This window comes from Lissotriton vulgaris, chromosome 1_1 (genome assembly GCF_964263255.1).
Source record: "Lissotriton vulgaris chromosome 1_1, aLisVul1.2, whole genome shotgun sequence".
In the NCBI taxonomy this organism is placed as follows: Eukaryota; Metazoa; Chordata; class Amphibia; order Caudata; family Salamandridae; genus Lissotriton; species Lissotriton vulgaris.
Window position 1 is genome coordinate 392366021 of NC_141685.1, and position 72089 is coordinate 392438109.

General features: G+C 45.3%; 1 protein-coding gene across 1 annotated transcript; it reads right to left on the bottom strand.

The window, feature by feature from the left end:
- Positions 1-2591: 2591 nt before the first annotated feature.
- On the bottom strand, positions 2592-43471 carry MAGOH (mago homolog, exon junction complex subunit). The gene is made up of 5 exons (XM_086952468.1): positions 43183-43471; positions 21643-21701; positions 11233-11343; positions 4038-4120; positions 2592-2845 (listed from the first exon to the last, which is right to left on the bottom strand). The coding sequence occupies exons 1-5, from the start codon at positions 43268-43270 to the stop codon at positions 2746-2748; spliced, it is 441 nt and encodes a 146-aa protein (XP_086808594.1). The 5' UTR covers positions 43271-43471; the 3' UTR covers positions 2592-2745.
- Between the last annotated feature and the right edge of the window lie 28618 nt (positions 43472-72089).

The following is a 72089-nucleotide window of genomic DNA, read 5'->3' on the forward strand; positions in this document are numbered from 1 at the left end:
GCCACCATTTTCACGAAGATCCTAGGGCTGACTTCAAGCTGAAGTGCTGGACTTTGAACTGCCAATGCTGATATTCCACACAAAAGCTCAGATATTTGTAGTGGGATCTTGAAATAGGAATATCAAGATATGCTTACATAAGGTGCAAAGTTATCTAGAATTGATTGGTAGGAATCAAAGGGATGATCCTCTGAATAGTCTCCATTTTGAAAAAAATCAAATCAAGTTTATTTATGCTTGGGGGGGCGCTAGCGTGCCCGCGGCAAGATGGCCGCACTGTAGTGCAGCTCTGCCAGCCGGATAATATAATCGAGAAATTATCAGCGGATCGGGTGGACATCAGGTGTAAAAAAAGAATGGCAAGCAACTAGGGAATATAGGACGACCACCCCCTTTGAGGAGGCTGAAGCGTGACGCCCAGCACACAACTTGTTGCAGGTCGGGACGCGTGGAACTGCAGCCTGCATGTCAGCAAGATGGCCGCACAGGGCCGATGTAGAAGTTGAAAGGCGGAAGGGCTTGCGGAGTGGCGCACAAACAAGAAACCCTGGCATACCAGCGCACAGGAGGCGACACTGAGGGTACACCTTGGTGCATCGGGTGGAGCAAGAACAGCGCAATCGGTTGGGAAAAGACATGGTGGCTGAGAACGGCGCAGGAGGTGTGTGGAGCCCATCCACCTCGTAACAAAAGTACAGAGGGGAAGGAGGTTGGGGGTGAACCACTGGTACAGAATACATAGCGCAGCAGTGGATGTGTGAACTGGGAGTGCCCCCTTCCCACAGAGCCATCAGCGCTGTGAATAATGTGGCATGGACACTGCAAATCAATGTAAAGTGGGCCTGATAGCAATAAAACTGTGCTGTTTGGAACGCTGGGGATTCCAAGGGCTTCCCCAAGACACATGAAGGATCTGAATACAACTAGAGGGCCTGGCTGGGGCTCAAGTGAACTTCCACGATGTTTGACTGAGGGTATTATCTGCTTGCATTGTGTGTTTCTAGGCGGAAAGGGCACCTCCGCGCAACCACAATTTTAAAACCGACACCACTATTGTGAAACATCAGAGTGAGAGCGTTGTAGGCTGGGATGATGAGTGTGAAGCCCGCTAACGCGGAAACTAGTGCGGGCACTTGGAACTGTATTGTAACCCCTATTTACGGAGAAGAGCCCAAGATGGGAAAAACAGATTAAGCTCTCATTTGAATCGCGCCGATTGTCCAGGCCAGCAGGCGCCCATCCCGGTACCGAACTAGAGCTGGGACAGCCACATACTGGAGTCCACCTTACAGGCCATGCAGCAAAGCCTCAAGGCCAAAGACGGCAAGATTGACACCTTGAAGCTTAGAATGGACAACACGGCTGCCAAGCTGGATAAGCAGGGCGAGCGTCTAACAGCGGCAGAGCAGCGCATGTCATCAATTGAAGATGAATCGCATACTACGGTGGGCAGGTGCTGCAATATGGAGAAAATACTAGAAATTATAAGGGTGAAAAACAAAGACTTGGAGGCGCGCTCTCGCTGCAATATTCTGTGCATAATGGGTGTTCCCGAGAGTAGGAACACAGGGCGTCTCAAGGACTATGTGGAGGGGATGCTTAAATATCTGTTTGGGTCTAATTGTTGGACATGCACATCGATCGATGGCGCCCAAACCGCCTCCAAGATCGCCACCACGACCTATTATTGAGAGAATTCTCAATTTTAGGGACCGGGACAAAGTGCTGCAGCTGGCAAATGAGCAGAACTCAACTTATCAGGTAAAAGCAGTGTACTCCTTTTCGGATTTTACCATCACGGTGCAAGTGGCTCGCAGGGAGTACACAGAGGTCAAGAAGAAGCTAGGCAAAATGGAGATCCAGTATGCAATACTCTACTCCGCCAGGCTGAGGATTACTGTGGAGGGCAAATATAATATGTTCCCACTTGTGGAAACAACATACCAGAATATGAATCAATAAGGTGTTTAGGTCTACATATTCATAGAAACCCAAGTGAAATTATTCCCAAAAACTATCGGAGAACAATAGTTACACTGCACTGGGCAAGTAGACAGATTCCTCTGTTTACCCATCTACATAGCTGGAATAATAATGAAGGAATTGTCGAAGATCCCCTGTTTTTACTCCAAATGGCTATTCGATTACCTCAGTTTATTTTTTTTATAACTAAAGGGGAACTACCGGTGCCACCACAAACTATATCAAGACAAAGACTGAATCCATGTGATGGCAAAGTTGGTCAACGATGCCACATTCCATAGCCAGAGTGCAGGACTTCTGGTACCCACGTCAAAATTTCTTGATCATTAAAAGTGAGACTCCCCCATTTTCTGCTAGGTCACACTTTGGTCATGTGCCCTACCATTTAGCTTTGAACAACCTTCCACACCCAACAGCAGCTGTATTACAGCATACCCAGATGCATTGTTTTGGCTGCTTTGCACCTCAAACCGGTAGGAGTTGACTCAGTTATTGCTCAAAAAGCATCCTATGCAATGTTGTTGATGACATAAGGCTAAAATCTTAATGTGCAAATGACAAACACGACAGGTTTTAACAGCCACTTACATGAAAATGGAAAAGGTGCCTTGGTTTCACCAGAATTTTATTAAAGGATTACTTTGGGTTTTGTAAAAAAAATTCCAAACCATACATAAAAGTCTTTAGACCGGCGAAGACAAAAATAAAAGGACATCCCAGCCCACCCCACAACAACATAAAATTATAGCATTTACAGAATATTTAGATTGGCTTGATCTTGAAGTGTAAGCCAATTAAACTGAAGACGAGACATTTGAGGTCCTGCACCAGGTAGTAAAATACTCGCAAGCCTTCTGGATCCCTAAAAAAGGACATACAAGACAATCATCAGTTTTTCAAGTATTACAATATGTTCAACAGAAAACGTTGGTAATAAAATAACTCAGCTATAGAGTAACCTCTTCCATAATTAGTGGTTCCCTACAGAAGTCAGTAGTAATAGTATGACAGTATGGGTACAGATACACATCTAAAGTAATATTGTGTTAAGAAAATAAAAAAAACACTCCAGTAAATATTTGTAACATGTATCTAACTGTACTCACCCCTAAGAGGAGCCGTAGTGCTAGATAAAGAGTGAGTTTTGTTTTTATTTTTTTTAAAGTATTGATTTTGAATAGTAGTATAACAAAGCACCACAAAAACTACTTCATCATGCTCCACCATCTTAGTAATAAAGAACATTGCGAGGTATAGTTCTTTATGCGGAAAAAAAACATAGTATTCACAACATTTGCCCCAAAATCTGTTGAATTTCGGAGGGCAACTCTGGGCGGTATAAATTGGTTCCACCCATTTGGCACACCAGCCCATGCCAGACCATCACAGCTTCAGACTGGGCAGTTTCCAAGCACATGCGTTTATCACGTTGAGCACTTAGGGATGCCAAGCCCACCAATATCCTGTTTCCTGTGGCCCTCCAAACTCATTTATTAGGCCCAATAGGCCATCTTTGGGGCCAACTCAGTCGGTCTAATAAGGATCGCCAACAGGGCGGAAGTGGTACCTTTCCAGAAGAATGATCGGAATAATGCGGCCACCCCGGTTGAACTACATGTTTGGAATTTGGAGCGGGAAGTTCAGTTTTCATTTTTGGGCTTATACCGTCTGATGGGTGCAGATATCCAGACTTCTGGTAGATGGGCAATACTGCTTCTTACTAATAAATGACACACCTATCTGAAATGTTTGCAGTATTTTAATTTGGTATACAAACATCAAAAGTTTATACTCTTTTGGCATTTTTGCTTAATATAATTATACGTAGCCTACAGTGTGTGCGCCGTGGCAGTTGATTGTGCCAACTGGTTAATTGTCAGTGTGCGGTATTTCTTAGAAAACAAAGTGAGTTTCTGGCAACTAGCCATGTTTTTTTTTAGCAATAACACCCTTTATTTTCATACATGTACCATTATCTGTTTATAGCAACACATCCTAGTTTTATGGAGTCGAGTCCTAAAAATGTTAATCTTAGAATGCTGCAAGTAACTTACTTTGATTGATTTACATCAATAAGGGAGCCAATTTTTGAGGTGGTGAAAGAAATGTGTTCATCTCCAATCACAATTTCGAGTTCCTGAAGAATGGGAAAAACACAAAGACCATCATAAATACATAACCACAAATTTTAATTTAGTCATTTTTGCATATTTCATCAAGACACATATAGCAACGTGTTTTAATAAAAGCCTTCAGTATATACTGCCAATCAAGTGTTTGTTCACTTGTGTTCTTGGATTTTTGAGTTGTGTGCATGCGAACAGTTATCATTTATGTATCATCAAGTAAAGTGTCTTGATTAGTTTTGAGCCTATTCAAATCTTCGACCCCATCACAGTTCAGAATTACATTTTTGCTTTCGTAACTGCTGAAAGTGGACAATTTACAGTTGTTTACATTTTGTTGCGTTACAAAAAATGACACCCTACAGCCTTTCCTGAACTGTAAAGTGAGAGGAGTCTATAAATACCAATCTCCATGTTTAAAAACATAAGCAGCAATTTGGTTTGAAGACATAGCCTGACATTTGACTACTGTTTCGAAACTCCACATGCTTCCGGTGTAGACGGTACAAAAGGGGGTGGTGATGGACGGAGCATCTGAATCAAACACTCACACCCAGTCAAAAGATCTGGGTTTAATCCATCACCGTTCTTTAACCCACTCCCTGGACCGGAAACAAGCTTCCGAGGACCGGTTTCCGGCATTCCAGCCGTCTTCTGCCCGGCTTGCTTGAATCCAGTGGCAAAGTGAGCAAGGGACTCTCGTCTGAGCATACCCTGCCACACTTATGGCGGTCAAAAGCGGTACAAAAGGGGGTAGTGATGGACGGAAGCTTGTTTCCGGTCCAGGGAAGACATGGCTTGGCAGTTCAGGCTGGACTGTTCCCATGAGGCACAGGGTCAGACTGAGTTACATATAGCCATGTCTGAACTGGGGTGGCAGAGTGGGCTAAAGAACGGTGATGGATTAAACCCAGATCTTTTGACTGGGTGTGAGTGTTTGATTGATTGATTCAGATGCTCCGTCTATCACCACCCCCTTTAGTACCGCTCAGGTGTAAAGAAGCCTTCAAGTAATGGTGGCAAACTCACTTATTTGCATCTCCCAGCAATCTTCCATTCGAACCAAGCCATTCTAATCACACATGCTGATTGCTTAACTGTTTGCTTTGATACTTCCTTGGGACTCTCCTTCCTTCTTTTAGTGCTTTTGGGGTCACTCATGGCCAGGTATTCCAACAATAGCTACTCTACCTTTAGCCAATTGTGTATCCCTTTAAACCCCACAATCTCTGAAGAATCAATCTAGCAAAACTTCATGCCTAAGTTTGGATAACCGTCCACACACATACATTTAGCACACAGGATACCTCTTGCTTTTTCTCTTAGATGCCCCTTTACAGCATGGTCACTACACAACATTTGTCTAGCTCGTTCCTGCTCACATGCATTAATGGGGGGAACGTGTTTTTCCTCCAAAAGCAGTGCTCACACTTAGGTGTGAAGCCCACAGTAGCATACGCCATACTGACATACCTTTTACACGATTCAGCATCTGTCATTTCCTAGACCTTGCTTAAGTCTTCTATCTCCACACCATAGAACTGCTAAGTTATTGCCATAATGTTGCTTTATCTATACTCGGTGCGCTTAGCATCCTTAACTTCAAATATAACGCCTTGCGTACCCTCTATCCGCATCCTCAGAAATCTGCAACTAGCGACAAAATCAGATAGCTAAGTGCCGTGATAAGAGGAATAGCCTCACAGACTCCTTCATTCATCAAAGAGAGGGTGTTTTATGGGCTCTATACTAAGACAGACATCATGATGGTTTTTCGGTTAAACATTTACTTTGATTGTACAATCTGTTGGTTACGTTTTCTATGAAGACTGTTCTCGACTGCACCCTTACATAATGACCTCGGAACTGAATATTTTTCCTTTATTTTAGGTTAGGCAAACATGGTTTGATCTTTTCCTAAACTGTACTTTACAAAATATAACCTCTACAGAGACGAAGTTATCTACCTCCAATGGAGAAACCCACAAATGCCATGCTAAGGTAAGGACGCACACACAATATCCTTCTTTACTCAATATAAACTACATAGAAAGATCTAATGCTAGAATTTCAAACGCTCAATATAAACTACATAGAAAGATCTAATGCTAGAATTTCAAACTTAATCAGCCTACTGGGATACTGCTAGAAGCGGGCACTATTCTTATTCTGATGGGTCCCAGGAGATTGACCTACATATGGAACTATTATCTCTTGATATCAACTGAGCAGTTCTCACATTCCTAGGAAATTTACTCCGTCATCACCAATTCAATATCTTAACTATCCCCCCACCTTGCTCCCAGTCATTAAAAACTCCTCAAGTCTCCATGCCCTCTCCTTGTCCCACTTCCTATGAATCAGACTTGTGTAATGATGTGATGTGCATGTGTACACATGCATTATGATGTAAGACAAGAATGATATGAGGGTGGTGTTCCAGGATGGATCGTTAGGGGTCTTAAAAATTAAATTAAACTCTGTTGTATGTGCGCAGGCTTCGCATGACACTGCAAGATGACAGTTTCTATGGGCTGTGCATTGTAATCGCTCTGCCTAGTGATTTATGCAACACACTGTTGCACACAGTTATATCTTTAAAACAGTGTTATGTAGCCTACACCCTTTGATTAAAAAGTTGAAAACTCATAAACAAGTATATCATTTGTAGGTGTCATTTTGAATGCTATTTACTTATTTATTGTAAAGAAAAAAATTATATTTAACACAGTAACAGTCATGACAACAGAAAGAGAAGTAACAGCCAATATGAATTCTGACATGCATGATGAGTAAAATGAGGCAGGAAAAATATTAAGTACTGTATTTGGGAGGGAGACTGCTGCCCTTTGATCTCTCAGAACAGCAAAATGTTGCTCAAAGGTGGGAGAAATAGACAAGAAGATTTGAACATTTTCTAAATGCAACGGGTAAAAATCATATTGATGAACAGGCAAAAGACTGGCTGCTCAATCTTGTGGGAGATGAAGTAGAAGATCTAATTATTACATTTCCTCAACAAGAGCGAAATACTTATAAGGGACACATGAAAAGATTAAATGATAAGTTGGATCCTCACAGAAACCTAGATATTAAAAGACAATTTTAACACGGCATGTCAAAAAGAGGATGAAACAATGGATGATTTTCTCACCAGATAAAATAAATTAATAACGTTTTGTGAATTCGACAAATTTAATAATGAAGCAGCCGTAAGGCTAAGCGTTATACAAGGTAGCAACTCAAAGAAGTTCAGAAAAAAACTCTTAGAGAAAAACATGATCTACAAGAAATTGTGTGCATGGCAAGAACCGAACTACGGGCTGAAAAACATGCCATGAATATGGAAGAAAGAAAGATAAAAACTTTAGTTCAAGTGAGACAAAATGTCACTAAAAGTAAACTGTGAAAAAAGAATGGAGAGACGGTACAGAGAAGAAAAGACTGCTACAGATGTGGATTTCAGTTTCCTCATCAAAAATTCTGTCTAGCTATGGGACAACAATGGAAAGAATGTGGGAGATACATCCATTTTGCAAGTGTTTGCTCATTTTAAGAAGAAAAAAAGGAAAACTGGACAAAGAAAGAAAATGGAAATAAACAATTCAATTCAGATGGAAAAAAAAGAAATGAAAACGTGAAACACAAGGGAAATGGAGGCAATTGAAAGACGAAGAATCTGAAGAAGATTTTGAACATAGTGAAAGGATATACATGATACAAGAAATAAATGAAGTTCAACAACTTAACATGATAAGAAAATAAGATATCAAAAAGACAACTTCAGTTGATTTGTTAGTAGGTTCTCAAAAAGTACCTTTAATTCTGGACAGTGGAGTAAGTGAGTTTGCGATAATGTTAAAACAGCCTCCTCTTAAACCATCAAATGTAAGCGCCCTATCTCCTGTTTAGGAAAGGCTGAGGAAAGTCTAAGACATCAGGAAATAAGTAGCAAAGAAGAAATAAATGTTTTGCAGGGAGAGGTTCCAGGACTATGCTTACTAAGTAACATAATTGCTCAGTTAATTGGGTTAGTAGCAGTAACCTGTAATATAACAACTGATCACCCTGTTCTCAGGAAATATCCAAAATTATTTGGTGGTCTACGGAAACTGAAAGATATAAATGAAACAAAGCCTGTAGTTCAAACTCATAGAAGGGGTCCAGTCCATTTGCAAGCGAAAGTTGAAAAGGAAATCAAGGCATTACTAGAAGACTACATAATTGAAGAAGCAACAGGTCGAACTCTGTGGGTATCTCCCATTGTAATCATTCCCAAAAAGGACACTGAAGATATCAGAATGTGTGTGGACATGAGTTCCAAACACTGCAATTGAAAGAGAGAGATATCCAGGCAGTCATCTAAATGATACGATTAGTAATATCAATGGTGCAGTTGTTTTTTCAAAACTTGATATACGTAAGGGATATCATCAGCTAGAGCTTGATAATCAATTAAGATACATTACAACATTCCACCCACCTGGGTCTTTTCAGTTATAAACGTTTGAATTTTTGTATACGTTCTGCTGCTGTAATTTTTCAAGAAATTAAAAAGGAGCATGATCAAGCTTTGGATGGTGTAAGTAAACTACTCCTTAAAGCTGGATTGACCCTCAATTTCAAGAAATGTGAATTAAATAAAAACCAAACATTCTATGGGCATATATTTTCTCATGAGGGAATGAAGCCGGATCCCAAGAAAATAGTTGCCCTAAATGCAATACAAAGACCCAAAGACAAATTTGAGATCATTTCTAGAAATGGCCAGTTATTGTGCGAGGTATGTTAACAATTTCACAACTTTAAGCTCGCGTCTCAGACTTGACCAGAAAGGGTCGGAGATTAGAGTGGAATGAAAGTTATGGAGAAGCATTCAAGAAAATAAAGTCACAAATTACCATGGCAGCAGACTTAAAGTACTTTTATCCAAATCTATGTACAGAATTGGTAGTGGATGCCAGCCTTGTAGGGCTAGGTGCTATTCTGGTACAACACAAACCTGGAGGAGAAACTCCAAGATAAGTCATTTCTCATGCCAGCAAAAGTCTTTCAGAGATAGAACAAAAATACTCTCAGCCTGAAAAAGAAAGTTTAGCGGTTGTATGGGTATGCAAACATTATTACCATGACTTCCTATATGGAAAGCCTTTTGTAATAGATCGCCAAGCTCTTATTTCCATTTTTGGGAACCCAAAGACAAGGATGCCTCCAAGAATAGAAAGATGGGGAATTAGATTAATGGATTATGATTGTAGAATCATTCATTAGCCTGTAAAAGAATATATTCCAGCAGATTTGTCTTGACATCCTTCTGTTTCAAAGGCAAGACAACAATTTGAGGCAGAAGAGTACATCTGTTTAATAACATCAGGAATACCTGGAGTCATTGCAGAAAAGGAACTGTTTGAAGCCACACATTTGGATGACACTATTTAAAAAGTCATGAAAATTATTTTTGAAAATAACTGTAGATTCATAAACGCTGCAACTCGCTGTAAGCCAAATGTGAAAAAGAATGACATTTTAGCCTTTAAGAACATAAAGTCAGAATTACCAGAAGCCTCTTCAGAAATATTACTTAGAAGAAACAAGATAATTGTTCCTGTCTGTTTACAAAGGAGAGTTATTGATTTAGCTCATGAAAGCCATAGAGGTATATCTCCCACTAAAAACTTATTAAGAGAAAAACTGTGGTTTCCAAGACTAGACCAGCAAGCGGTCATGCAGTGAGGTCACATATGTCAATGTACACCATGAGAAAGAGGAACAGAAGAACTTCACATTTCAGAATAACCGGATGGTGTATAGATTAATGTGGCAGGAGATTTTTATGGTCCTTTAGATTCTGGACACTATCTGCTAGCCATAGTAGATGAATATTCTTGATTGCCTATTGTTAAAATGGTATCTTCAACGTGGACATCAGTGGTACCAGTTATTCATGAAATTGTCTACGTGGGGAATACCTAATATACTGAAAACTGATAATGGTCTTCCGTTCAGTGGAAGTGAATTTAAAAAAATGTATGAATTATTTGGGTATTGTGCATCGGAGAGGGACTCCTACGTGGCCTCAAGCTAATGGAATTCTGGAAAGGTTAATGGCCACCATTAAGAAAGCTGTACAAAGAGCGAAACTAACAAGTGTCAATAAATCAAGCATTATGCCAAGTGTTAAGAGATTATAGAAACACTCCACATATGTCTACTGGAAAGTGTCCATCAAAATTAATGTTCGGGCAATCAAGGCATACTCGTTTGCCTCATTTACCAGCAAATCAGTCAGAAAGACATAATGAAGTACTAAAAAACAGATAAGGAAGCAAAAGAAAAAATGAAATACTATGCAGAAAGTAAAGGAAGATATCAAATTCTAGAATATCAAGTGGGCGATTTTGTTCTAGTTCTACAACAGTAAATAAAACTGTCACAAAGTAGACTTTATTCAATGCCTTTGGAGATAAAAATAATTAGTGGAACAGCACTAACAGCGGAAAATGATAGAAAGGCAATAAACAATAATAACTTCTTCAAAAAAGCAAATTTTTCGGTCCATAAAATGCACAACCAAACATGTTACAGGACAAAGAAACATTTGGGCAGAAAATCTGAAAGAATTCCAAAGAAACCTGTTTGTTTAATTGAACATTGTTGAAGTGTGGTTTTTTTTGGGAGGGGGACTTAATTATTTTTTTCCAAAAGGGGAGACGTTGTCGAACTGTAATGTTGTGATGTGCATGTGTACACATGCATTATGATGTACAAGAATGATATGAGGAAGGTGCTCCAGGATGGAAGGTAAGGGGTCTTTCAGGAGAATACAGTTTACTACGGTTAGAGACGAAGTATTAGGCAGATTATATATATATATAATTTGCCAATAAATAATTATTAACTTACCTGACGGCTGCAGTAAGTCATAACTTGCATCAGTCCATGACCCTGTATCCCCATGGTGCTATTCTTATATTTTATTAACTGTTATATGCAGGGAGTTGAAACCCCTCATCTTCTGCCGCAAAGGTCTTCAAGTGGCTTCTGAATTATCTGGTGTCTGTCAGCTGCACCATATAAAACAAAAATCAGTTCATGCACCAGGACATTAATCCGTTCTACTGACCTGCCGTCCTACTCTGTCAGGTGGTGGCCACAGGGCATCATCTTCCTTTGTAATTTCACTGTCATCAATAATTCGCTTTAGTTCTTCCATAACACTTTTATGTACATAGGCCTAAAAAGCAAAAGCAAACGTTAGCAATAAGTGCATATAAACACCCAAAGCATCATTACCCATGCACCCATTTTAGCAACCGGATAAAGTGCCTAAAGGTAGGGGCACAGGAATTATGAGAGTTTGCAGCTGTAGCCATCACTTAACTATAAATATGTCACCACATAATTCATCATCTGCCACATAATCTGCAGATTTTAATAACTTTTTCTTGTTTTTAACTCAAACAAACTACAAATGCAGCGACACATGTTGCAGTTCAATGGAAGGCCCTTTGCAAAGCTGGACTGGTCAACTTTCTGTTGCTTATTGCCATATTGGGGTGTTAAATTGGTACTAATTAGGTGTACCGAAAGCCCAGACAGTGTTACCACATTTAAAAAAGACAAAATCATGCCTACGGTCACAAAATGTGCTGTATTACGTCGCATGATTTGCCCTTTCTTGCAGCATAGTTTACTCATCCCTGCCGCATAACTTGGGAGTCTTCTGCCGCATAATTCCAGTGGCCTTGCCTATAGGGATTTAAATGTTTACTTGACAAGGAATGTTCTTTCAATATAGTTTTCATCTAGAGCACTGCTTGAGAAGAGACAAATAGAAAGTGAGGTACAAAGGAAATGATGGAAAAAAACTGATTTGCACAAATGTTTTGAGAAAGATAGAGGTGGGCCACAAATGAAAAAGGGGTACAAAAATATCAGAGCTGAGTCCCAGGAATCAGGACAACAGCCAGACTATTAAAAAGGGTTGGGAAATTAGAAGGGCATAGGTGTGGGACAGAAGCTAGTAACAGACTGTGCTATTAGGAATATTCTACAGAGATACATAGTGCATACATAAAGGAACTAGTGCACTTTGAAGAACAGTATCTCAAGGCTATAGCATGCTTCCAGGATAGGACTTAGGAGGGGAACAAGGAAAACTGCATTAGTCTGGTTTAAACGGACCGTTACTCAGGATTTTTTTAAATCTGAACATTTTCACCAGACCTGAAGGTCTAGTGACTTGAATAATCTATTCGCCATCACTGTAATGCGCATGACCCCTAAACTAGACTCAACTTGGGTGATTCTAGGCAAATATTATAATTTGAGTTGCTTTTTTCTTCATTATCACATACGAGAACACATTCAAATAGGTGAGTCCAACATGTCTACAGTACACATAGAACAAATTGTGTTTGATTTAATAGACTATACTTTTGCTCCATGCATAATAAAACATTAGCCCACTTGACCCCGGACTTGCCTCTTATTTTACTAATAGCAGTCATTAGTGCAGGGGCTGGAATATCTCTCAGTACATTGTTTAAAAACTCTCCCTTTTGATATATATATTACTCAAGCATAATGTGGTAGGAGTGTCATTTACAAACAAACATGTTTCAATGAAAGGGACCAACGTTCGCACCAATATGCAGTTTTACTGATAAAACTATATAGCGTACAAATGATAATGTGTGGAAATTGGGAATCAGCAAATATTTATCATTTGCACATCACCATGTACAGTATTACAATCTGGTTTGATCTTATTAAAATCTTTGTTTCCACACTTCAGAATTACAAAAAATTGCTTTCATAACTTACAAAGTATATTTTAAAATATTTGGGCAATTCATTTACCAGCAATTTAAATGAAGTGTGCTTAGCAACATTGTCAGACAGTTCACTTTACAATATCCTCTAACTTTGAAGTTGGCGAAAGAAAAGTAAACATCAATCTCCAATATAAAATGCCTTTAAATCTAGTCTTTAAAACTGATGCATAATATTTGTAAAAGACATGGAATGAAATTTGACTTCTGTCTTTGAATGCACAGCAAACGTGATCTCATTTAAAGGAATTCGTTTTGCTCATTCATTTTCTGGCTGAACAGAACACCTGTTCTTTGCCTCCTTGAGCTAGCGCACCAGACCAGGCCAGTAGGCCCTAAAAATAGCTCGCCATGATAAAATCTGGCTCGCCATAGCAGATGGGCGAGTAGATTTCACAAGGCCGACTACGGGTATCTGATATGGGAAAGATCAGGGTAAGGTGCACATTTGGTAAATTATACAACTACGAAGAGGTGCACATTTTTCATGCGCAGCTACTCCAGAACAGATTACACAGCAAAGACCATACATACATATCCCCATACTCCAGAGCTGCCATTCATTCAACAAACTACGTGCAACAGATATGAGGCAAGCCAAATACTATAATGAGGATTTAACATTATACCAGCCTAATGAAACCTTGTAAAGATAGGAACAGTCTACGTTCTGAAATATTTCTGCCTTGAACCATATGCGATTTTTCACTAAATAATATAGAGTTCAAAATCAATATGATTTTTTTAATTGAGCCCACTCATCGAGCACCATCTGACAGATACAAAACATATACTTGAACACTAGCCCCACGTCCAGATAAGGATTATCCAACTACGAGAGAGTGATTACTTTGATTAGACGGTGAACCTGCTCGTTATCGTTTATATTTTTACATGATACATTCTTTGACTATGTCAATTAGCATCGGAATCAATACTACGGTCATAAAATGATTCACATCTTTTCTAACTTTTCACAAACACAAACCAGTGAAGACAGAGCTGCAGATTACACCATCCCAAAGAACCACCAATCAAAACTAGGGAGGTTTCATACATACTGCAAAAGCATGTGGTCAAGCAGACAAAGTCTCACTTCCCTCATAAACCTCTAGCCTCTGAGCCCAGAAAAAGCTTGATGCTCAGTTGCCCAATCACTTGATTGCCTCATACATTCAAAATGTGGTTCTGACATGCAGCACTCTCAAAGTAATTCACCATATCACCGCTCATATACTCATCTTTGTTAGACGGACCGGGAGGGTCGGCCGAGATTACGGGGAGAGGTCTCCAGGGAGAGCCGTCTCCAACGACTGTACAGATAAGTAACTTCCCCCCCACAGACGGACACCACACAAGATTGAAGGTTAACGAGACTTTATATGCACTTCTTAGGTTACGTTGATATAATACAAGGAGGTCTGGACTCAGGGGTCCCCTCGGTTCTGATCTCTGGTTGAGGAAAAGGGTAGCGGGACAGTCTTAGTTACCAATGAGTTCAATAGCTCTCAATCCTCGAGCTCGGCGTGGTTGCTGGTCGGGCCGTGGAGGAGCCAAGCAGGTCCCGAGATGGATGAAGGATGGTCGACGGGCCGTGGAGAAGCCAAGCAGGTCCCGATGCAGATGACAGTTACAACGGTCCGCGGCCTCGCCAGCAGATCCGGACGACGGTGAAGGATGAAGGTTACGACGGCTGTGGCAGCGCCAACAGGCAGGATGATGGTGCACAGGACAGAGCTACGGCAGCGCCAGTAGTTCGTCCAGGATGAGTTCTTCTTTCGTCTCTCGACTCCAAGATACAACTGCCTTCCTGCTCTGGAGCTGCCCCAGTTATAGGGCTGGCGTGCTTTGATGTCCGGACCCTCGCACTTGGAGGTCGGGAGGTCCGGGATGAGGGAGTCCAGACACCCAGCAGGGGGGTGGAGCCAGCGCCCGGGGAGGCGATGGGCGAGCGGCACTGGCCGGGGGAGAACCATCGACACCTCTTTCTCCCATTGACCTGCCAAGTAGCTCGCTCACCTCCTGGGTGGAGGGTGGTGCCGGAATGTCTGAGGCCGGGCTAGGCCCAGGGTTGAGGTCGATCGGGGGCCAGGCGGCCTCGTGGCGAAGTGTCCAAGATGGCGGCCCAGGCTGGGCGCATGGGTCGGCCGTGGATCGGACCCACGAGGTTATCATGCTCGAGGGCAGGTGTCCCTGAGGGGACGTAGGACGTACAATGGTGGTGTGTGGCAGGTGTCCCTGAGGGGACGTAGGACGTACAATGGTGGGGTGTGGTGCTTGCGTGACTGGCTCGGGCCTGGTCGAGCCGGGGGAGAGCGGCCCGTCATGTGGCCTGTCCAACATGCGTCCCCCCCAGCTGAAGGCGGGGAGAGTTACCCATCCTCTTGGGGACTCTCTTCGTCGAGGCGGAAAAACCGGGACAGGCCATCCGCGTTGGCGTGGTCGGACCCAGGCCGGTGTTCAACGGTGAAGTCCATACCTTGCAAGGAGATGGACCAGCGTAGCAGTTTTGGGTTTTCCCCCCGCATATGCATCAACCACTGCAGGGGTCGGTGGTCAGTCTGCACCCGAAAGTGGGTGCCAAAAAGGTAGGGTCGGAGCTTCTTGAGGGCCCATACCACAGCGAAGGCTTCCCTCTCTATGGTGCTCCAGCGTTGTTCCCGTGGTAGGAGTCTCCGGCTGATGAAGGCCACCGGTTGATCCAGGCCTTCGGTGTTCACTTGGGACAGGACCGCCCCAATGCCCTGGTCGGAGGCGTCCGTCTGGACGACGAACTCCCGGCTGTAGTCTGGGGCCTGGAGCACAGGAGCGGAACACATGGCGGCTTTTAGTTGTTCGAATGCCGCTTGACACTCTGGGGTCCAGTTCACCTTCTTGGGCTGATTTTTTGACGTGAGTTCGGTGAGAGGCCCCACGATGGTACCATAGTCTTTCACGAACCTTCGGTAGTAGCCCGTGAGGCCCAGGAAGGCTCGCACCTCAGTTTGAGTGATAGGGGGTTGCCAGTTCTGGATGGCGGCAATTTTCAGCTGTAGAGGGGCCACTAGGCCGCTTCCCACCTGGTGTCCGAGGTAGGTCACCGACCCTTGTCCAATTTGACATTTGCTGGCCTTGATCGTGAGGCCAGCTCGCTGAAGGGCTTGCAGCACTGCTTGGAGGTGGTGGAGGTGCTCGGTCCAATGGTGGCTGTACACAGCGATGTCGTCCAGGTAGGCGGCGCTGAACTCTTCGAGCCCCGCCAGGACCTGATTGACGAGCCGTTGGAAAGTCGCTGGGGCATTTTTCATGCCGAAGGGCATGACCGTGAAATGATAGTGGCCATCGGGGGTGGAGAAGGCAGAACGTTCTTGTGCTCGGGGTGTGAGGCCGATCTGCCAATAGCCTGCCGTTAGGTCGAAGATGCTGAGGTAGCGGGCAGCGCCCATTCGGTCGACCAGTTCATCTGCCCGGGGGATGGGGTGTGCGTCCGTTCTGGTGACTTCATTCAGGCCCCGGTAGTCGACACAGAACCGGAGTTCGGGTGTGGTTCCGGGGGCGGCTGCTTTGGGGACCAGTACGACCGGGCTGGCCCATGGACTGTCTGATGGCTCGATGACCCCGAGCGTGAGCATCTTAGCTACTTCCGCCTGGATGCAGGCCCGTACCCGATCAGGTACGCGGTAGGCCCGGTGGCGGATAGGAGGGCTGTCTCCGGTGTCCACATCGTGCACACACCAGGAAGTGACACCTGGGGTGAGGGAGAACAGACTGGCAAATCGTGATAGGAGGGCTTGGCACTCTTGGCGTTGTTCCTGGGTGAGGGTCTCCGAGAGTCGGACCCCATCCACGGAGCCGTCCTGCTCCTGGGTCCGCAAGAGGTCAGGGAGAGGCTCGGAGTCGTCTTCAACCCCATTGTCTGTGGCCATCAAGAGGCTGAGTTCTGTTCGTGCAAAGTGGGGTTTCAGTCTGTTGGTGTGGAGGACTCGGAGCGGATTCCGGGCGGACTCCATGTCGATCAGATAGGTGGCAGGACCCTTGCGCTCGATTACCTTGAAGGGTCCCGTCCATTTGTCTTGGAGAGCGCACGGTTCTGTGGGGGACATTACCCAGACCTGTTGCCCCGGCTCGAATTCAATAGAGGAGGCGTTCTGGTCATACCATTTCTTCATGTCCTCTTGACTGGCCTCTAGGTTGGCTTTTGCTAGGTCTCTGAACCGCTGGGACTGGTTGCGGAGGGTGAGGAGGTACCGGAAGACATCAGGAGGACTCTTGGCCGGAGGCATCTCCCAGCCTTCCTTGATCAGGCTGAGTGGCCCCCGTACTGGGTGCCCATAGAGCAACTCGAATGGGCTGAAGCCTAGGGACTTCTGTGGGACCTCCCGGTAGGCGAAGAGGAGGCACGGCAGCAGCACGTCCCACTGGCGACGGAGGGGTTCTTCCAATCCCCCGATCATCCCTTTTAGTGTGCGATTGAACCGCTCAACAAGTCCGTTTCCTTGGGGGTGATAGGGGGTCGTGAAGCGGTAGGTGACCCCACACTGTTGCCAGAGGGACCTCATATATTTGGAAATAAAGTTCGTGCCTCTGTCGCTGACGACTTCTCGGGGGAACCCCACACGGGAGAAGATCCCCATCAGGGCCCTGCCGACCACTGGGGCTGTCACGGTCCGGAGAGGAATAGCCTCAGGGTAGCGGGTGGCGTGGTCCACTAGTACTAGGATGAAGCGATGGCCTTGTCTTGTACGCGGGTCTAGGGGTCCCACAATGTCTATCCCGACCCTCTCAAATGGGGTCGTGACTACGGGAAAGGGTTGCAGGGGGGCCTTTAATTTGCGGCCGCTCTTCCCACTAGCTTGGCACGTGGGGCAAGATCGGCAATGCTGGTGCACATCGTTTCTCATTTTTGGCCAGAAGAAGTGGGTCACTAGGCGGCTGTAGGTCTTGTCTTGTCCCAGGTGCCCTGCCAGGGGGACATCGTGGGCCAGATTTAGCAGGAAGTCTCTAAAGCGGAGGGGCACCACTAGCACTCGGTTGGCCCCCAGCTCGGCGATTCGTTGCTCGCTGTACAATAGGTCATTGTCCCAGTAGACCCAATGAGTTCCGGAGGTATCCCCTGCGCTTTGGGCGAGCGCTTGTTGTCGGAGTCCCTCAAGGGAGGGACAGGTCTTCTGCTCCTGACGAAATTGTTCTTGTGTGGGTCCCCCCTCTTGAGCCCACTGGTCAAGAGTAGCAAGGTCGGAAGGTTGAGCAAGTTCGAGGGGGATGGCCTGGTCGGGGGTCTCGGCGGGGGCGACCGGAGGCGGAGGCGCCGGCCATTCTGGTTCTTCTGGGTGATGGTTGGCACGGGCGGCCATGGACCGGGTGGTGACGCACGCCCAGTCTGGGACGCCCAACATCCCCAAGTGTTCTTTTCGCTCCACGGCTGCCCACGGGGAGCTTTCCAGGTCATTTCCGAGGAGGCAGTCCACGGGGGCGTCGTCTCGGACCGTTACTTTCAACATGCCGGAGACCCCTCCCCACTCAAAGGGGACGCAGGCCATCCGACACAGACTCTCCGAGTTGTCGGCTGATCGCACAGGGCAGAGAATGTTCGGTAGATATTGTTCTGGGGTCACCAGATGACAGCGGACGGCTGTCACACTGGCCCCGGTGTCTCGAAGGGCTTCGGCCCGTTGTCCATTGATGCTCACCCATTGGCTGTACTTCTGGGTGTTAGCGGGTAGGGGGACCCGCGGGACCATGTCTCTTCCCCCTAAGCACGCGAGAGTCATGGCGGCTGGCTCCCACTCTTGATACTCTTGCTCGTCTGTTTCTTGTTCCTCGGAGATCTGTTCTTCCCCTAGTGCCGCGGCGGCCACCTGGCGAGGTCTTGGGCTCTGATACTGCGGGCAGCTTGGGTCATTTGCATAGTGGCCGACTCGTTGGCATCGGTGACATGTAACATTGGCTCTGTATCCCGGGCGCGCCGGGGTGCTGCCCCGGTTGGCCGGGGGGGTGGTGCTGGTAGTGGGGGCGGCCGGAGTGTTGTCTCTTCCTCGTCCTTGGCCCCCTCCTCCTCCTCTGGATCGGTGGTGACCATTGTTGTTCCTGTTCTGCTCGTAGGACCCATTCCGGCCCACTCGGGTGATCTCCCACCGGTCAGCTTCGGCTGCGAGCTGCCGGGGATCGGTTAACTTGCTGTCGAGGAGGTGTTGGCGTAGTTCAATGAAGCAGTTGTTGGACAGATGCTCCCATACCATCAGATTGAACAACTGCTCGTAGGTCGTGACGTTGTTCCCTCTGATCCAGCCTTCGAAGGCTCGGCTAAAGTACGTTACATAGTCCACCCAAGTTGTACCTGGAATGCGTGTGCAGTCTCGGAACCTCTGACGGTACATCTCGGGCGTGAGGCCATAGCGAGTGAGGAGGGCCGCTTTCATATGGTCGTAGGAGGTCATCTGGTGGTCTGGGAGCTGTAACAGAGTATCGCGGCCCTCATTGAGGAATTTGCCCCATAGGCCGGCTCCCCAGTCGGCTCTATCGATCCGGTGCGCAGTCATCGCGATTTCATATGCCTTAAACCATTGCTGGATGTCGTCTTCTCGAAAATATTCTCGGACCACATCCTTGGGGATGTGCACTTTTTTGTCCGTGGTCCCGGGGGTGGACGGTCTGTCGGGCACCCCTAACTCTTTATTCTGTTTGCGCAGGTTGATCTCGGCTAGGTTCCGCTCGTGCTCGTACGTTAGTCTTTTTTCCTCGAGCTCCCTTTGCCTCTGTTTCTCCTCTCTTTCTTCTCGGAGGCGAAGGTGCTCTAAGTTTATTTTTTGCTCGGCCAATTTGAGTTCTATGTCCATCTTGAGTCGGGCCATTTCAAGTTCGTGTAGTCGGGCTTTTTCTCTTTCTTGGATCTCGTCTTGTGAGAGACCCGTTCTTTGCTCTCCAGGGGCCGTGTTGGTCTTTTTCGCGGTGCTTTGCTCCGGGGCTTCGACATCCCCGGTCTCTGCCCAAGATTCTAGGGCATGCTTAAAATCGTCCTTGGTACTTAGTCCGGTGGTAGCGATACCTAGTTCGATGCAGAACTGCTTTAGTTCACGATGGCTGTATTCTTCTAGTTTTTCCATTTGGAACTTCTCAGTTGATCCGCTCTCTTTAGTCGACATTGTTGTTCGTTGTGGGGTGAGCTACTCTCTGTACGTTATGCGGTGATTCGGATCGCGCCGCTGGCCACCAATGTTAGACGGACCGGGAGGGTCGGCCGAGATTACGGGGAGAGGTCTCCAGGGAGAGCCGTCTCCAACGACTGTACAGATAAGTAACTTCCCCCCCACAGACGGACACCACACAAGATTGAAGGTTAACGAGACTTTATATGCACTTCTTAGGTTACGTTGATATAATACAAGGAGGTCTGGACTCAGGGGTCCCCTCGGTTCTGATCTCTGGTTGAGGAAAAGGGTAGCGGGACAGTCTTAGTTACCAATGAGTTCAATAGCTCTCAATCCTCGAGCTCGGCGTGGTTGCTGGTCGGGCCGTGGAGGAGCCAAGCAGGTCCCGAGATGGATGAAGGATGGTCGACGGGCCGTGGAGAAGCCAAGCAGGTCCCGATGCAGATGACAGTTACAACGGTCCGCGGCCTCGCCAGCAGATCCGGACGACGGTGAAGGATGAAGGTTACGACGGCTGTGGCAGCGCCAACAGGCAGGATGATGGTGCACAGGACAGAGCTACGGCAGCGCCAGTAGTTCGTCCAGGATGAGTTCTTCTTTCGTCTCTCGACTCCAAGATACAACTGCCTTCCTGCTCTGGAGCTGCCCCAGTTATAGGGCTGGCGTGCTTTGATGTCCGGACCCTCGCACTTGGAGGTCGGGAGGTCCGGGATGAGGGAGTCCAGACACCCAGCAGGGGGGTGGAGCCAGCGCCCGGGGAGGCGATGGGCGAGCGGCACTGGCCGGGGGAGAACCATCGACACCTCTTTCTCCCATTGACCTGCCAAGTAGCTCGCTCACCTCCTGGGTGGAGGGTGGTGCCGGAATGTCTGAGGCCGGGCTAGGCCCAGGGTTGAGGTCGATCGGGGGCCAGGCGGCCTCGTGGCGAAGTGTCCAAGATGGCGGCCCAGGCTGGGCGCATGGGTCGGCCGTGGATCGGACCCACGAGGTTATCATGCTCGAGGGCAGGTGTCCCTGAGGGGACGTAGGACGTACAATGGTGGTGTGTGGCAGGTGTCCCTGAGGGGACGTAGGACGTACAATGGTGGGGTGTGGTGCTTGCGTGACTGGCTCGGGCCTGGTCGAGCCGGGGGAGAGCGGCCCGTCATGTGGCCTGTCCAACAATCTTGCTTCACTATTTTTCTTTGCATGCCTTCATTTATCAGCTAAAAAACAACCACCACCAGAACAATCTTCAACACAGAAGCCAGGCTGTACAAAAACATAGGGGAAAAAAACCTTCTCTTGTGGCACTCAATAAGTACCTCCTCCAACTCATTCTTTCTAGCGACAGCAAAACAATGCCCATCTTGAATACTCTGAAGTCTTCTCCCCCTCCATCTAGACATTTCCAGGATGTTGTTCTTATAATGCACTATTTGTTGCTGCCCATAAAGCTTTTATTTCCTCTTGCTCTATTTACACCACACATCCAAGGCACTGTTGGAGTGTTGTAAAGTGCTTCACAGTCAAGTGGCCTAGGTCAATGCTATGTAAATAGGTGTGATAAAAATGGTTAATATCATACAATACCTCTTTTCTGATCATGACATCGTTTTTGTAATTGCTGTTGTTGGCATATCTTAATTTACCTGTTGAAACAAAAATACACACAAATGAAAAGTCACATATGCGTAGTCTTGGTCATCCGTTGTTCAAATTTTACAATCCACATGCCAATCAAACGGGAAAAATGGTCAGACTACTTAGGATTAATATGGTGCGACAGATCTGGCTTCTGCACTGCTTCTATTTAAAGGTTATGTGTTATGGTGCCTTCACACTTAAGGGAATAAGTTATTTTTTTCTTTTAAAATGGGGGTAGTTCGGAGCATATAAATAGTTAAACTTCCGTTTTAAAATTCAACACCAAACTATTTAATTGTGGTTCCTTCTCTGCCACAAGGACGACCCTTTATAATAATGCCGAATGTTTGACAAACATGTTTCTTTGGCCACAAACTCAGGCATTTGCGAACATTCGTTGCTACATTTTTCAGAACATGGCAAAGATTTCTTTAAAGTCTAGATTTATGCACGTTCCACGCCTAGACCTATTATGTTTTTTTGTTTTTACCGCCAGAGTCCTGTATACCTGAAACCAAATACTTGAATAGTTTATCAGCAAGATGAATAACAGTGGTGGTGCAGTTTTCACTTACTTCAGAAGCATACATGCCACTTTTATAATCGCTTTTTAAGCTTCACGCTGCATCCAAATAGGTCAACCAAGGGACAATAGATCCTTAGACCAACCAATGCTGCTCAAATGACTTCTCCGAAAGCACGAAAACAAAGGCAGCAAGATGGTGCAATATACACAAACCGGTATGTGTCTAATATGGTAAGCAAGCATTGGCAAATGCAACAGAGCAGCCTTATTACTAATATGCTTCCTTACAGACCGCTTGTGTGTGTGTGCCGGCTGACAGGACGAGAAGGATTTAACGGTTGGATGAGTGGGTAAGTGGGCGAATGAAGGAGGCTTACATGGACGGCTAGAATAGGTGAGTAAATAGATGGAAGACAACAGGCGAGTGCATAATAAATGAAGGGTGTGTAAGAAAGACAAGAGTAACAGAGCAATAGGAGGACGGCAGGACCAAGAGAGGGCGGAGCAGTGTGGGAGTGTAGAGGCAGTGATTAAGCGCGGGTGGCTAGTTTAATAGGTGAGATGATCAATTAAAAAAGAAAGGGTCAAGTGGCTTTGGTGGGAGGTTGATGGGGACAGAATAAGACTGAGGTGCGTACATGAATGCAACGTTAAATTGAGCATGGATTTTTGTATTTGTCTTAGCCATGTAATAAGTAACAAAGTGCGGTGTTATAATTGCATTAGGACATGTGTGCGTTTACGTCTATTCATGAATAGATGAAATGCATAATGCATTGTTCAGCAGTGGAATTTGAGCCGTACATTATGAAGCATTGAAATAACGGCGATAGTATCTCAGCCACAGGTGCATTTCACATCTGGCTCTGGGTCACACTGACAGAAGAATTGCAGGTGCTTTTAGCCATTGTTTAAGGACACCTTCCAATCAGAATTCCATAAAAAATTAAAATAAACTTTATGTTGCATACGTATAACTGGTGAGTACACAAAAGAAAAGCAGGACCGAAGGGAGTGTAAGACTTGGAAGTGGGTGACCTAAGAAAAAGTGCGTTCGAATTAAGCACTGTGCATGTTGCAACATGTTCTCTCCAAAACCGTTGCTCTGATATTGTTTGGTCTAAAAAATAATTTAATTTACGACCCAAAAGAACTGGGAAACAACTGCTTGAACTAAAAAGTAGTGTGTGGAAATGCACTATTTAGAAAAGGTCAGGAATAATACTAGCAGAGGCTTTTTTACAAGGCAAGAATCTGAAAAGTATTTCATGTGAGGGGATGCTGCAGAAAGGGTTCGAGTTCCACTGGGCAGGAAGGCGATGTTGAGGGTGAAAAGATGCGGATAGCAGTGCCAGGTCCTCCAGTGATAAGGATGCTTTATGCAAGCCCCTTCCTAAGCCCTTAACATTTCACCATTCTTGCCCTCCAGGACTGTCGCCAGTGACCCACTGTGTGTTGTTCTTCTTACGTAGCATATTACAGTTAATTTTTTCACAAAAATTTATTAAAAGCTTGCCTGACGAAAGTTATCCAAAATGAAAGGTATCTGTATGTAGGATGGAGGCTACCAGAGAACAAATCTAGATCTTCTGTAAGAACTTGAAGATCACCCAAACAAGGTGCTGGGGTCAGAGACACTGCTAAGTAGGCCTTATTACCCATAAGGTAGGGTGCACAGTATTTAAAAGTAGAACATGTAAAAGCATCATATTAAACTTGTTCGTACAGTAAAAAGGTCCGTGAAACTTTTTATTGTATCAGGGTTGGTTGTTCAGGTTGTTCCATAGAAAAGCATAAAGGGATTCAAAATGTCATTAAATAATGTTATCTCTAGCTAGGAAGCTACTTTTAGAAAGTTACCTTTAACTCGCGCCTAACATCTCTGGAGGCTCATACATAAGCTACAACAGACAACCAGGAACTTCATAGCCCCCATGAAAACTTGCTCCCACTGCTTGGAAGAAGGCATTGAGCATAGTGGGGTATTCTGTTGTGGCAGGATGACCATCTAGGCTATACTCAGGAACTTAATTGACTTTAAAAAGGTCTACGATAGCACAGGCAAATGCAAGCAGGGCCTTCTTTGTTCCCCCAGTCAGACACCAATCCTAGTGGGAGGGGGATCTGCCTAAAAAACTGGTTTGAAGTCATCACAAAGGTGAGGTTGCTCATTTCCCTGGTAGCACCTCTGTCTTTGGTAGGCACACAGGCTCTTCAAAAGGTGACAGGAGTTTCACTGTCTTGCAATTAGGCACACAGGAACTACGGCACACGTGGGCTGTGTTACCCCGTGGACATTTCTCATATTGGTTAGAAGGTGCCAGGAGTCATCAGCACCCACAAGCTAGTGCCAGGAATAGATGTGCTCCCACCTCAAAACACTACTAGATCTGCAAAAGTGAAAGAGGGACTGTACCTGCTGTTGCTACCTGTGAAGAGGCCTGAAAGTCTACATCTCCTCCAACTTGTACCCAGAAAAAAGTAGTAGACTCCAATGGTCCGTTGGCTGATCTCCTGTTAATCAAGAGGGACACAAGAAGCTGTTAAAGCCCCTTTCCTGAAGAATCCAGCTGACCAGTTCCAACGGGACCTACCGTGGACCCTGCGGAGAGTTTCTGCTGGCTTGAGCGGGTCTCGACACCCAGGTGCGGTTTTGAGGTCCTGGGACTCTTGGTTGTGTAAATGCGTACACCTCCAAATATCCTGCAAAATCTGGGACTTAGAAACATTTTGGACCCAAAGACCTCTGGAGGATCCGGACAAACCTGCCAGGTAAATCCAACGAAGGTGTTCTGCAGCTGGACCCAAGATCCAGGCTGCTTCCACTTGGAGCTTTTCTGCAGCAACAAATCAGTTTCAGCGTAGCATTATGGAAAGAGCATCTGGCCCCATGGAGCCATGTTGAATTTTAGCTTGCAGCCAAGCCCTGCTTAAGGAATCCAAGCTCCAAAAGAGTTATCAAGTTCAAACGTAGAAATCTTCACCAGATGGAGGTGCCACAATTATCTAGCTGGCAAGGGATCTTTCGTGGGCAAACATTATGAATCTCTCCCACTGAGTTTTCCTGCCAAAAGTCAACAGCTTCACCAGGTCCTCATTCAACAGCCACCGAGCTTTGTAGAGCCCTTCTCATCCACAGCCTGCTGCCTTGCCCTGCCATATTAAGTACGTAATAAAAAAGTGCAGGTCTTGCATTCAAAAAGTGCAGTTCTTGCCTTTTAAGTCAGACTTGTGGAGACATGAAGAAGAATTGTATACATCAGATCCGTTTCAAACTTTTTAGAACCACATTTTATAAAAAACCTTCGTTCCCACCTACCTTTAATGACCATGAGGGGTGATTTTCAAATGTGCCTAAAGCATCGCGTGGTAGAACATTGCAAATTTTCTATTGAAGAGGCCACAAATTTTGCACAGACATACAATTTTACTGGTAAAACTGTATAGCACACAAATGTGTGGAAATTGGGTTTCTGTAAATATTTAACATTTGTCACCAAGGAAAGTGACATTGCCACTTGATAGTTTTGCAAAGTAAAAGCAATTCTGCGTCGCCCAGCCAGTGGGAGCTCTAAGTGCTATTTTCTTTCATTAACTCACAGTAATAGCCCCTGTGTCTCCGGCGCGGCTTTCTAAACTATTTTAAACATTTCATTCTTTAATAGAGGCTGCATATCTTGGAATTTTACTTTTTTTTTTAACCATATACTGTTTAATCAGTAATCCTCCATACCAAGCAGCGTCACTGGTGTGGCTGTCTGTATAGAATACCTTTTCCCGAAGACAGCGTGGCGCTGTGCTGTACTGTGCGCGTGCCTCAGCGCGTCACAGCGGTGTCTGGAGGAACGATTGGGAAAGGCGGCTTGCGGCTGCTGCTTCCTTAGTTTTTGTGACTGAACTTTCCACACCCTCCTCCTTCAGGAGATATGCTGAACCAAGATGTCCTGGGAAAAGCTGCCTACATGACAGGTTCTGACCTTACAGTGGGCGGTAAATAAAGACAGCAAGACGCATTTGGTAGACTGTTGCAGTGAGTGGATAGATAAGATAGTGACTGAATGTTTTCGCTTCGATGGCTATATCAATGTACACACTACTACATGCCTTCAGCAGCAAAATTCAGCACCTTAATTCTCCGCCTCTGAGCTGTACAGCAACCCCGTCCCAAATGCCTTCCACTCCTGCCCGCTGATCTTGAGGAAGTCACAAACTGGGGGCTGCTTCTAAACTGCATCATTCAGAGTCGAGGGAGGGACTGTAGCCGTTACAAAAATATAGTGAACGCAGCGGAAACATATGGGGTGTGGTAGCTTTTGTTTCAGGGACTGTTGTAGTCATCGCCAGTTTGCATGACATTGCATCGAATTCCGTGAGACTTTGTTTAGAAAAAAAACGGAATTGTTTACTTCTAATACCAGAACTGGTCGGTCTGCTGGCACCCTCCTCTTCTTTTCGCTCTGAGTAGTAAAATACTAATAGCAGAGGGACAGCAAAACCCCAATAAAAGATGCAAGGTTTACATGGCTGGGACGTGTACAGGAAGCTTCCCACCCTGGTGTCAAGCAAGCATACTTTTTGTGATTTACCACAGCTTTCAAGTTTCCGGGTCCATGCGCGAGGAGCTTATCTACCCCACTCCAATCTAACGCACTCTACCCCAGTTTACCCCACTCCACACATGCCAACATTCCAGAAGAGCTAAGTGGGAGATTTAAAAAAAAGAAAAACAGAAATCTGGAGAATGGGGCCTTGAATCTGGTTACTGTCATGTATGGGCTTTGGAAGTGTGCTGCTGCAGGATCGGACATTTGAAACCCCAAAGTCACTTCCTCAAGATCAGAGGGCCGGAGTGGACGGCATTTGGGGCGGGGATTGCTGTACAGCTCAGAGGCGGAGCAGGGAGGGTGGAGAATTACCACCACACCCCTCTCAGGCTGTGAACATAGCGGGTTAGATACAGAACACAGCCATTACAGGGACCTTCTCGAACAAGCATTGGCATAGCCAATAGGTCTCGCTTTTGGGACCTTTTAAGTATTTAGGTATGCAGCACAATATCCTTAGTGCAACAACACCAACTGTTGCATGGCTAAACGCTTATAAGGTCCCAAAGACGAGACCTATTGGCTATACCAATGCTTGTTGTGTATTGCTTCCTGGCAAGTTTGTTTCCTTTGCTCTCTGAGATTGCATGCACCTACATTCTACAGTTTAGGGCACTAACTGCTCCATTACAGTTTTTTGTTGCAAAAAAACAGGCACCAGCCTCACTGGGAGCCTCAAGATCCACTGCTGCCTCTCTGGCTCTGCAGGCGTGCTCATTGGAGAAGTGAGCGGGGTAGAGCAGGGGGCACAATCCGCGCTTTTTCAGATCAGAGTTTATTTCCTTTGCTCTCCAAGATCATATTCCACTAATCTGCTGTGACCTCCTCCACCACGTGCCTGCAGAGGTACTTAATCTCACAGTGCTGATCCACTCCTCCCTACCAACCCTGCTTTTACCATTTTCTAAGTAAGCACAGTCGCTTCCGATAGTCACTGCCCCTACCCTCTGCCTCATTACATGCAGACACCTGATCCCTGGCTTGACTTCGGGAACTCTGGTCACAGAAATCTCAACTACCAAAGAGCACATTATGTTTGAACTCCTTGTGCTTTCTCTTCTATGTCTTCCCATCTTCCAATGCAACATTCACCTCCCCTTGCCCTTCTTCATCCTCTCGCTCCCTCTCTTTCACCCTATTGCCTTCCCGACCCCCCAACTCCTATGCATTGAAGTCCAATCTCAGCTCTAGAATCGATCACGAACACCTCAATTTCCATTGATTGTGGCACTGGAACCATAGAGTCTCTGAGCTTCCCTTTGCACCGAGGTCTCTGCTCTTCACTAATTACAAGCTACTGCCTGGATCACTGCTGGCGCAAGACACCCCCATTTTTATTAGTAAATACGTTCAATGGCTTGAAAAGCAGTCATTGTCCTGCCGGTGTATGTGAGTGCAGAGAATACGTGATGGGATGTTAACCATCTTAAGTGTGCTAAAAGTGTGTTACTGCGCTGCTAGGAGTCTGGACACTCAGTGAGATGGACCGCAGCTAAAATTATAATACCAATGAAACAAGCTACTAATATACCACAAATGTTTGTTAAACAAAATCTGTAAAAAGTTGCAATTTTAATATTTCCATCGTCAACACACATAATGAGAAGAGCAGGCACACTCACATATGCCATAACACACACACACTCGTGAGCCAGCATGTTTGCCTGCACATGTATATGCAATAACTGATGACAATACCCACAACTATTGATATTACATAATATATGTGTTAATGTTATTAGAAATAGTTCTCGTAAATTTACTGCAGGTGCCGATACAGTATACAGCTGTATTCCATCTATCGGAAATTATAAATATGTATCATAAGTGCGATATATGCATGAATATTTCACAATATTCTTACCTAGTGATACAGTGTAAGGTTGTCAAGTTGCCAGATTCAGGCTTCATAATTTGACCTCTCGTTGACCAGTTGGCACCGAACTTTCACACAGCCATTTTGTGGTTGTTGCAGACATTGGTGCACGTCTGACAACGCACGTCAGCAACAGGGTGTGTATGTGTGCATGTCTCTGTGTGGATGCATCTCTCTCTCTATAGGTGGGCTCTGTGTGTGTGTCTGTGTTGCTGCGCCTCCCTGCGTCAGTATGTAAAGACAGAAAGCCCATTGCACAAGCTTGGTGCAGCAATGCAACGTGCAGACAGATGTTTTAATGTATTTTTTGTCAACAAAAATGTTTTAGTTTAGAACAGCAGAAGAAAGGGCCTTCACCCATTGGAGAGAAGGTATGAGTCGACTTTAGATGTGTATATTTCTTTCACAGCAGCATCTTGGCCTCCAGGCGTGGCCCAGCAGACTGTGGAGGGCACAGAGCAGCTTGGGGAAAGGTACAGGGCCTACTCAGTGCCCCTTGGTGCCCGGGAAGTGCAGCTGCACTGACAAGCACCGAAAAACTGCCCTCTATCCCTAGGCGCTCTTAGAGGCTGGGTAAAAAAAAAAATCACTCAGACAGACACCAGAAAACAGATCCCTCGTCTCCTCTTCGACCCCCTGGCTTCCATGCATAATCTGCACTCTTCTCTCTAAAGGACAACCCTGTGGGTACATTTTGAACACATCCATCCAGAGGCCCAAGTCTCTGTGCCAGGCAGGAGTCCTTTGTGCTTGGGGTGTCATTGTTCAAGTGATCAAGCTGGGATGCCCTCACTGGTTGTGCTGATAATGTGTCCCAAGATAAACAGGACTCACGAGAATTCTGTGTAGGTGCCCATCGAATGTACAGGGGCTCTCAGTCCACTTGCCGACAGACACACAGGGGTCTGTGCATGCGCCAGCAGACACACATGCATATCCATTTGCACCAATATAGACTCAATGGCTCTCAGCATATACAATTAAGCACGCATGGTGACTCTGTGGAGAAGTGTGACTCAATGGTTAGAGCGGCAGACTGATGCAGAGGTCTAGCCCGGGACCAGGGTTCAATTCCCCGCCTCGGCGGGTCTTGGGCTCAAAATTCCACGGACTTGACAATTCTCGCCTCGGTGCCTATTCCAATCATGGAGTCCCACTCTGCAACTCTGGGCAATAGCTTGCTTAATCTCCACAACGGCCCCGACAACGCTAAGGGTGCCTGGCCTCCACCTTGGGGATGCCCAGGAGTGGACGCCTCACAGGGAAAGCGGGTGAGTAGTGCGCTATACAAGTATCAATTTACATTTACTCTACATATGCCCTTCAGACATGCAGGGCTCCTAAAAGTGCCATCAGACACACAGATAATCCGTTCATCTGCCCTCGCGCACACATCCGCTCCATACGTGTGCCCTCAGATACAAATGAGGTTGGGAACACATCTCTCAATGGGTACCAGAACAAGTATTTCAGTACCCGGCACTGGGGTATTAAGCAGCACCCTATAATTGTTACACTACAAGACACATGCCCTGAGGCACACAGTGCTTCTATGTACATGCACCCTCGGTGGCACACGTTGTAGATGTAACAAGCACCACCCCAGCGGGAACAACATGCCCTGGAACTGCACCCTGTACATCCTCGCCTATACGGACCCTGATTTGATCCACCTGCTTCTGGTCTTGAGCTGTGCAGGGCTCACGGAGAAGACGTCACCCAGCACATACTGAGGCAGACCCGTACATTGCCCATTTGCCTGGTTACGGAGGTGGGAGTCGCCCCCTAAGTCAACATCGCTGCTTTGCGCTGCTCTACACCTGTTACTGGCCATGAAGGCCTTTACGCCTGCTGCATCTCGCCCACATCACAGGGTGCTCTTCTGAGTGCAGTCTCCTGGCAATGGCCTCATCACCGCCTGGTCGAGCGCACAGATGCCGGAACGCTCAGCAGCACTTCCTCCTCTGTGCCTCTCATGCAACAAAAACGATCTGCCAGGAGGTCATGTTATCTCTGCACATGGCAGCATGACAAGAAAATGTATTTATAATAGCAACCAAAAAGAACAAAATAATCAGAATGAATATAGGGCACATTCCTTAAACAAGCATTGGAACAGCAAATAGGTCTCGCCTTAGGGACCATATAAGCGTTTAGCCATCAATCAGTGATCAATCAATCAGTGACATTTATAGAGCGCGCTACATACCCGTAGGGTCTCAAGGCGGTGGGGGGGGGTGCCTCTACTGCTCGAACAGCCTTGCAACAGTTGATGCTGTTTCACCAAGGATATTGTGCTGCATAACTAAATACTTATAAGGGCCCAAAAGCAAGACCTATTGGCTATGCCAATGCTTGTTCATACTAGTATTCAGGCTTTAATTTGGAATGTTGGCCTAGTGCAGTGGGGTTCAGTACTCAGAGCATTTGGGAAGTCTCCTGCAAGATGGGGTGACACTGCACAGTGTCCAAGTGCACACAGAAGTTCTAAATATGCCATTTACCTACGAGCCCTCTTATGGGAAATTAGATGTGTGCAGAGTGTTTACTGTGCTGCGTTAGAATGTGCGTGAATTGTGGGATCAAAAACACTTTCCACATTTAAGTTGCTGCTGTAAAGTACACACTGGGATATTCATTCAAGTAAAGTTACGACAGCTGCCTGTTCATATATGATTATGGTCAGTCATTGTGAGTGACTTCTATGAGCATTGCTTGGGAGTGTGCTCTGATGTGAATAATTCACTTCCTGATCTTTTTGGAAGATACCATTAGTAATTAATTACATAGAATAAGTCCTTTGCTGATTGTTTGGGTACAAAAATCGACCATGTTGCTTGCAAAAATCGCTCACAACCAAGAAATCTGAAAAACACATGAACCACAATATGATGAGTTCGCTACCTCTTAAGGGTTATGGCAGGCTCACTGCAGACAATTTCATGCCATTATTTCAAGGGGAGTAATGACATTTCATTTAATTTGTCAGGAAGAAAGTGCTAATGTTAAAAGCCATTTAATAAAAAAGTGGCGACTCATTGAAAGGAAGCCTTTAAGTAATTGCTTCAAGTGTCTTATAGGCCGCTCACCAAAATATTTACATTACGGTTTTGCAGTGTAAGGAGCTTTCGATCGTGTTGAGAAAGCTGCAGCTCTGGTAAAAATCTACTCGCAACTGAGGCCTTCTGTATGGAGTGTAAGCTTTCCAATAAGGCAAACAAAAAGGGCATACAGTCAAAATTACATAGTGAATAAAATTATAGATGGCAAATCAAAATGCTTTCTATAATAAGAATAAGAATTCTGACAGTGCAAATCTTCTATACGTTCTTGAGTGGCAGGTCATCCGATCATCGTCACTGAGTTCAGTAGTCTATTCACTAGACTACTGAACGCAGAGACGGCTGCTCTGGATCAGACTGTAGATTCATAGTCGAGATGAGTGATCGGTTGACATGCCACTCAAGAACGTGACGTGCACGCAAGGCCGTTAAACTCACGAATAGGAGCTCAGCTGAGCCCAGAGTCTCTACATTGTCCAGCATCAAGTAACTAGCTGGTAACATGAATAGGTGCTCCACCACAGTCCTGATGAAGACCCCAACCTAAGGCTGGACTCACCTAGTTCTAATTACAAGGGGTCAAAACGTCGACAAGCGGGACAATTGTACAAAAAATAACAGTGTCCATGTTGAGCTATGTATATTATGTGTAACAATTGACCTATATTTTTTAGGCCGGATCATTATCATAATGTTTATGTGATGAATACATGTCACACCACTCTGTCCGTGTCCACTACCATCACAAATCCTCAATGGTCACTCACATTACTTTTCCTTTCCTCATTTCCCATCTCGTGAGCACCACAATGTTTGAATATTTGTATACATACTGAGAAATTTAAGCAACTGGGTGCTATTTACTACAATAGCACAATGAATTGGGAATTTATTCCGCAAAAGGAACTTGGTATTTTGGATGTGAACAACTATGTGTATCTATTATTGTTTCATGCTACCTGACCATTTCTTATTGTACTGAACTACTAACCGGGGTCTGGTAGGCTTTTGGGTCTCCCCATTGATACGCAACACTATTCAAGGAATAGTGTCACACCAGGGCCAGTATTCGGTAGCTGCAAATAGCGCTGGGAAGCCTCGGGGAGCCATGCGCTATACAAAAACTACAGAATAGAATTTTGTAATTATGAGTAAGCCAGCTTAGCAGTCTACTAGCTAGGTATATCCTGTTATCTGATCTAGGTCAAGGGACACTAGGCATCATGACAAGCACTTACAGCTTTGCTGAACCTAGATGTAAGGAAGTTTGCATATTAAGCAAGTAGTAAAAAAGCCAATAGGCTGTGGGCGTATAGGAAGCACTTACAACTTTGCTGAATGCAGGTCACTGAGGCAGAACAGTGCAATAAAGTGCCACAAGCTAATGCAATAAAGAGAAAAAATGCTGGGCAATCAGCTGGCGAAGTGGCATGCTGTCTAATCTTAGTCAAAATATTCTAGTTAATGCGGTCCCCAGGTCAGGGTCCATGTTCTTATGGGACTGTTGCTTTTGGTCATCTTGTATCCTGTAGTGGCCTTCTAGCTTCTGAGAAGAATTCACCAATTCAGGCTAGATCAATCAATCAAAGACATTTATAGAGCGCACTACCTACCCGTAGGGTCTCAAGGCGCTTGGGGGGGGGGGGGGGGGGGGGGGGGCGCTACTGCTCGAACAGCCAGGTCTTGAGCTTCTTCCTGAAGGAGAGGTGGTCTTGGGTCAGGCGCAGGTCGGCCGGGAGGGAGTTCCAGGTCTTGGCGGCCATGTAGGAGAAGGACCTTCCTCCTGTAGTGGCTCTGCGGATCCTTTGGTACTGCTGAAGTGTAGCTGTATGTCAACAGTTGGCATCATGAGATATGGAGAGACCCACTTCTCCTGGAATGTTTCAGATTTATTTTATTTCGCAGTAAGCACACCGGAGACCATACTTTGTGATCCCCGTAAAAATGTTTGAGAGTACCCATGGCGTAGAACATGTACATGTAAATTTGGAGACTCCATTCTCACAATCACAGGCATGATCCTCTGGAATGCATTTCACCTGTTGCTTTGTACTGAATCTAACCTCCATATTAGGTAATCTTTTAATAGGAAGAGCATAATGTTAATAAGCACATAATGCTAATTTGGCTGGCTTGTCTTACTGTTATCTACGCTCCATAAGACCATGGCAAATGTGAGCCATATAAATACTACGTGTAGTATATGTAGTCTGATTACTGGAAAAGATAGAACAGAGCGATTGAGTGTTTAGTGTGAAATACATGCCCGACCTGCACCTGAAAATCTCTTTCAGCTGTGACCCAAATCTAGCCTGGAAATATCTGGACACATCTCTGGGCGAATTTGAGCTTAGGGAGATCTAGGACTCCACCATAACCCAGGAATCATTTAAGAAAGTTGTTAACAAAACAATGGATTACCCATCACTAATAAGCGACATAGCCATCTTAGTTAAAAGAAAACATGCATGGTCCATAATAAATAGCTACTCAAAAAAGATGGTTCAGCAATATCTTGACATGGCATGGTCGTTGAAAAGTAAACAGACTTTTGTTAAAGCAAGATTTGGAGTATAGAGGGGCCAATCCCATGCAGCCCCGTGGAAGAGACTTGAAGGCACCATATTGTGTAGGCTTTGTAAATCTGGTGAGGTAAATATTATCCATCTCTTGTGTGTCTGTTCTGAACTAAAAAAATAAATACTAATTATATTAAAAAGAATATTTAACGAAAGAGGGATAAGGACATGCAGACAGGCATTGATTCGTTGTCTCTGTCCAGACAATATACTCATTAATTCCGCTTTGACAAATTTTTTAGCAAAAGTATGGGAAAAATTAGAAAAGCATAAAACTGTAAACTAAGAATGATTACTTTTCTTTTAAAGTTTTAAACATATGAATTTTATTACAAACTTTTTTGAACTAAAGGTGTATATAATTGTAGGGATTTATTGCTATGCAAAATGTACATAATGGAGTATTTTATGAATTCTGCTTTTTGTAAAGATTTTAACTAATCATACAATAAAGGAAATTTGATTTGACCCAAATCTAGGGAATCAATAATCGCAGAACTAGCACAGAAGAGCTAAGAGAAACGCTGAGAAACATAAGGAGATGGTAAGGTATAACAGCGCAAGCAGATGTAGTATTTGCAACTGAGATCGGTATAACCTGTAACTAACAGGTTCAAATACCTAAATAGTAGATTCAACCTTCCATGCTTCAGTGAATAATAACTGAGGTACTACTGAGCTCGGTAACTGCAACTTGGTATTCCTGTGTTTAGTGTAGGTGTTTAATAAAGATTTATTACAAAATGCTAAAAACAAAAAAGTCAGATGTGGTGTTGCCTTACACACCTACAGAAAAACAGACAAAAAACTGCAAACTGGGTAATGTTTTTACCTACAATCCCCATTAAAAGTGCAAACAAAAAAAAGGAGTACACATTGCACCACACCTGCCTTACGATACAGTAGAAAGATGAAGGTATTTCTTTTCACCGATTTAGTGACTCCCTTGCTCAACTTCCAACAAGCAGTGGAAACAAAAACAGTAAATATCAAAAAGTCCTGGAAGACCGCTACAGTACTGAGAAAGATACGCTAAAGGTTGAGAATGTGCATTATCAAACTATCAAGAGTCGAATGTGAGATGTTCCAATGGAATCAATCTGGTGCTCTTCATGTCACATCAAATGTTATGCCTCTATAAAATGCAAATCAGAAAGGATATTCACGCAGATCAGTGTTACCAATAGCATTGCTCCGACTGTCATAATTTGCATCTCCTATCATGCCCTTGGAACGCCCACAACCTGCGCTTCCTATCCAACCTTGCTGGTTCATCTTTAGAGTGATATGCTAGAATAAGATGATCATGGAAGCTCTTTGGCAGTCTCGCACTGGCTCATTTTTAGGTCTCGTCTAGGCAGCGAATATGCGCTGCTCTAGGAGGGCCTTTGTCCATCGGTTTTCAATTTGCAAGCACTGCACTCGTGCTTGTGGAGGCATCCACCTTGCGGTAGAGAGCAGCAGCGCGCCACAAGTGCAGGGCTTGAAAAGTGAAGACTGCTCTCCCAAGCTAGTGCACCACTTGCGGGCTCACCTCCTGCTCCCCCTCTCTCTCACAACCTCTTCCTTGACCTGCATGACTCCCTCCGAGCCCCCACCAACCCCTCTCGAGTCAACTGCCAATCTCCAAAGATCCCCAAAAGGTTGATGATTTGATGCACATTGCAAATACAGGGTCAGTTATCCAATTATCGAACGACCCAAGCACTAAACTCAAAACATTCCCAAGTAGAGGGACATTAAATGTGCTAATCTGCCCAAACGTCCACTCCGAGGTCACGTTCAAACCACAGTGCAAGCAAACTGGCTTTAAAATTAAATGTTGGGTTGGCGTCACTGTACGCTGGGTGCAGATCAGAAAGTCATGGAAATACAAGGTCAGATTTTTGTGCTTTCAAGCTTTTTGTACCCTCTGTGGTGTATGTCTTCCATTTCTATTGTAGTTTTCTTTAATTAGTTTTGTAGTTCTTCTTCTGTGTTAGACTCTTTGCTATGTAATATGGAATTCTGCTATTGTATTCTAGTGATCCAGGTTCTACTTCAGTGAAGCGGTTGGAGCTGAACTGAAGAGATGCCTGGACTCTAGCACCAGTGGGTCAATATGTTACTTTAAGAATAAAACAGTTTAAATCCTTTATTTGCCTCCTTCCGCTCTTTACAATGGCGACGAGGCTAATTAATTAATTACTGACCCACTGTGTAGCTATCCTTAAGAAAAGAAGACGACTTCTTTCCTGAAGCCCCTTGATTCGGACCTCTGCGTGGTTGTGCCGGCTACCATTGTCCTCCTGTTGAAGATCCAGGCATCCGCTGTGAAAATCTCGTAATTTCACTACGTTTTAAGGTACTGTTACGATTTTATTAACTTTAAGGATTCAAAACGGCCCTTACTTTTCCTTTTTGCCGTTAATTGCCGCTCGCGCTGGCTTCCTGCACTCAAGACTCTTCTACGTCTCTCCGCGTTCTGAGCTCTGTGACGCTGCATGCAGTCACGTCTTCACGCTTTCCTAACGTGTGAGCTCATTGAAACGCATCGCTTTGCACGCAACGGGCGGCCATTTTAACAACGCGTTTCAAGATTGTCATGGAAACTGTCCACACGCTCATAATATAAGCGCGTACTTGTTTCAATGAAGCTTGATTCGTCTTTCATTCATCACCAATTTAAAGCCGTTTTCAATCTCTCAGCGAACACAGTGATTCGCTCACTTTATTCTTCAGACACTATTCATTTTAGCATTGCATGTTTGTTTTATTTTGCATCAGTGATTTGCACACTATTATTTTATCTGCAGGTTACCTTTCAGTGACGTGCACATCGTCATTTTAAGTGCAAGTTACCCTTCTGTAATTTGCACACTGTTACTTTAAAGTGCAAGTTACTTTTCAGTGATTTGCACACTCTCATTTCAAGTGCAAGTTATCTTTCAGTGATTTGCACACTGCCATTTCAAGTGCAAGTTATCCTTCAGTGATTTGCACACTGCCATTTCAAGTGCATATTACCCATTCAGTGATTTGCACACTTACACTACGAGTGCTAGTTTTGTTAATTTCAGTGATTTGCACACTTCTCTATTACTGCAAGTCTCTGCTAATTTCAGTGATTTGCACACTGTTTGTCTGTCATGGCTTCTTCTCAAATTTGCAACCAACCTTCTATTTTCCTTCAAATTCCTGGAAAACCTAAATTATCTTGGAAAAAATGGTTTGAGTCCTTCGAAAATTATATTGTTGCAATTGATGGTTCTAAATTCTCACCTGAAAGGAAAAAAGCTATTCTTTTTAGTTATTTAGGTACAGCTGCAATTGAGATCTTTAAAAATCTTGAACCTATTGCAGCCCTGGGAGGTGAAGGAGATGTTTGGAATGTATTTTTAGAAGCCGTTGCCAGACTTGAAAAGCAGTTCGAAGATGAACCTAATGTGTTAATCGAGAGACATGCTTTTCACAAAAGAAAACAATTGTCTGATGAGTCAGTTGAAGATTACGTGGCTGCTTTGAGGGTATTAGCTGCCAATTGTCAATTTGGAGCACTTGTTGATACAATAACAATGCTTGTTCTGTTCCTGGATCTGTTCATTCCACCTACAATGCTGAGAAATCTCCAGATCCTGGACCCGTCCTTTCCAGTGACAATTTTGAGAATTATATTAACAGTGTTATTCTCCCTTTCAAAGCTCCTTTGGGTATTGTTTCTGTTGGAAAGGTTGAGTTTGAAGCCATGGCTGATTCTGGCTCGCCAGTAACCATTTTATCTGACGTATTTTTCAAGGAAAATTGAAGTGGTGTCAAGCTTAACATTTCCGATATAAATCCCAAGGCGTTTGGTAATTTTAAAATTAAAATGTTGGGTTTCTTTCATGATTTTTTAAAATTTGAGACTCGCCAAATCTTTACTAAAATTTACGTGGCTATTGACGGAAAGAATATTGTGGGTTGGTTTGACCTTGGCAAGCTTGGCATTAACTTATGCCCAGGTTCTGATCACCCAATTCAATTAAGAGATATGCCTGTCAGCAGTATTATGTTAGAGGATGATTCCCTATCTTCTATTCTTCATAAGCATGAAAAGGTCTTTGAGGATGTTGTTGGACAGGTAAAAGGATTTTCTCATAAAATCAAACTCAAGAAGGATGCTTTACCTGTCCAACACAAAGTCCGTATGGTACCTCTGGGAGTGAGAGATAAACTCAAAGCACATCTAGACGACTTGTGTTCTCAGGGTATCATAGAATCTACAGACAGTTCTGAGTGGGTTTCTGCTATAGTTATCGCTCTTAAAAAGAATAATGATATTAGGTTATGTGTTGACCTTCGCTCTTTAAATAAAAACATTGTTATTGAGACCTATCCTTTACCTAGGATACAGGAAATGTTGGCGGCGGTTAATGGGGCAAAATTTTTCTCCATTATTGATCTTAAATCCGCCTTTCATCAGGTAACTTTAGTAGAAGAATCAAAAGACTTGACAGCCTTTATCACCCCTTTTGGCTTATATAGATTCCTTAGAATGCCTTTTGGCTTAGCCTCAGCGGCCAGTGTTTTTCAAAAATTGATTGAGAACTTGTTTCATGGTCTCAAAGGTGTACAATCATTTCAAGATGATATACTAATTTTCGCTAAGACCATTCCTGATCATAATGTTATCCTGGAAAAAGTTTTAAGTACCTTGAACAACAAGGGTATGACAGTGAGTAAAGATAAATGTAAGTTCTTGGTCAGTGAAATTAATTACTTAGGCCATAAAATAACTTCGGAAGGCATCTTCCCAAAGAAAAACATAATTTCCAGTTTAGAAAATTGCAGTAAACCCAAAGACAAGGATACCTTGCGCTCATTTCTTGGTTTGAGCGAGTATTATGCCAAGTTCGTGAAGGGGTATGCCTTGGTTGTAGAGCCACTTAGATTACTACTAAAAAAAGGTGCTAAATTTTTGTGGACAGATGTTCATGATTCTGCTTTTGTAAAGGTTGTTAATCTCATTGCTAAGGCACCCGGTTTAAACACTTTTGACCCTGAAGGCGATTCTTTTGTGACCGTTGATGCCAGCACTGTTGGTTTGGGTGCAGTGTTCACCCAGGTGGTTGAGGGCAAAGAACGTGTCATTTCTTTCATCTCCAGGGGTATTAGGGGTGCAGAAGCTCACTACAGCACTATTGAGAAAGAGGCTCTTGCCTGTGTGTGGGCTGTCGAAAAGTTTAAGAATTTTTTGTGGGGAAGGCCTTTTACTTTGGTAACTGATCACAAACCGCTTGTCTACATGATGGACGGCGTGAGAAGTGGTAATGCTTCCTCGAGACTTGTCAGACTAATTGCGAGGTTACAAGAATTTAACTTCACCATTCAACACATCTCTGGTGGAAAAAATGTTACTGCAGATTGCTTGTCCAGATTACCCCCTGTTGATGATTCTGGTGATGAACTTCTTGATCTGCACGAATGTGTAGTGGCTTCTGTTGACGCTTTAGAATTCTGTTTTGGTGTTGAGGAGAAGGATTGGAGACATCATTTTTCTAATGATAGTGTTTTGCAGAAGGTTAAATCTTATGTTGCCAATGGGTGGCCTTCTGTAAAGAATTTAGAGTTACCTCTAAGAAGTTTTGCTCAAGTCTCCGATGAATTGTCCATTCAAAACGATTTTTTGATAAGACAAGATTTGTTCATCCCTCCTGCTGGCCTCAGGGATAGAATTATTCAGTTAGCGCATTCTGGGCATCCTGGTGTGTCTGCTACCAAGAAGCTGTTAAAGTGCCATTACTGGTGGCCTGGTTTAGACGCTTCGGTGGAAAGATTCATTGATAATTGTTCTGTTTGTCTCAATTCTGATAAGCACTGGAAGGTTGCTTCTGAACCGTTGTCCTTAGGTAATGGTCCTACAGGTCCTTGGCAAAGGCTTTCCATTGATTTTTCGGGACCTTTTGACTGTTTGGGTAGAGAGATGAGATTTCTCATTGTACTAATTGATGATTTCTCCAAGTGGATTTATTTTTCTTTTGTAGAACACCCCACCACTGATGAAGTTGTATGTTTTTTGGACAACATTTTCAGGGTTGAGGGAGCGCCTGTTTCTTTGATGTCGGACAATGGTGTCCAATTTGTTTCCAGTAAGATGCAAGTTTTTTTGAATAAGTTTGGGGTTACTGCCATCAGAGCTCCTCTTTACAGTCCTCGCTCGAATGGTCAGGTGGAAAGGGCTAACAGATTTTTTAAGGAAGGCGTTCAGGCCGCTTTAGAAAGCAATCTTGATGTTTTACAGTTTCTTAAGGAGAAACTTTGGAGTTACCATTTGACTCCCAATTCTTGCACTGGCATATCCCCTTATTTTTTAATGAGAGGCAGAGAACCTAGATGCATGTTCATGCCTTTAATTGGTAGTGCTAAATCTAATAAAATCAGTTTGGAGGATTCTATCATTAAGGCTAGGGACAATATTTATTCTGCTCGTGTGTCTGGTAAGGCCTATCATGATTTATCCCATCATTCTAAAAGCAAAAATGTTTCTATTGGTGATTGGGTTAGAATTATCAAACCATCTTTCACCCCCAAGGGTTCGTCTAAGTTCTCTGAACCTTTTCAAGTTGAGGATGTCACCAATTCCACTGTTTTGCTTAAGGATAAAGGTTGGTGGAGCAAGAGTTCTGTAATAATTCTTAAACCTGGTCAAGAGCGTTTCTTTTCTAAAATGGGAGATGGTGCCTTGTTTGATGATATTGCTCTTTCCAATGACAATAACAATGCTTGTTCTGTTCCTGGATCTGTTCATTCCACCTACAATGCTGAGAAATCTCCAGATCCTGGACCCGTCCTTTCCAGTGACAATTTTGAGAATTCTCCCATTCCTGTTCCTGACACTGCTTGCTTACCTCCCTCTGATTCGGTGGGCACTGATCTAGGAAATGACATTTCGTTGAATTCCCCTGTTCTGGATGCTCCTATTTTATCTAGAAGAAATGTGAAATTACCTAAGAAATTCTGTGATTATGTTTTAGGTTGATTTTGTTTTCTTTATTTTGTTTGTTTCCTTTTGTTTAGAAAGGAACATGTGGTGTATGTCTTCCATTTCTATTGTAGTTTTCTTTAATTAGTTTTGTAGTTCTTCTTCTGTGTTAGACTCTTTGCTATGTAATATGGAATTCTGCTATTGTATTCTAGTGATCCAGGTTCTACTTCAGTGAAGCGGTTGGAGCTGAACTGAAGAGATGCCTGGACTCTAGCACCAGTGGGTCAATATGTTACTTTAAGAATAAAACAGTTTAAATCCTTTATTTGCCTCCTTCCGCTCTTTACACCCTCACAAGTCAAACACTAGTTTAGGTCACGGCAAGCATAGCTCCCGGTGACATCATGGAGCGTAACATTAGGGAGCGTGACATCACTCTCCGAGTGGCATATCTCTGCTAGACCCTATGCAGTAGCAGCTGCAGAGTCTTATACTACGTTCTCGACAGCGCTTCAAAATGAAAATCAGCAGGTAAGTGTTAACAAGCATTGGCATAGCCAATAGGTCTCGCCTTTGGGCCCTTATCAGTGTTTAGTTATCCAGCACAATATCCTTGGTGCAACAACACCAACTGTTGCATGGCTAAACACTTTTAAGGTCCCAAAGGCGAGACCTATTGGCTATGCCAATGCTTGTTTGCATTGAATGCAATGAATAAAGTCTTTGAGCATCACAGATGGGTCAGAACAGGATCCACAACCTAACCCTAAATATATGGAATAGAAGCAGTCCATCTAGATCACTCAATGACCAGGTCAACTTTTTGAAGCTCATTACATCCCTTAGGTTACTTAAATGAGTTTTTTTTTTGGCATCTATATTGCCCCAATTACTTTTTGAGTAAAAATGCCCAGTGAGTTAGAGACTTTTTCCTTTCTAAGTATGGCATTATCCTAAAGAAGAAAAAAAACAGCCACAAAGAGGAAATGCTCCTTTTTTAAGGGAAGTTTGTTTTTCCAGGGAATAAATTGAGCAGTAGATGGGAACCCAAAATAAATAATCCCATACAAATGTATCACAATGTTCTCCTGTAGTATCGGACCGACTAAATCTGTCCCTGAAATATAGTTTTTCCAACCGGTGGGCCGGTGAACAATATGGCTATAGGTCGTGGATTTAAAAAAGCAATGATAGGGCAGGCTAAAATTTGCCAAAACAAGCGCACACAAAAACACATACACACATCTGAGGTCGCCCTGCGAAGAACATATTAACCATCACATTTGACCCACGTTTCTTGCGGCATTACCGTCATATCCTCAATATAAGATGATGGTTCTGTTATGTTAAATTAACCACATGAAGCATATAAAAGGCAATCCACTATGCAATGCTTCAGCCAAAATGAGTGTTAATTGTAGAGCGCACACCTTGCACATATGAGCACGCTTGGAAACAGCCTCAAATCTAGTACTCTTAATTTCCAAATCATCAGAGCCCCCAACTCTAAACACAAAGGACCATGGACAGTGGATATGGCTCCAAATTACTCCCTGCATAAGAGGTACTTAAAGGCGGGATTTATCTAAACTGCACTGGGGCACCACTATGGCAGACCCACGGCAAGAGAAAGGAGGGCTGTGTAATGGGGTTCCACGATACCCATGCCCCTCAGGCAATCGATGAGACTATATGTCTTAAAATGGAATCAACAGAACTACTTTAGTACAGCTCATGACAGAATCAAAAACAATTTTTAATATAAATTCACTTAGATGCTACTCGAAAAGCAGCCCGAGTTCCTAACAATGTGCATGAAGGAACCTGCCTCGGGTAGGCACCTAGACTCCTACTGATAGGCCTTGAAAACTCCCCTCTAAAACCCTCGGAACTTACCATCTGGCCGAAACTCAAACTCAAGAAACTCGTGACCGAACTTTCCCTTATGGCCCACGTAGTATCGCAGGTAGAAGTCGCTCCCCATAGCCACCACTCTCAAACTCGTAAGTGGAGCAGCCCCGCCGGCAGAGCACGCACAGGCAGCAACGGTCGCAGTATACTGACGTCAGAGCGTCTCATCGGGAACACAGAAAGAAGGCCAACAATCCTTAGAAAAACGTTCGAAAGTAGACAAACGTACAAACTGACCACGAGAGGATGGAAATTCTTGTCACGTTTCTGTCGTAAACTCAGCAACTGTTTTTGTAACAAATATACTTTTATGAGGGTAGTAACAAATGTGATCGAATAAACATAAAGGTTTACATTTAAACATAGCTGCCAAGTTTTCAGTACGCACCTGTGATCGACATGGCAACATTTTAGGGAGAAAGAGGAAGATTCTAAAAAATATAACCAGGAGAATGTATTTTCTCATTGATTAACCCCGATTGGAGGAGAAGCAATTTTCAGGCAGAAAACTGCAAAAAGAAAGCAATTTTTTTCCTACAAAAATCGGGCGCCTCCCGCCTGTATCAGATTGGCATGTATCCGTCACATATGATACCTCTACTGACTCTTTAACACGATCAGTGGATTAAGAAATGTATGTTACTCAATTAAAATCTCGTTTTATTAAATGCAGTGCAGTCAGTTCCTGGATTCAATAAACCACTCACACCAGGCATGGAATACTGAAACCGTCTTTAGATTCTTTTCTTCAGATTTATTGTTGGAAAGCCCACAAGCAACAGGGACAACAGCAATCCATAACGCCTCCTTCACCACACTGACTGTGTTAAGACACTGTACTCTGCATTTGTGTGGTATTTATTGTCACCTTGAATGCACCACCGACATCAGCTGCCAGCCAGTGTGCTCCAAGTCTCCAACTGAACTCATGGAACCCGCTCCATGAACATTCTTGGTATGAGTTGCTGGCATGCAGATCTTAAAGGAAAATACTACATGTAACTGCAACACACCCCCTTACCCATAATACAAAAAAGATAATAAATAAAATTAACTATCTGAAAATACCCATGCTATGCACAGAATAATCAGCATAAGAAGTCACTTAAAGGTAAAAGGAAACATGAACACAAAATGAGAAAAATAGATATGCAAAGAGATATAAAGCCCATGAAACCAGCATTAAAACATCACATAATCCTTGAAGACTTCTGGGGTACTCCGAGGTCTCACAGAAGTGTCCCTCCTGGGAGAATCACAAGACAAACAAGCGTGTTGCATAAGGTTTGGCGCAGTGCTGGAGTTGTGTCGCGGGCGCAACGCAACTCCAGCACTGCCTCAACCTGGCCTATCCACACCATGGTGCTTCACTCCTTACGCCTGCTTCAAGCAGGCGCAGGGTTTTGACGCAACATAGCCGTAAAAGTGACTCAGTGAAATTTTTTAGATCTCACTGCGTCACTTTTACGCGGTGTTCCGGTGACGGAACGCCCACCCTGCGCCAGAACGCCCACATGAAACCTGGCGCAAGTTGCATGTGGTGCAGGGCTTTACAACATGACGCATCTCCCTAGCTGCGTCACGTTGTAAATAAGGCGCAACCTGGCGCAACGTTGCCCATAGTGGTGCATGACCGTGCACGAGGTGGCTGGTGGTGGCCACCGCCAGCCTGGCGGGGGCAATCCGCCCGTCATCCACTCTCGTTTTCCCCCCCACTATATTAGAATTGCGGGGTGGACCTCGGCGGACGGAAAGACCATCCGTCGCTTTTTCGCCCCGGTCGCCTTGCGGCCGGGGCGGAAAAGGAATAATATGGTGGCGGTGTCTATCAGACACCGCCAGCCATATTATGATGGGCATTTGGCAATGCCGCCACGGAAATGCAGGCGGACTTCACTCTGGGAGCCCCGTGCGGGCCCCCAGAGTGAAGGAGAGTAGGGGGGTGCCCACGGAGGGTACCTGTGGTACCACCCTTCATTTGCATTTACAAAGCGGCAGGCACTGCGCGGTGCCTGCCGCTTTGTAAATGCAAATGCTGAAATGCATTTTTAGCATTGTGGCGGGCGGTGCAGAGAGCACGACTCACCACAATGCTAAAAATACAGGATGTGCCCGCCACTGTGGCGGGCACATCCTAATACCCCCACGGGACCCCCGCCTTAATGGCGGGCAGTCCCTATCACCACGAGGATGGCGGGTGGGTAAAGTCCGCCCGCCATCCTAATGACCCCCTTGGTTTCCTTTGTTTGATGTGGTCTGAGGACCAACTTGTATAATAATAAAAAGGGGATAGTATATTTGTGAGATAATTTTTTTGGTACGAATAGTGACCGTGTCTGATATTAAGATGCCTTGTTTGAGCAAATTGTGGTGTTTGGGGTGCCGTTGTTGTTCTGCTGATGCTTGACTGAAGGAAAGACAAGCTGCACCTCCGGAAGCACCCCGAACTTTGACATGTACGTAAAGCACGGCATTGGCCCTATGATGTTTAGTGCATTGTGGCACAAATATACGAGGGACAATGCCGAGCTGCAGTGGCCACTAACAGGTACCTTTGATGAACAAAAGCTGAATTTCCTGCAGGATAAATTGTTTGCAAAACAAAGCAGACAGTTGATGTTTGATTCACTTCAGGTATGGCAAAAGGAAGCTAGACAAAGGTGCATGAGAGCACAAAAAGAGGCCCAGAGAAGGAAGATGCAGACAGTGACTCAGAAAGCAGTAGCGTACGATAGAGGGGAAAATAAACAAGCATTTGCAAATGTAAATGTCAAGGTATTTGTAGAGCGCACTGTCACCAAGCGGTTTCCTGGCGCTATTACTCATACCGTTGTGGAACCCTTCCTGGCTTTCTCTGTGAAGTGTCCACTCCTGGGCACCCCCATGGTGAAACCAGGCATCCCAGCACTGTTGGGGCCGGTGTGGAGGTTAAGCAAGCTATTGCCCAGAGTTGCAGCATGAGGCCCATGATTAGAATAGGCACCGAGGCGAGAATTATCAGGTCCGAGGAAATTGAGCCCAAGACCCGCCGAGGCGGGAATTGAACCCTGGTCCCGGGCCAGAACTCTGCATCAGGGTCTGCCGCTCTAACCATTGAGCCACACTCCTCCACCATTTGCAATGCAATAGGGCTCGCATTAGTAAAGTTAGAGGTATTAGTATTGTAAATGACAAATTTTTTATTCATGTTTTTGTTGTGAAAATAGCTAAATTAATAACTTTGTCATTTCCAATGCCAATAGAATTAACTTTTGCAAACGTGACACCTATAGCATTTGTAATGCAATATGTGTTGTATTTACATGACTTAGATGTATTATTATTAAAAATAACAATGGGTTGTATTTTTTTCAATATTTAATACTTAAATAAAAGTTATTGTAATTTATAATGGCAATAGCTTAAACTTTTGCAAATAACTTTTTGGAAGATTATGTTTAGTGTATTTTATTGTGATGAAAATACAAGAACAGAAGTGACATATTAACTTTTTTTGTGACATTTGTAATAAAGTTTGAAACATTGAGAGAACATATTTGAATCAGTTGTTGAATGGTTGCACAGATTGATGCTGTGGTGGCTCTGAATGATGTTGTGGCGGCGACGAGTGATGCTGTAGCGTTCAGTGATGCTGTAGTAGCGCATAGTGATGTTGTGGTGCCCCTGAGTAATGCTGTGGTGATGCAATGGTTATTGAGGACGAAAGATAGATAGGGGGAGGGGGAAAGATAGATAGAGGGAGGGCGAGAGATAGAGGCAGGGTGAGAGATAGAGGCAGGGTGAAAGATAGAGGCAGGGCAAGAGGGCGAAGGATGGAGTGTGGGCGAGGGATGGAGTGTGGGCGAGGGATGGAGTGTGGGCGAGGGATGGATGGAATGTGGGGCGGGGGAGGGATGGAGTGTGGGGCGGGGGTATAGATGGATGGATGGATGGAGTGTGGGGATGGATGGATGGATGGGGGATGGATGGATGGAGTGGGGGGATGGATGGATGGAGTGGGATGGGATGGATGGATGGAGTGGGGAGATGGATGTTTGGAGTGGGATGGGATGGATGGAAGGATGGATGGAGTGGGATGGATAGATGGATGGATGGATGGAGTGGGATGGATGGATGGAGTGGGGGGGATGGATGGATGGAGTGGGGGGATGGATGGAGTGGGATGGATGGAGTGGTATGGATGGATGGATGGATGGAGTGGGGGGGTGGATGGATGGAGTGGGACGGATGGATGGAGTGGGGGGATTGATGGATGGATGGAGTGGGGGGATGGATGGATGGAGTGGGGGGATGGATGGAGTGGGATGGATGGATGGATGGATAGGGTGGATGGATGGATGGAGAGGGGGGATGGATGGATGGAGTGGGGGGATGGATGGATGGATAGAGTGGATGGATGGATGGAGTGGAGGGATGGATGGATGGAGTGGGGGGATGGATGGATGGAGTGGGGGATGGATGGATGGATGGAGTGGGGGGATGGATGGATGGAGTGGGGGGGATGGATGGATGGAGTGGGTGGGTTGGATGGATGGAGTGGGGGGATGGATGGAGTGGGGGGATGGATGGATGGAGTGGGGGGATGGATGGATGGAGTCGGGGGATGGATGGATGGATGGAGTGGGGGGATGGATGGATGGAGTGGGGGGGATGGATGGATGGAGTGGGTGGGTTGGATGGATGGAGTGGGGGGATGGATGGAGTGGGGGGATGGATGGATGGAGTGGGGGGATGGATGGATGGAGTCGGGGGATGGATGGATGGATGGAGTGGGGGGATGGATGATGAATGGAGTGGGGGGATGGATGGATGGAGTGGGGGATGGATGGCTGGATGGAGTGGGGGTATGGATGGATGGAGGGGGGATGGATGGATGGAGTGGGGAGGATGGATGGAGTGGGGGGATGGATGGATGGAGTGGGGGAGCCGAAGGCAAGAAAAAACGAGTACAATCAGGGAAGCAGAAGGCAAGAAAACAAGGGCAATCAGGGGAGCAGAAGGCAAGAATTAGGAAAGTTTGAGCTATTGGTCTTGTAAATGACACATTTTTTATTTATGTGTTGGTTTTGAAAATAGCGAAATTAATAGCTTTGTCATTTACAATGCCAATACTTTTAACTTTTGCAAATGTGACACCTATAGCATTTGTAATGCAACATGTTTTGTATTTACGTGACTTGGATGTATTGATATTACAAATAACAATGGCTTTTAATTTTTTTAAAATAATTAATACTTAAATAAAAGTTATTGTAATTTATAATGGCAATAGCTTAAACTTTTGTAAAAAACTTTTGTGAAGATTATGTTCAGTGTATTTTATTGTGACGAAAATTCAAGAACAGAAGTGAAATATTAACATCTTTTTGTGACATTTGTAATAAAGCTTGAAACATTGAGAGAACTTATTTGAACCAGTTGCTGTTGAATGGTTGCACAGATTGATGCTGTGGTGGCGCTGACTGATGTTGTGGTGGCGACGAGTGATGCTGTGGCTTTCAGTGATGCTGTGGTAGCACATAATGATGTTGTGGTGCCCCTGAGTGATGCTGTGGTGGTGCGATAGATAGATAGAGTTAGGGCAATAGATAGCTAGAGGGAGGGCGAAAGATAGATAGATGAATAGAGTGAGGTTGATAGATAGATAAATAGAGTGAAGGCGATAGATAGATAGATGGAATGATGGCGATAGATAGAGTGAGTGCGATAGACAGATAGAGTGAGGGCGATAGATAGACAGATAGAGTGAGGGCGATAGATAGACAGATAGAGTGAGGGCGATACATAGATAGATAAATAGAGTGAGGGCGATAGATGGATAGATAGAGTGAGGGCCATATATAGATAGACAGAGTGAGGGCGATCGATAGATAGATAGATAGCATGATGGCTATAGATAGAGTGAGTGCGATAGACAGATAGAGCGAGGGCGATAGATAGACAGATAGATAGAGTGAGGGCGATAGATGGATAGAGTGAGGGCGATAGATAGACAGATAGATAGAGTGGGGGCGATAGATGGAGTGAGGGAGATAGATAGACAGATAGATAGAGTGAGGGCGATAGATGGAGTGAGGGCGATAGAATGATAGAGTGAGGTTGATAGATAAATAGATAGATAGATAGATAGATAGATAGATAGATAGATAGATAGATAGAGGGCGATAGATAGATAGAGTGAGGGCGATAGATAGAGTGAAGGAGATAGATAGACAGATAGATAGATAGATAGATAGATAGATAGATAGATAGATAGATAGATAGAGTGAGGGCAATAGATAGATAGAGGGCGATAGATCGATAGATAGAGGGCAATAGATAGATAGATAGAGGGCGATAGATAGATAGATAGATAGATAGATAGATAGATAGATAGATAGATAGATAGATAGATAGATAGATAGATAGATAGATAGATAGAGTGAGGGCGATAGATAGATAGCTAGAGGGCAATAGATAGATAGAGGGCGATAGATAGATAGAGTGAGGGCGATAGATAGATAGAGTGAGGGCGATAGATAGATAGAGTGAGGGCGATAGATAGATAGCTAGATAGCTAGATCAATAGATAGATAGATAGAGTGAGGCCGATAGATAGATAGATAGATAGAGTGAGGGCGATAAATAGAGTGAAGGCGATAGGTAGATAGATAGATAGAGTGAGGCAGATAGATAGATAGGTAGATTGATAGATAGATAGAGAGTGAGGGCGATAGATATATAGCATGAGGGCAATAGATAGATAGAGTGAGGGTGATAGATAGATAGAGTGAGGTCCCACACTGACCATGAAAAAAAGGGAAGACTGCTCTTTGTTACACTGCATGGTGCAGAGAAGTCCTCGGTGGGACCACTGTTCACCCCCCTACACCAGTGGAGCCTCCTCTTTCCGTGGACACAATGGGAGAGACTGACTGAGATAGACTGCCGCGACTCTTACAAGGTGGTATGATGGTAACTGTGGCCTTCTGAAGTGCTTTGTGTGACCACATGGCACAACTACTAACCTACTGCCCAGGCCCTAAAGCATTCTGGCTCCAGTAATTGGCTTCCGATTTTCTTACCAATCCAGTGCTGTGGCAGTGCCAGCCAATAGACCTGGAGGCGAGCACAAGCAGCCTTAGGAAAGAAGGAGCAACAGGCCATGTGCACGACAAATGTTGGGATACACAGATGGCATTACCTGTGAAAAGCAAAGTATGCGTAATGTGCTCTGGTCTGACCCAACTCCTGTTTGCAAAATTGTGAACCACGCTGGCCTGTGGTGCACTTGCACATTGGCTGCCTCCATGCTACACATGCAATACCCTGTGTGCTGCCGCTTCTGCCCAAGGTAGCGAACATTGATGTTTGGCACAGGTGCCAAAAACCATCCCATATTCAACTTACCGTAGTGGCCTATGCATGTGAGTTGAGCTACAACTTCTGGCAATGCTTGATTTTCAACAAGCTAGTCCAAGGCTAACATCCTCTGTGGCATAAAACTTTCAGAAGGAGTAGGAAAGTTAATTTACCCCGTGCAAACCAGTTGCACTTACGGTGATGACATTTGGTCACAGAGAAATCGTGAGAGCAACACAACATTGTGCTGGACAAAGTGTGCCAAGCCCTCCTAGAAACAAAGCTGACTCTTACCTTGGTGAAGTTCAGATTTTAGAAACCAGAACTCAAGTTGTATGATAACCATTTTCCCGACAAATACACGGTCTGATCCAGAGAAGGCTTGCCTAGATGTCCCCAAAGTTGTGAACGATTTGAGGTTATTCACCAGCATGGCCTGCTTCTGCGTAGCTATGCAATTAAAATATTGTAGCAAGTGATCAAACATGTAAATACATTTAGGTTGTTGCCAACACCCAAGGAGACATTTTTAAAGTTGGCTAAAACTAAGAGTGATCTTATGGCATACTTTGAACCAAGGTCTGATAGCAGTTCAGTTGGGTTACGAATAATATTGACACAACAGAAGCCTACAAGAGTCTGCAAAAAAGGTTGTTTCATATGCCATAAGAAGTCTGTCAGAGGCGTAACATTTTCAGCTGGAAAGGACTGTTTGGCAGTGTTGTATGGGCTTACCAGTATTGCCATATATATCCAATTATCTGAGATTTATAAAAGCAGTGCCATCGAGTTGGGTAATGGTCAAATCTGTTACTTAGAGCAATATGAAGCAGAGGCAAGTGCTACATTAAAAAAATATTGATTTTGTAAATTAAAGACCACATTTGTATTATGCATGGAGACTAAACCTTCAGATATAAGACTTTAAGATTGTGCACATACATTTTGGAGGAGTGCTGGTGAGTCACACGCCCTGCTTTAATCACAGCAGTGCCCCCCTCACTTGCAGATGTTTATTGAGTACATCAATGTTAGGGTGAAATGTGTGCCACCTGGCCCAATGTCCTTGGAGTGCGTGCATGCACTCTCTCTATCTTCCAGTCTGTGTTCCACTGACCTGACCGTGCAAGAAAAACTCATCAAAGATTGATTGTGTTGTCACGCGCCTTAAGTGTGACAAACAAGCTGTGGGGGCCAGCTACACGGTACGATCAGATACTGCCTGTCCTTCCATACTACCTATTGTGTGAGGATCAATTAAGACTTATGGATTTGTTGTCACAAATAACTTGACATGGGAGAAGCAGATGTTCTCGTTTTTTGGAGACCCACGTATGGGCGACCCTCAAAGCACGCGCCCTATGCCAATGCACAATGAAACATGACCGGTCTGCCCACGAACCATGCTTGTTGACATATACCATACTGACATCCTTTCTTGTTAAGGGGCGCCAGAGTTGCTCCAGGAAAGGACTCTTTGCGTTACACTTGAATGCCCCCTTGCTTTGCTAAATCGTAAGATGAGCACTGAAAACAAGATTATATAAAGAGCGATATGATTTGGCGGGAGTTTAGAGAAAGCAGAACTGGATCGCAGTGACCTTCTCCTGCAATCTGCATTGGCCTGCGGTTTATTTTTGTTTGTGATTTGAAATTAAACCACCTCTCTTTGGCTGGACATTAAGTAAAGGAAAAGCTCTTCTAGTTAAAGGGCTAAAGGCAAAAGGAAACACCTGGCCAGGAATTTGAAGCGCTTTGCAAATACTAATATTCAGAGCACTACCACAAAATGCTTCCACAATAAAGTTCGACTGATTCAGCCACCCTCTCATTAGAACACAGACGAAGGGCATGATCACATATCTTTGGCAGCCGAAGAGTTTTTTGACTCGCAGGCAAGTGTGTGCGCTTGCAAGGCCCAGCACAGCGTGTGACTTGTTTTTGCTGCCGACTGGCATTTTCTCAGCGTGTTTTATGGCACACAGTGCAAGATTTAGGAATAAGCATTTTTGCACATGAACATTCAAGGGTGCAAAGTGCAGCGTTACCGATATAGGCATGCATGTGTAGGTATTCTGTGGAGTGTAGGTCCGTTGAATATGCCCTGGCATTGCTGTGGGGAGGGGGGGAAGAGAAATGCACAGCCGTGAAAGTGGCTCTCGGGGCGCATTCCTTTGAAGTGTCGGGTCTGATGCAATTATGCGAGGCAGGCTGGTTAGGAAGCAAATGGCAAGGGAGGGAGGCTGAGGCTTTGATGTGGGGAGTCACAAGTGAAGTGAATAATTAGGGGAGGAGAACTGGCAGGCTGATAGGCAGAAGGCTCAGGCAAGCTCGTGCACGAGGCGGCGTGCACTTCCCAAAATCCTCTGAGAGCCCTTGGCCTTAAGAAATGGTTTGACTGCATTAGGGCTTGTTTCCTATTCCTGCGGAATAGGAAAGGACGAGCCCTAAAAAGGTAGAGTGTGCTGATAGAAAGTTTCAATTGCAATGTGATAAATCTTTTGTCACTCAAGAGGAGGGTAATACATTTGTGGAGGAGCTGTTAGACGCTCGATCTCCACCTCCCTATGCCCCACAGAGAATATTCCCTGTTGTCACGACACCTCAGTCTTTTGCCCTTCCTGCCTCCACCTCTGGTTCTTCTGCTCTTTGCCTGGCTGCTTCAGCTATGGCACCTCCTGCTTCTTCTCTAGCTTCACACGCCGCTGATGCAATGACGCAAGTCTCCCAGCTACACCTATTGTTTCCGCTTATGCTCTCTCTCCTTCCCTCACACCCTTAACACAACCATTATTAACCCCCGTGCCTGCCCCTTCATCTATGGTGTCCTCCTCAAATGTCTATTCTCTGACATGCTGAGTATTGGGACGTCGGTGCGTGTACCGGATGAAGGGAATTGAGCAGCTGCTCGAGAACGAATGGGGCGGGTGCTGATTCGATCTGATGTAGGGAACGAGGAGAAAAAGATGGTGGTTGACCAGGCTGCACAGTGTGCCCGGAATCCAATTTACAGTGTAGAGGATGCGTGTAGTGTTGTGAAAGATTATGAGCCATTTGTGCAGCAGCATGGCCTCAAGAATATGTTGGCTACATTAATAGAGTTTGGGGGACAGTGTTTCAATAGTGTCGCCCCCAGATAATTTATGACATCAGAGACTGCAAATATGCTGCTGACATGACTCCTGATTAAATTTTTATTTATATTGAGACACTGATTGGCTATCGAGGTAGGTTACAACAAAAAACGTCAACAACAGGGTCCCAGTGTCCAATGAGGGAAGTACATCCTATTTTTCACCCTGAGATACCGGAGCTGCAGTAATCAGCAGAATTCTGTTGTCAGGCAGCGAGTAGAGGCTCACTTTCAGGAACAATGGGTTTACACTCTGTTAGAAATGGGATCTCCGGCTGACTAGGGCTTGCGCCAAAACCAGTCAGAGACCACCATTCCTACGTCAGGGCAAGGGAGTTACACGCCAAGATAACCCCTGCTCACCCCCTTGGTAACGTGACACGAGCAGTAAGGCTAAACTCGGAGGCTATGTAAGTTAAGTGTTTGCGCACGCACCCCCAGCAACAACACCCAAGGCCCACCACAAAGGAAACTCCACACAAGGTTCTATAAAAAATAGCCTTTGTATTGTACAAAACACATTAGATAATAAATACACACTTTACAATGTGCCATAGGCACGGGTAGAATTTACAGGGGATTAGGTGCATGGGACAGGGCCACGGGCGCCACTGTCAGGAAGCAACACTTTTAGAACTAGCACTGGGTAGAATTGGCACTCTGTAGGGATAACCCTCTACACATAGAACAATTGTAGAACCAGATAGCAAATAAAGCACACAACCAGTAACCACTGGTAACAGGTAAGTACCACCTACGCAACCCTAACCACCTTAGGAGAATGTCACGCAGGGAACCAGGACCTCACTAGTAACACCTGTACTAGGAAGAACAACCACCTAAGCATCACAATACATGTAGGGGTATAAGCATGAACACATTACACATGATGCATCACAACATTCAGAGGTGTAGGGAAGGAAAACACATGATGCATAAACATACATTCAGCGGTGTAAGAACAAGGCACATGACGCATCAAAACACATTCAGAGGTGCAGAACAGAAAAATTCTCAGAAATTACGTAAGCCACAACCTGTGACTGTCCCCAGGCCAACTGGCCTCTCTGGGGCTAGGACGCCCTGTGTCCCAAATGTCAGGGCCTAAACGGAGCAGCTGCCCACTAAGTGCTGGGCAGCTGTAGAACTCCTCTGGGCTCCTAACATGAACAGTAGTGCCAAAAACGATGTGGGAGCCTTGCAGGCTCTAAAACAACCAACTGTGCCCCCAGGAGCCCCCGTGGGCTTGGAAACAAATGTGGGGCCCAGGAGCCTCGTGGGCTTTGAATAAACAATCTGCCCCCGTGAGCCTCTCAGGCTCGAGAACGGTGTGCCCAGGAGCCTCTCGGGCTCGGTAAACAACTTGACCCGTCGGTGGAGCCTCGGGGCTCTAACACAAGTGTGCCGGAATAGTTGGAGTCCCACTCGGGGTACTCGAAGAGGGAAAATGCCACCTGAGCCTTTCAGGCTCAAGAACTACAATGCCCCAGGGTGCTGCCGCTGAACGATGGAGCGGCCCTCTGCCATCCGGGGCCGCTCTACAACCATTGCTGAGCCCCCAGACGCCCACACTCACCGGGCTGCTGTGGCGGGGGCTCATAGCCGTTCCCGCGCTGCTCCTCTCCAGCCTGTAGAACAGGAGAGCTCCCGCTTCTCAGGGCTTTCCCTCCGTACTTCGCCTGGACCCTCTTCTGGGTCCGGGGCTTCCCTTGAGGCTGCGTCCTGTGGAGGCGGGGTGGGCTCCCGTCCTCCTGTTCCTTCTCCGGGCGATGTCAGGCAGGACTGGGCAGCAGGGGGGGCTCTACCGGGCACGTGCTCAGTCCCGGCCTCCTCTCTTCACCGGAGCGCGGGGTAGGCTCCCGTCCGCTTCCGGTTTCGGGGGCAAGTACTTCCGGGTCGCCGCGGGCAGTGGGCGGCCCTTCCAGGCACTGCAGGCTGGGGGATAAATCAACCGAGGGGTAGGCTCCCTCGAGTTAAATAATAAACGGGGCCACACGAGGGTTAGACTCCCTCGTTAATTTAAATATAAAGCAGGCTGGCCACCCACCAGCTAAATTATGCCTCGAGCGGCACAAATGCGAGGTGGGCACTCGCTTGGGGGCACGAAGGGGGATCCCCACGCCGGGGTATCCCTCGAGGAATGGAGGATCGCCGCTCCGGGCGCTAGGGTAAAATAAAGCGCTCTCCAGCGCTAGGGGCCAAATAAAGCACTCCCAGGCGCTAGTGGCCCAAAAGTTCAGCAACAAAGTCCTTCAGGAGGTGAGGGGCAAGGCTGGGCCCAGAGCCAGCTCACAGGGTCCTCCTAGGCAGGGAGGCAATCCCCAGTGGCGGTCCTTCTGGCACCCAGCAGCAGCAGCAGGCCCCCCTTGCTTGGATCAAGAAGAAGAACATTTCATAAGAGGTCACAGCCTCTTTTTATACAGTAAATCCCTTTGTTTCAGGGTGCAGGGTGGGGGAAAAACCAGTTGCAGCTGGTTTTGGAGCACTTTGTTTTCCTCAGCCACCCTTTCCATTCACAAGGCAGGCTAGGGTCATTAGACGCACCACAGGGGGCGGAGCCAGCATTGTGTGGGGAAAGCCCAGCCCTATTCAGGTCCCAGGTTTACTCCTCCCTCACATCACTCATGCTAATCTCAACATTCACCACAGGGGCAGACCCATCATGACTCATGGAGCCTGGCTCACCAGCCAGCTCCAGCCAATCACAAGCCAGACACAAATTACATCAACATGCCAACTTCTAGAAGTGGCACTTCCACACTAGACACAATCACGCCGCATACATCATTGCGCAGCATTTAATCACACGAGTCCACACATACCAAACTCGCAACTGCACTCCCCACGCATCAGGAACTACCAGGGACACATACATTCCCCATGCATTCTTATGGGAGGGCAGGCCAACCTCTCCACACGCACGCACTTTACCCTGGGACACAGTGGTAAAGTGCGCAGAAACCAAAAAATCACTATCACCAGGTCACCATTAAAAAGCAAAAAGTTCAGGGGTGAACCTGCCTGAAGGTCCAAGTCCAACACACTCCATGGAAAAGGAGTGAGGTGTTATCTCTTAAGAGCCAGTTACTGGATCCTAAAAAAATTCTGACTGCATATTACGAAGAATTGACAGAGGCTGCCTCGCCAACAGTGATGACTTTGGCAGATATTGAGATGCTCTTCGGGTTGTTGGTACTGGTGGATATTTGGAAACAGGTGCATATGCAGGCGCACGCTGTGGAGTTGGGTGGCACTTGGGATGAGATCAGGGCATGGGATAAAGAGAGGAAGCATGGTGAAAAGCCTAGGGCTGACATACTAGCTTTGCCAAGTCGTATTATTACTTACATGCATTCCCTCATCCCACAAGTCGATTGGGAGAAGTTAGCAGCCTGACTTCAGAAGAAAGATGAAAGTGTGTCTGATTTTTTCACAAGGTTTGAAGGTGTGTTTTGGGATTTCAGTGGACAGGACTTGTCAATGGAGGGAGGTGTCTGATTGTTCTTTAACAGGTTTGTTACAAACTTGTTTCCTGAGATCTCGACTTGATTACAGGCTTCAGAGAGCACTTGAACTACCTCCTCCCCTTCACTGATATTGATCATGGCACAATATTATGAGCATAGGGAAAATGAGGAGACGGAAAAGGTGGGGAAGAAAAATAAAGAGTTGAAGATGAAAGTGTTGATGCAGCAGGCAGCTAAGAAGCTGTAGAAGATGTGGCACCGATTCGGCTCAACAGGTGCCCAGCACCAGCAGGAATAGTGCACCTTTGGGGCCGAATCAATGTGCGTATTGTAAAAAGGAGGGGCACTGGCGAAGTGAGTGCCCAGAATTGCTGCAGAAAGTATCGGCCCCCAAAGGACGAGGCCGTCGCGGATGGGGTACCTGTGGTGGCAGTTCGGAAGGGGTTCAGGCAGATGAGTCTTCGCAGAGTTGTTCTGATCTGCACTATTTTGATGATCCTCAAGGAAGACAGTACTATCATGATGATTATGATATGCATTCGGCGACAGGGATGCCTTACAGCTAGGGCAGCCAGGGATGGGTGAGGGGCCAGTCCAGATACCTGCAGATCAGCATGGTCCTTATGTCTCAGAGGATTTGCATGGCTCTGAGAATTTTTTGGTGGTGGATACAGGTGCAATGAATAGCTCTGTTTCTCGTTCACTGGTCCCCGGGGCAGCTCTGTCTGGCCAAAGTAATGCTTCGGTAGGTTTTTTCAAGTATATCGATCGTTAGCCCCATTTCCAAACCCCTTGCTTTGACTATTGGCCCTTTTACCGTAGATTCACCATTCTTACTGACAACAAATTGCAGAGAGAATTTAATTAGACTAGATCTGTTGAAGAAGTTGCACACTACAACTTCTTGTTCCCTGGATGGTGTCTATACGACGATAGGACCAAATGTGGCTAATACCAAACAGAGTTTTTCCAAAGACGTGCCACTCACTGCTGAATTCAAGGATGTGCTGCCCACGTTGTGGGCTACAGGTGATACGGACATAGGGTTGTTGCAGATACCTCTGGTCTCTATTAAGGTAAAAGACAACACTGTGTTACCGCGTATACCGCAGGCAGGGGAGCAAGCTCTGTTGCAAGTTATTCAGGATTTGATTAAGTCAGGAGTTGTTGAGGAGACAGCAGCAAATGTGTGTAATAGTCATATTCTACCTAGATCTATGACAAACTATCGATTACAAAAATATCTACCTACAAACATATCGCAACAAAAATATCGATTACCAAAACATCGACATCCTATCTCTAAAAAGGTAAGTACAAAAATATCGAAAAAAATATATACATGTCCAAAATATTCTTATTAAAAAACTATCGTTTTTTTAAATAAAAAAAATGTAACATAAACAAAATAATACTTATAAATGTAATAAACATAGTTAAAAATATATTATTATATTTAAAATTAATAAATAATACATAATTTAATAAAAACAAATAATAATATAGATATAATACATAGGATATACTTCATTAATAATAAGTCTAAAAAATATTTTAATAACTTATAAATAAAGAAAAATATAATACATTACAAATACATTTATACACATAAAATAATAATATAAATAAAAATTAATAAAAATGTAAAACAAATTAAAAAAAGTAAGCAAATGTTGGATAGTGTAGGGGTAAAAATTACTATTCCAACTCCAGAGAGTGCAACAGTAGGGAAAGTGTTGGATAGCGTAGGGGTAACAATTACTATTCCAACTCCAGAGAGTGCAACAGTAGGGAAAGTGTTGGATAGTGTAGGGGTAACAATTACTATTCCCACTCCTGAGAGTGCAACAGTAGGGAAATTGTTGGATAGCGTAGGGGAAAAAAGAACATACTTAAAAATAAATTAATATTTTAAAATAATTAAAAACGTAATTATTAAATAAATATAAACCATTTACAAATGTGTCCTGCCGTGAGTGGGAGTCCTGCTGGCTGCTTTGTTTTCATCTCGCTTGGGCTGCTGTTACAGGCGCGTTTTAAAGACTCTTCTCCGAGGCCGGGCTTGGCTCTGCCCCTCCCGCTCAGTGGACGACCGGCCGGGCTTGGCTCCGCCAGTTGAGCTAGAAACTACATGCCCCAGGATCCTTAGGGGCGCAACAACGTCTGCAGAAACGCGCCAGGCGGCGCATAAAGATCCGACAGGTCCCTCGTCCCGCGAGGACGCGCGCGGGATGCGCCGGGCTAAGCCCGGGCAAAGGGCGGGCTGTCCACGGCCGTCTGAGGCCGGTTGAGGCTGGGCTGGGCCATTCCCCTTGGTTTATTATTTTACTACGTATTTGGCGTATTACAACGGTGATCCTTTCATTTTTTTGTCTTTGTTCTAAGGTATTCATTGTGTTTACTAGGTAACTCTGGTCTGAGGTGTAACGGCGGCTCAGCCAACCAAGGGAGGCAAGGATGGTGAGAAATCTAATACTGGAAGCATTTTGGGTACTTTGGACAATTATTTTACACGGGTCTCTCTTGCACTGGAACATCAGATTAGTGCGGTCGAGAAAAGACTATCAGCTGAGATCTTTTCGAAACGTTCCTCTCTAGGGGCAATTCAGCATTGCACCACGCCTGAGAATCGCATAAGCCAACGGCTAAGTGACTTGGGTCTGCCCGAGTCCAGCATCGAACTAGATTCCCTTGCAAATATTTTTGAGGGAAACAACTCTTTTACACTGCCAGTTAGTGCTGATTTAGTTGAAATTCCCACTTGTATATCTTCACCCAATAGCTCTCCGGCTTGTTTGGTAGTTGACTCACCGCCCTTAAATAAAAAAGTGACAGGTAAAAGGAAAAGAAGAGGGGGCGGTCCACAAAGTAAAAGAGTTAAAAGGTCTAAACCAATATAAAAGGGGAATAAACCATTGGGTGAAGGGATCTGTATAGAGCCTGATAACATAGTATATCCTATTTCCTCTCCACAACTTCCTTCAGATGTGCATGGTGACGGGCCTCTGGTGGGGCAGGTGGAACACCTGCTTCGTTCTTTTCTACTTCCTATCATTGAGAGGCTGAGACTAGTTACTGCTAGTCTGGACAAACTGGAATTGCAGTCAAAGATAACTCGCAAATGTTACACTCCCTGATAAACGAAAAAAGTAAGGGCAAACTCCTTCTGCTAATCCAGAACAGGTGGTCGCCAGAAGTGCCCAAGCATCCACTATCTGTAAATCCCCCCTGCTGAATGGAAATAAAACAGTGGTACATAGGGATGTAAGTCCAGTCAAGTTAGGTGATAAAAATACATACCCTGAGTCATCCAAGGCCCTGAAGGGGGCACCGCAATCTCACCAGGAAGCTTCCCTAGAACCTGATAGACTTGCTTCTGGGTATTTGGCTCCTAACAATTCTGATTTAGTTACAGGTAATCAATTCACACTAGACTTACACCCCCAAAGTACACCCTTAGTGGTGGTCATGACTAATGTTCCCCCTCTTCAAGCTGGTTTAACTGAGGGGTTTTATCAACTGAAAACAAAGGTCACCCACTGGTTCTCAAAGTATCTAGAAGAGGTTCATGAAGTAGGACGTGACATACTCATGGTTCGTAGAGTAGGATGGGTGGGTCGCTCAAGGAAGACAAGAGAGGGTGACTGCATAGTCATAAAATGCAGTTGCCAGAATATTATGGGAGATAGAACAGCATCCATTAGCGAGGGGGCAGGGTATAGAAGTCGTGCCCCTCGGGTTCTTCTACAGACCAGGCACTCAGGGTAAACCCACCCATGAATTCCCACATGGAGGAATTTCACAAATCAAACTTACCCTATGGGAGGACATGGAATGCGACCTAGACCTTACTTGATACCATCTGGTAGTTTGCATGGGGTATACTTAAGGTACAGAGGCGGAGTAGAAATAACTAATAGATTCAACGTCCTCTCGGGGCTTAATGAATGCGACTGAATTACTTCCAATCAAGTAGGTAGCAACTTGGTGCATGTCGCTAATCTCCTTCATGATCACCATTCTAAGGGGTGGTTCCTACTAAGGGGAAATCTAATCTAGTAGAGTGTATTGACAATACTACCGACCCTGATATACCCCCGCTAGGCACTCCTAGGGAATCGGTAATAAATGATATGGAGGGTGAAGGAAGTTTGGTTTCCTGGAACATAGCTGGCATCCGCCCCAAACTGGAGTCTCAGGAATGGGTAGATTTTGTAAATTGCTTCGATGTGTGTATGTTCCAGGAGACATGGATGTGTGAGCCCTGTTTTCTCCAAGGGTATCTGAACTATTCGATCCCGGCAACTAAAGGTCAAAAGGGTCGTCCAAAGGGTGGCCTTATTATATGGGTATGTCAATGTCTGCCCTTCTCTATAAAAGTGGTTGAAACTGGTAGTAATGATATCCAACTCATAAAAGTGGGTATGGGCTTATCCGGGTGTCTGGATATATACAATGTATATGCCAGGGGTTCCAATGGGGGGAAATCAGTAGTTCTTGCGGCACTGGTCTCCCTACTTGAAACACACTCCATGGACAATAACATCATTATTGCTGGAGATTTTAACCGCACGTTTGAACCCCTGGACATTTGTGACGATCTAGTTGGGATGGACGAGGATATGCAATGGGGAGTTCCCAAATTAAATTTAGACCCAATTAAACGTTGGTCTGAGGATATTATATGTTTGAATGCCATTTGTTTGGAAAGGGGCCTTAGGGCACTAAATGGGCGAACAATGAGTGACAAGGGGGGGTCATGTACTTTTGATAACGGTCGAAATAAGAGTAGGATAGACTACGTTCTGTGTAGCCTCCAACTATGGAAGGGAGTCCACGACATGGAAGTAAAGCACAGGCTAGAAAGTGACCACGACCCTCTGTGCGTAGTACATAAATGGTGGCTACACTCAACAGGGAAACCCGCTATAGAGTGGGATGGTGTACCTCTGCTTGTCCCCACCAATAACATGCAACGGCTAAAATGGAACAGTGTTTTGGCGAATCGACAGTCTATGGTTAGTATAGAGAAGGAGGTGGACAAGGCGATAATTGCCCTAGAGCAGGCAAACACAGTTGTACCAGGGTCTCACGAAACTACTGCTATACATGATAATCTTTTTTGTGTTATTAGATCCCATTTCCAGAAACCGGGTAGGAAAACCAGTAAGGCTCCTCCCAGTTCTGCGAGGTGGTATAATTCTCAGTGCAGGAAAGCCAGGCTAGCTCTGGGAATAGCTATTAAGAGTAGAGATCAAGTGACTATCCGCAGTGCAAGAAGGATCTACAAGGATTTGTGACAACTGACCAGCTGCATGAACTTTTACTAAAGCGCGTGACATATATTAGCGCAAATCTGCGAGCTTTACCGCGATAATTTTGAATATCCTGTTTGGTATATTTAATTTAATTTAATTTACATTTCCCCTGTTTTTATTGCCCTCGTCCCACCTGCTTGCACGATAATCGTTATCCTCACCGCTTCTTTGGCGGGTCCCTTCACGATCTATCCCCACTGTTGGAGGACATCTTGGGGGAGAGAAGGACGCCTGGCGGCACCATCTTTGGTGACGGTCTAGTCATCATAAGGATGCTAGACATCTACTTAAGGCAGGGAAACTCACTCGCCCAGTCTTGTTACAACTGATTAGCTGCATGAACTTTTACTAAAGCGCGTGACATGTATTAGCACAAATCTGCGAACTTTACCGCGATAATTTTAAATATCCTGTTTGGCTTATTTCATTTAATTTAATTTACATTTCCCCTGTTTTTAATGCCCTCGTCCCACCTGCTTGCACGATAATCGTTATCCTCCCCGCTTCTTTGGCGGGTCCCTTCACGATCTATCCCCACTGTTGGAGGACATCTTGGGGGAGAGATGGACGCCTGGCGGCGCAATCTTTGGTAACGGTCTAGTCGTCATAAGGATGCTAGACATCTACTTAAGGCAGGTAAACTAACTCGCCCAGTCTTGTTACAACTGACCAGCTGCATGATTTTTTACCAAAGCGCGTGACATATTAGCGCAAATCTGCGAGCTTTACCGTGATAATTTTAAATATCCTGTTTGGTGTATTTCATTTAATTTAATTTACATTTCCCCTGTTTTTAATGCCCTCGTCCCACCTGCTTGCACGATAATCGTTATCCTCACCGCTTCTTTGGCGGGTCCCTTCACGATCTATCCCCACTGTTGGAGGACATCTTGGGGGAGAGAAGGACGCCTGGCGGCGCCATCTTTGGTGACGGTCTAGTCGTCATAAGGACACTAGACATCTATTTAAAGCTGTCATGCTGATGCGCAGCGGGCACGCGCAGCGTGCTCGCCGGATTTCCGCCGGAGTTACGCCTGAGTTCAGCCCGTCTGCGCCCGTCCGCGCCGGACCGGGCCCAGGGGCTATGACCCCTGTATCAAGCCCGGCAGTTTGCCGCGTATCTCCAGGGACCTATTCCTATACCGGTGAGGTTTTAAAATCTCTACGCCCTCCTATATATGCTGACTGCACTCCCTGCACTTTACCGATTCATAATTTTAAATGCTCTGGTTGCAATTTCTCCACTGGTAAAATGTCCAGATGTAAAGCAATGAGTCATATTCGAACACGAGGTAGACGGAGGGACGCAAAAACTCCTCTTAGCTGCCCTCCACTCCAGTTTTGGAGTATTAATTGCAGGTCCCTTCCGAAGCATAAACAAACCATTTACAACTTCATCATTGATGAGCAGCCTGACTCCATATTTCTTACTGAAACCTGGCTTCATGAAAGCTCAGGTCCCGACATTGCTATTACAGTTCCTAATAACTACGTTATAATGAGGCAGGACAGAGACTCCGGAAAAGGGGGGGGCATTGCTATAATTTTTAAATCTACTTACAGTTGTAAGTTTGAAGCCTTTCCCTTATCCGGATGTCTTGTTTAAACTAGCAATTAAACCCCAACTGACTTTGTCGGGCCTCTTGGTTTATCGCCCTCCAGGCAATGCTAACACTGGACGTCCTCATTTGCCGAGACCATAGCCCCTTTACTTCTCAGGGCGGCAAATTTCACAATTTTAGGTGATCTTAATTTACACCTTGAAGATCCTTTATGCACTACCAGCAAGCACTTCTTATCTGATCTTGAAGTTTTGAATCTTTCGCTGCGTAACTCTGGATCTACTCATTCTGCTGGACATCAATTAGATCCTATTCTCTCCAACCTTCATTTTGATTGTTCACAGAGTGCCCGCCCGCTGGAGTGGTCTGACCATTTCGCAGTCCACTTTTCCTTACCTCATGCTAAGAGCCTGGCAAAGGGTGACGGCGGTAAGGGCGAATTAATCCATCGGTGGGGTAAACTTGATATTAAGAAGTTAAACCAGCACCTCTTAAATACTCGCCCTGACATTGAGGTTCCTGTTTTGGAACTGAACACCGCAAGGGTCTAGGGTGTGACCACCACATATTGGTGGTCACACCCTAGACCCTTTTTTTACTTCTCTTACATCGGTCAAAGTCCTGCCTCCCAGACCTATGGCTTGGACTGACCACCACCTAATTGAATGTCATCTCTCACTTGAAGTTCCTCCTGCAGCTGCCCCTACTCCTATTATTTCCAGGCGCCCGTGGAAAAAGTTGAAACTCAATGATTTCCATCTGCTTTTAGCCGAAGCCCCTCTGGCCCCTTTCACGGATGTGGAGTCCGGCTATAATCTATACTGCCGCTGGCTCATTAATGCGTTGGACAAGCTTATTCCTCTTGCCCTGACTAAACAACAGCGCAGCCATTCCAGTCCTTGGTATGATGATGCTCTTCGACTTTTAAAAAAATCTTGCAAACAAGCCGAAAGAGCCTGGCGCAAGTCTTATGACCCGGCCAAGAAAGCTTTGTACCTCGCCACCATCAAGACTTATCATAGAGCCATCTGCAGGGCCAGGGCCTCTTACTTCTCACGTAAATTCAGTGCTAGTTCCAACCCTAGTAAACATATCTTTAAAGCACTGAAAGATCTTACTGCCTGTAGAGCCTCTACCGCTGAGATCTGCTCTGCCTTCCACTGTGAGGATTTGGCTGCTTTTTTTATCAATAAAGTGGAAGGAATTTATCGAGCCTTTCCCAGCTCTACAGGTTCCCGGCAGCTTATCACAGCCACTTCTAAAACTACTTTCTCGCTATCCTATCTTCCGGAGCTCTCTACGGAGGAGTTTGACAAACTCGCGATTAGGGTGAAATCAGGTTCCCCGAAAGATCCCCTGCGGCCTTCACAATTTAGAGAATCCTCCGTCTGCCTTCCCCCGCTCTGTAAACTTATCAATCTATCACTGTCCTCGGGCTCTGTACCAGCTGCCTGGAAACAGGCGCAGGTAATTCCTATCTTGAAAAAACCTGCTTTGGACCCTAAAAAAGCTGAAAACTATCGCCCCATTTCTCTCCTCCCGTGGGCTGCTAAGCTGACTGAGGCCCATGTTAATACTATTCTAGCAAAACATCTCCATTCTGCGAATATTTTAGATCCCTCGCAGAATGGGTTCAGGCCCGGTCATAGCACCGAGACGGCGCTCCTGTATATGGCTGAACATCTCCACATGTTAGAGGATTCAGGTCACACGGCGGCACTTGTGCTCCTCGATCTAAGTGCCGCCTTCGACACTGTCTCCCATGACATTCTACTCCAACGTCTGGTTGAGGCAGGGGTGGATAAGCTGGCCCTTGAATGGTTCAGATCTTTTCTATCTGATCGCTCCTTCAGGGTCATCACTCCCCCCTTTGAATCCAAACCTCATGCGATTGCCCAGGGCGTCCCCCAGGGTTCGGCCTTAAGCCCCACTCTCTTTAACCTTTATGTCCAGCCGCTGGCTGATGTCGCCATGCATGGGAACCTCTCCATCGTGTCCTACGCAGACGACACGCAGCTTGCGGTTGCGATTAGTGGGGCTTCCGATCTCGAGGCAGCCAAGTTCCGTGAGGGACTCATATCTGTGGCCCACTGGATGAACGATAATTTCCTACAATTGAATGCTAAAAAAACCGAGGTGCTCATTGTGGGGAAACAAATTCATCTGTGGGGCGACAGCTGGTGGCCACGTGAGCTCGGTCCTACCCCTACCCCTGTCACTGAAGTCAAAAACCTCGGGGTGTGGTTTGACTCCCAACTGAGCTTTTCCACTCACACTAAAAAGACCGCGGCATCTTGCTTTGGAATTTTGCGTCAGCTTCGGTCCACCTTCAAATACTTTGACGCTCCTACACGTCAACTCATTGTGCAAGCTTTGATTCTGTCTAAATTAGACTATGCCAGCTCTCTTTTTCTTGGAGTCAATCAGGCTGAGCTCTCCCGTCTCCAACGCGTCCAGAACGCTGCCGCCAGGGCTCTGGTTGGTTTGCCTAAATTCTGTTCAGCTAGGAGAACCATCTTTAATCTCCATTGGCTCCCGGTGGCACAGAGAATAAAGTTTAAATCTTTGATTTTGACATTCAAAATCCTTAAGCTTTCTTCTCCTCAGATTCTGCAGCAACTCATTTCTCCTTATGTTCCAGCTCGCTCGCTGCGGTCTTCTGTTCTCCACCTTGCCACTGTTCCCCGTTTCAAGAGATCCAGGATTGGCGGCCGCTCCTTTCGAGTCCTTGCCGCCAAACTGTGGAATTCCTTGCCCGTCCACATCCGTGCCATCGATGAGCTCCTTGCTTTTAGGAAGGCGGTTAAAACTTTTCTTTTCCCCATAGCCCCTTAGTTCTGCTGCCATTGTGTTGTGTTTCCCACCTCCTGTCCGGTTTTTTTGTTCTGCACTAGCGCCAGGACGCCCCTTTGCTGGGGCAGCTGTGCGCTCAATAAATCAGGATAACATAACATAACATAACATAACATTATCACACTGGCTCACTAATGCTGTAACCACTCTTCTCCCTTTAACGCCGAAACATTCTAGGTCTCACCGTCCCCCTGCACCTTGGTTTTCTGATGATCTGAAGATCTTACGAGCCAATTGCAAGGCCCTCGAAAGGAGATGGAGGCACTCTTATTCTATTTCTCGGAAAGCTGCTTATAAAGAAGCTTTGAAGGGGTATCACTCACAATGCAAAATTGTAAGAGCTGCATACACTGCGAGTACAGTGACGCAAGCACAGAACTGTCCGCGCACTCTTTTCTCTGTTGCTAAGAAGATAACAGGAGCGGATACTGTCCCAATTCCTCCAGCGTTGGAGGAAGCTCAATGCAACTCTATTGCTGAGTTCTTTATTGCCAAGGTTGAGCGCAAATATGACTCTATGAGTACTACCTTGACAGAAATCAAACCCCGACCAGGACAGACTGCGGTGATTGAACGACCCCTTCCAATGGCGAGAGTTACAAACTGGCAACTGTTTGATGATACCTCGTTCCTTTCCTGCTTGAACAGTGTTAGATCTGGATCACCTTGTGATCCAATACCTGCGAAAGTCCTAAAGTTATTGGACCTTGAATTCCGGCGGGTTCTCATGAGATTGCTCAATGCATCTCTAACCGAGTCTCATGTGCTACAGGAATGGAAGCATGCGATGGTTGTCCCCCTTTTAAAGAAGGCAGGAGCAGACATGTCAAATCTCGCTAACTTCAAACCTATATCTTTGTTTTTTTTTTTTCAAAAGTGTTGGAAAGGCATGTTAACACTTAGTTAAACCATCTTGTAGAAAGCTCGGGAATTCTACATCCCTCCCAATCCGGCTTTCGAGCGCACCACTCCACCGAGACCGCGCTCCTTGGGGTGACGGAGAGGTTACGGCACGGTATCTAACGCGGGGAGACATCTGCACTCATCCTTTTGGATTTGAGTGCGGCGTTCGATACCATGTCCCATTCCATCCTCTTGAACTCTCTCCGGTCCCTGGGAGTAGATGGTCCCGCGTTATCCTGGATTGCCTCCTTTTTAAATGAGCGCACTTTCCAGGTTTTTTCAACGAAAGCTACATCTGGTATTTTCTCATCGGCGTATGGCATTCCCCAGGTTTTTTCAACGAAAGCTGCATCTGGTATTTGCTCAACGGCGTATGTCGTTCCCCAGGGGTCTATACTCAGCCCCCTATTATTCAACATCTATGTTAGACCCCTGGCTACCATCGTGGAGGACGCTGGGCTGACCATATTTTCATACGCCGATGACACTCAGATTGTTTTCTCTCTTTTTTCAGCAGTGAGTGTAGCAACTGTCACGTGTCGCTGAGTGGATGCAGAAGCATCTACTCAAGTTAAACGGTGACAAGACCGAGATTGTTATCTTGGGGAAGAACAAAGATCTTTGGGGCCCTCAGTGACATGGGACCCCTTCCCCAGACGGTCTCCGTGGTTCGCAACCTCGGATTTCTTATAGACGACAAGCTCTCTATGAGGCAGCAGGACACTAAGGTGCCCTCCGTGTGTTTTGCCACTTTGCGATGGCTCCAGAAAATCCTATGGATGCTGCGTTAGTAATCTCCCGCCTGGACTACGGAAATGTCCTATATCTCTGTGCCGACACTTCAACCATCAACAAACTTCAGGTGGTGCAAAATTCGGCGGCCCGACTTCTCTGTAATGTTCCGAGGAGATCTTCGGCCTCAGAGGCTCTTTGCGACTTACATTGGCTTAGGGTCCCGAGCCGTATCAAATTTAAAGCTCTGTGTCATCTCTTTAAAATTAAGCAGGGCTCGGCCCTAAAATATCTACAGAGCCTTGTCCAAACATACAAACCCAGTCGCACTTTGAGATCTTCTGCAAATGGTGACTTTGTTGTTCCAAGATTTAAACTTGTAAATATGGGGGGCCGATCCTTCTCCCATCTAGGCCCCGAATCTTGGAACGCACTACCTCTTGCCCTGAAATCAGAAACTGATTTATTTTGCTTTCGGAAAAAACTTAACACTCTGCTCTTCCAGTAAATCTGTCCTTTTGCTCTAGCTGGCTCTTGCACTGTGCTGTGTCTTCTTTTCTTCTTGTGTCTATCCCTGGCGCCGGGAAACCCACTGCGGGTAGCTGTTGCACAATATAAGTTCAAATAAATAAATAAATAAGGACAGTATAGCCTCTGCAAAAAAAACATGGATTGAGAGGCATTGGAATGAACTAAGGGAGGCAAGTAGGACTAAAGATTCTAGGCTCTTCTGGAGCATTGTCAAATGGGGTAGTGGTGGTCTACCCAATTGCCCCGATAATAATGTTGGTGAGGAGGATTGGGTCAATTATTTTAAGCCACAATATGCCGATAGCCACCCTGGCTCGGAGATGGATGGTTTCATGGCTGTATATCCCAAAGATAACTTTTTTAGTCAGGGTGAGGTGTTGTTGGCCTTAAGTGTATTATCAAGAGGAAGAGCTCCCTGTTTGGATGGGATCCCGGCGGATCTTTTTATTAATGATAGGGAATGCTGGGGTAAATATATCCTTATTTTGATTAACGCTGTTTCCCAGGGAGCAATGGTTCCATCATCCTGGAAGGGTGCAATCATTATCCCCGTTTATAAGAAAGGTGATCGGGGTTTGCCGGGTAATTACAGACCCATAAGCTTGATAGCTACCATTCAAAAGGTGGTGGGGAGAATGGTGGTGAACAGGCTTATGGTTTGGGTTGACCAGAACAATGCATTATCCCCTTACCAGGCTGGGTTCCGGAAGGCCACTAGTACGGTGGACCAGGTGTTCCGCTTTACCTTGCTACGGTGGCGAACTGTGGTGCTGGGCGGGGACCGCCTGTATGCCGCTTTTGTGGATTTGTGGGCTGCCTTCGAGCTGGTTCCCAGGACTAAGCTGTGGTCAGTTTTGTGGAACCTGGGCCTACCGTAGGATTTACTGACCCTAGTTATGAGGTTGCATGAGGCGAATTTTGCCAGGATACAGTGGGGCAGACAAGGTGAGGTCACTGCGGACTTCCCGGTCGAGCGGGAAGTTCGGCAGGGGTGTGCAATGGCCCCCCTGCTTTTTTCCTTGTTTATCAATGGAGTAGTAGCTAGAATGCTGTCTGTTAATCTAGACGCCCCCTTGTTGGTGGACATTAAGGTCCCAATATTAATGTTCGCCGACGATACTCTTATTCTATCAAAGACCCCGAGTGGCCTGCCGTGTGCCCTCAACATCTTTGAGGAATTTTATGGGGAGCATGGTCTTGAAGTCAACGTGGCCAAAACCAAGTTAATGATTTTTAACCCCCACCGTAGTTTTCGATCCAGGCTGTCTATGAACCAGCACCCCTTAGTGGTAGTTAAAGATTTTACCTACCTTGGTATTTATGTAACCAACGATCTCAAATGGTCCCAGCATATTGATCTTGCAACATTAAGGCATAGACAATTAGCTGGAGCCGTCGGGGCAGAACACAGAAAATCAAAATCTAAACCAATCATGCCAGCCCTACAGGTTTATGAGGCAAAAGCCCTTGGCTCAGCACTATATGGGGCTGAGTTGTGGGGTTTTGGGAAGCTCGATTCATTACAGAAGTCCGAAAACAAGTTCTTTAGGACTATTACTGGTCTTCCCAAAAGTACTCCCCTTTTTCCCCCTTAGATACGAGCTGGGCAGAAAGGCGGTGGTTGATTTGGCAAAGCTTCGCGCGATTTTGTATTGGAGACGACTCTGGACCACTCCAGAATTCGAGCACTATGCTGAAGGCTTTTTAGCCTTGACCAAAATGGATGTATTCCATGGGATCAAATGGCTAAAAGATCTTAGATCCTTGTTATGTTTGTTGGGTCTCCAAACCCTTTGGTACAACCCGCCAGGCGCACTTTATCCTAGTAAAAATACTGTAAAGGAGTTGTATTGGGACTATGTGGCTGAGCGGGATTGGAGAAACACTGACTCTAGATCTATGACAGGATGCTAGCTGGAATCTAAAATCTCTCCTGACCATGAACTTTATTGGGACAACATAACTAAGCCATGGGACAGGAAGCTTCTATGTCAATTGAGGAAAGGTGCTCTCCCGCTCAGGTCCCTACCTGGCAGGTGGAGGGGTTCAACTAATACTTTCTGTCCCGTGTGTGGAGCTGGAAAGGAGACCATTGGGCAATTTCTAATATCCTGTCAAGCCTATGCCATCCCTATACCTTTACATAAAACACAGTGGTCTTCTATTTGGAGGAATTCCAAAATCAAGATTACTATTTCTCCCACCCTCATGTCTTACTGGGCTGCAAAAGGAATTTCTCTTGTCCACCATTTATATAGTGATTCCGGTGACCCTTTACCCTTTTCTACCTTGGCACATAAACACTCTTGACTTCTATACCTTTCTGAAAATCAAGGTTGCTGTTTCTAAATCTCGTCTTCATCCCTCCTCCTCCACCATTTCGCTTTTCCACATTTGGCTCAAAGCTGGTCATGTTGCTTCCAATATTTATAAGTTTCTATCTTCCACTTCGCTTCCTGATCAGACGGTGGCACAACGTAAATGGTCGCGTCATTTTGACCACAACATCACAGATCATATCTCATCCGAAGCCTGGCAATCCATTGGTAAATTGGCTCTCCGTAATAAAATAGCTCCTTCCCTAATGCAATCTAAATTTTTCTCGGTCAATCTTCTCCATTGGACGCCTGCGCGTCTTCATTCACTCAACCTTAAAGACGACGACCTTTGCTGGAGCTGCGGCTTGGTGACTGGTGACTTTCCGCATATGTTTTATCATTGTTCCTTACTTAAACCTTTTTGGGACCTTATTCAGCAACATTTATCCCTCATTTTTAATATTGAACTCCAGCTTTCCTTTCCTATAGTCCTACTAGGCCCCTTGGCTGCTCCTACTCCTCTGCCTTTAGAACCGATAGAACTACAATTGTTAGATCTTCTCTTAACTGTAGCGGTTAAAATCATCCTTATGGAATGGAAATCCTTTTCGTCTGTCTCATATCATACATGGTGGGCGTGGGTATCCTTCCTACGCAGTGCCCACACCTCAGTAGATCTAGCACACCTGTCGCCTTCCATCTCTAACGGGGTTTGGAAAGCCTTGGATGATTAT

What these genes read in the sequence shown, in the direction of transcription:
- MAGOH (XM_086952468.1), bottom strand. Translation starts at nt 43,270, where the DNA reads ATGGGGAGCGACTTCTACCTGCGATACTACGTGGGCCATAAGGGAAAG. An exon ending in CTGACAGAGTAGGACGGCAG is followed by an intron (nt 4,121 to 11,232) that starts GTCAGTAGAACG and finishes CCCATTCTTCAG; the next exon opens with GAACTCGAAATTGTGATTGG. An exon ending in ATTGATGTAAATCAATCAAA is followed by an intron (nt 2,846 to 4,037) that starts GTAAGTTACTTG and finishes GTCCTTTTTTAG; the next exon opens with GGATCCAGAAGGCTTGCGAG.